This window comes from Gobius niger (genome assembly GCF_951799975.1).
Source record: "Gobius niger genome assembly, chromosome: 18".
Lineage (NCBI taxonomy): Eukaryota > Metazoa > Chordata > Actinopteri > Gobiiformes > Gobiidae > Gobius > Gobius niger.
Genome location: NC_136869.1, coordinates 6860515 through 6932603, shown reverse-complemented (window position 1 = coordinate 6932603; position 72089 = coordinate 6860515).

Genomic DNA, 72089 nt, shown 5'->3' with positions numbered 1-72089 from the left:
GGGAGAACATGCAAACTCCACACAGAAAGGCCCCGTCCTGGTGGGAATCGAAGCCGGGACCTTCTAGCTGTGAAGCGGAGACGCTAATCGCTGCGTTACCATGCCGCCCTAATACAACAAACAATTAGATTTCAAAGAAGTCACATCCTGACTGAGATACCAAGACTTAGAAGTAATGCAACATATCACAAACAATGAGTGTATCTCACAGTATGCCATTGAATGCATTGAGAAGTTGCTCCTGGTTTTGCATTGGTTGAAATAGGGGTTAGCCTCGCTGGCCAGTCACAAGATGGCCGCCATGTTTGCCACATCAACAAGTGTCATGTCTGATCAAGAGTTTTACTAAATATCTTTGGAACAGGGTTATGTCAGAGAGAGAGAGAGAGAGAGAGAGTAATGCAATTTCAATTCTTTGCATTGGAACTGCAACAAACTGCACTACACCTGTATCTATCCGAATCTAGATTAAAAAGCAATAAAATGACTTTCAACTTAAGTATCGACTGCTCTTTGTTCATTTTTATAACCAGTTCTAAGTCACCAATCCATGGTACCTCTTCGGCGCAAGGACAAGAGAGCAAATTTGTTTCCAGACATGTTTGTCCAGAAAACAAATGTCTTGATCTGATGACCTTCCTGCTGCGCTCCCCAATGTTCCATCAATTGCACTGTTTAATTCATAAAGCGAGATAAACAACACAGCCGCTGTTTTTCTCCCCGCTGCATGTTGGTTGGGCTTAATCTGCCTCTCACCGATAATACGCGCCTCTGTAGATTTGATATTCATCTCCGCTGGCTGATCACATGACGCCGGGACGGGCCGAGCTCTCTGAATGCTAACACGGCTACTTCCACTGTTGTGAAAGTACAGACTGGAAGCGCTTCCACGACTGCAGGTTTACATCTGCAGATTCAAGTGCCACCTTTATCAGGACAGTGCCATCTGCCGTTTGGAAGGAAAGAGGGGATTTGATTGCACAGTGCATTGTTTTTTAATCAAACCTAGACTGGTCAAGGAGCTAAAGCTGCTTGCATTGCACATGTGCCACTTTTAGCACAGCTTGAGAAACACTTCCTCTTTCATAGGGTGTTTCGGAATAGGCCATTTTAATGATTCACTTCCTATCTGTCAATCAATGGTTTTGTATCGCCCACTATCACAGCAGGAGTTGCCTCACAGGACTGTACAACAAGACAGTAAACAAGACAGTGTAACGTTTAGGCAAATGAAGTATCCAGGCAAACATAAAGTCCAAAATAAGCATCGGCAGCAGATGGTGATGAGCCGTGTGGGCGTCCCCTGTCCTTAGACTCTCCGAAGCGGTGAGGAAAAACTCAAAAACCCAGTGGAAGGAAAAAGAATCCTCGGAGAGAACCACAGGAGAGATCCACTTCCATGGACGGACAGGCTATAGAGACCCGGCCAATGGGAGTCCCTCAGCAGATGGGCCAAGATCGCAGAATGTCCAGTCCTTGTTGGATCTTCAGTTCTTCTTGTCCAGTCCCCGTGGGCAGGGTTCCTCGTTCCTCCGTGTACAGGGCTGAAGACCACAACACCAATGACCCACCATTTGAAAAAAGGCACTCCCACGAGGGACTGGGACAGGGGACACCATGTGAATAGTAATGAACAGATAAATTAAATATTGTCTCATAGTTAAGACAAAGTCTGCAGTAAGAAGAACTAGAGGATAGCGCTCAGTGTACCATACTTCCCACAGCAGTGTTCCTCCTAGGGCATCTTTGCTTTAGGCTGTGGGTTAGATCTTTACCTAACTAACCTCATCTTTAGCTAATTCAAAGAGGTTTGTTTTGAGCCTAGAGAGTGTGTCTGCTTCTTCAACATAGCTGTGCGAAGTGTTGTGCCCAAAGACACAATGACACTATACACCAGTCAAAGCTACAAACGCCAACCTCTTTCACCCCTTCCTGCACCTGTTACTCCCACACGGTCGGGATCAAACCTGGGGCTTCATTGCCATGAGGTGAGAGCGCTACTCTCCGCGCCACCGTGCTGGTTAAATGTTGTAGTAATGAAATGTTCATCCAATTAGACAGATGGTGCTGCCTTGGAACGAGGAGCCTGGATCTGCTGCCAGTAAAAAGTGGTGCCTCCAGACTGTAGTTTCACTCTATACTGCCTCCACCCCACTTATAGAGAGTTCAAGGGACTTCTCGGGGTAAAAAAAAAAAAAATCCCATCTACCATGCCCTTCATAATGTATCACACAGTTGCACGTGCATGTTTGACTTCTGATATTCGCTGTGGAAATGCCTGGGAGCCCGTGCGCACACATATAAAGCTAGCTACATAGAGATAGCGGCGGAGAGGGACATGTAAAATGCATGATCTAGCCTTTGCGTTTGCACGAGATAAGACTGCCAATCATCGCCCACGCCGAGAGACGGAGGGTGTTGTAGTTTGGCAAATATCTGATGGGACCCGGAAGATTTAAACAAGCGCGCGGTGTGAATGGGGCATTAACATAACTTCATTGTTTAAGAAAAACAGGGCTGAAAAGGGACGTCCCAGCAGAGGCGGGAATTAATGGACTAATAAAACTGTGCATATGATTTGAGAATGAGGGTAAATCTATTTCAGTTTAATGTGCAAACCTACTTATGCTAGATCTAAGGAAATGAAATGAATGATTTTGTTCGTACAGTTTCTTTATATTGTGAAATAAAGATTTCAATAAACAGTCACAGAGTATATGTACCTCAAAACCGGCTTCAATGATAATATAATCTAACAATGGCTTCTTTATCCTTGGCTTGAAGTGGACATATCGTGCAGGGTGACACACATTCATTTGGTAACTCCTAGATATATAACGCTTTGAATAAAACAGTAACCAACAAGACACTGGGATATTGAACAGTAGTAGGATCAATGATATGCCAGCAAATCATTCTGATCGTGATGTACACACATGGGTGGAACGGCAGCTTATGGATGTCAAAATTGCTGAGAGCAGTTTCGTGTTCCATCTGACGCAATAAAATTCAGGAATGACAGATCGGCGTGCTTCAGCAGAAGAAGACGAAAAGGCCAAAGTGAACAGGATTACTCAAACTTGCAGGAAAGCACCGGTTATACTGCCCGACCCCCCAATGTCGCTACAAAAAAAAGGTCACGTATGACAATATTTTTAGCTTTGATTACAGCACACATTCATCGTGGCATTTTTTTTCAATAAGCTTCTGCTATGCCAAAAGATCCAGAGAGTGTGACCATTGCGCAAAGACTTCTCCAGCACCATCCCAAAGATTCTCAATGGGGTTTAGATCTGGACTCTGTGGTGGACGATCTGTGTGTGAAACTGACATCTCATGCTCCCTGAGTCAGTCTTTCACAATGTGCGCCCAATGCCTCAAGAGAAATCCATTGATGGAATAACCTGGTCCTTCAGGATGCTCAGGTCATCAGCTGATCTCATTCTTTGGGCGAATAGTGTTTCTGAACCTAGACCTGATAAACTGCAGCAACCCCAGATCATAACAGTTAGTTAAATCTAGGTGGTGCCTTTTGTTTGTTGGTCAGGCAGCATATGTCCCCTTTAATAAATACATTGATGGTTCTTTATCTTCGTGATTGTGAGACAATTTTAGTAAACTAGCTGTTTAAATATTAATGAATGCTTCCCAGGTGCTTGAACCCTTGAAGACCCTCTTGTCATGTCCCCATTCGCTGATCTTATTGCAGGGTTAGAACAATAGTTTGGTCTTAAATTTTGCAATCATCACCAACTAACAGCATTGCAGTTTCCCAAACATCCAATAAGACTCTGGTTCTGGCCTTTGTTAGACCGGATCATCGCGTCATGATCTTTGCGGGTTAGGAACAATGCCCTAGAGGAGGTCCATGCTCTCCAAATCCTTCAACCAATCATTGGCAGTGCAGATGATCTGACAAACATCTATGTCCTGATAGCCTTAAAAAGCCTCATTTTGATGTGACATTACCATAACATTATTCTTTACCCGTCTGAGAAATCCGAGAAAAGAGCCACAACAACAATAGCTCCACTGTTTTGAGAAACCCACTGTAATCCGCGTTGGTGCGTCTCATCCATAGTCATAGCTTCCTTCTGTTATTTCTTCCATGTCAGCTGTCAGAGTTCAAAGCCTCGGAAATATTTCTCCCAGTCTCTTTGAAGAAATTTAAATTTTACATGCCCCCTTGATTTAAATGCAATCAGACTCGATAAGGCTGCGCTGGCACAACAAAGCGGACTGTGTTTACGAGATCGGTAAATACACACACAGCCATCAGAGAATGTGGGAAAGCAGGTGGACTTTACTGGGCTGTATTATTCATGGGGCACTAACACATTGCTTATATCATGCATATGAGGGGGATGTTTGTGGTTTTCTCCTTGTTATCTTGTGTTGTTAAAAGGCAAAGCCATACCGTCGACCCAAGTGTGATGATCATTCCGCCAAATTGGGGCCTGCGAAATAGTGGGCGCACTTACTATTCTGGAACCTTGTCTTATCTCTCCGAGTTAGGAAGGTCGTGATTAGAGGCAGTTTAAAGAGCGATGGATAAAAAGCACACAGAGGATTGAAAAAGACGCGCAGACGTCCGTTCAATCTGTAGGGAGAGCACATAACATGTTCATTAGAGGTGAGCGAAGTAATGGAGTTTATTCTAAATGATGAGAGATCAATTGGTAAGATCTAATTCCAAAATAGGCAGCCTGACCAAAAAACAGAAGTCACCATGTGGATTTATCTACCTGTTACGATCTGGGGTTGCTGCAGTTGGTCAAGTCTAGGTTCAGCAACATTATGTGCCCAAAGAATGAGATCAGCAGACCTGAACATCCTGAATGACCAGGTTATGTCATCGATGAATGCCTTCTTCCCTGGTGGCACAGACTTATTCCATGACAAAGACAACGCCATCATTGGGCTCACATTGTGAAATGTGTGGTTCAGGGAGCATGAAGCATCATTTTTACACACGGATTGGCTTCCACAGAGTCCAGATCTAAGCCCCACTGAGAATCTTTGCACAGTGGTCACACTCTCCCATCATCAATACAAAATCTTGGTGAAAAAGGAAAGCAACACTGGATCTTTTCACATTGCAGAAAGTTATTGAAACAATGCTACAGCGAATGTGTGCTATAATTAAAGCTAAAGGCGGTCCAACAAAATATTTTATATAGATATATATAGCGCCTTCAGGCAGTGTACATTTTGCTTCTCTAAAGTGGATGCCTCAGTATTAATATTTTACTTTTTAATTCTCAAAATAATGCCTACATACGTGGTGTAGCAAAGGTTAGCATTTATTGACCCCTCAAAGTCAATTTTGTAGCACACTACCCTTGTTTTGAGGCCGAAGGTCAGATCCACATCATCCTCACATCAAACGTCACACAGTTTCAAGGACTGAGGACAAAGTCAGGTCTGTATGATTTTATAGTTTTATGAATTAAATGCAAGCAAGTTTAAGAGTGAAGAGGACGGGGTCACCATAAGCGAAGGCCTGTCAGACACTTATATGAACCACATATACGGCAAAACCTTCCAGTGGCTTCTCTCTTCTGGCCTCGTCAGGTGTGAGCACATGTGTTTACTCTACGGCGAGTTTTAGGTTAAAGCACGTGGACGAAACTCAACAAACTTGCCCCCGCTCTTTTGGCCCAGAGCCTGCCCTTCATATTAAGCGCCTGTGATCAAAGCCAACACACGCTACCTCCAGCTACAGCTCCAGCTCCAGCTCCAGTTTGATGCATGTTGCTGTGAGATGCCCCTGGCGCCTATGTCTAAACCCGGACTATATATGAAGAGAAAAATATAGACATGGCAGAGGCGAAGGAGTTAAAGGTGTGAATAATAACTTGGTAGCAGTGGGAACAACCTTTACTTTGAACTCACTTTTCTTTTTCATAAGCACGACTCAAAACACCTAAAATATATGTATTTACCCGTTTGTATGTACAATTCTTGGCCTGTCAAGGATTTCAGGCCAATTTTAAAGAGAACGAAAACAAACATGCATACCTGGAACTCATTCTTGACATTTTCTGTGTTATGTTTGAAATGATGTTGATGTAATGGAAATACAATAACTGAGAGACTGGGATTGTCAGGAGTTCAAATTTGTAATGCTCTTTTACAGGAAGAAGTGGTAATGACATGTTGCGCAACAATGAAACAAGCTTTCACTTTCAGCTAACAGAATGTGAGTAAATCCATGACACTGTGATGAACACACTTTGGGTTGTCAAAAAAATCGATTCCTTGATACTAAATTGATACTAAAAGTGGTATCGAAGCTAGATATTCATTTAAGCAGGTATCGATACTTTCTGTGTTTCCTCAAGCCTGCTCCTCCCAGAGTGCTGGAAGGAACCTGCTGCGCTATGATCAAAACTTAAATTAGAGCTAAAAAGTACTCACTTAAACCCTGAATAAAATTCTAAAACTACATGCATCCATTGTCGAAGTGTAGGATCTGATTGCTGGTGCAGCACCAGGTTGAAAGGAGCAGGCGTTTTTATAGAAACTGTAGAATTTGTGTTTGTGGCTAATGTTAGCTTAGTGGCATCCATTGGTTTACATGTGTCAGTTAGCATTGGCTATTAAGCCATTTTTTCTCCTAAAAAATCCCAACAAAACAACATTTTACCAATGTCAACTGTTATAATGTCAACTGTATAGTTACATGTTATAGTTGTTATCTGTACTTAACTCATGAATATTAGAGGAATTTTAAAGGCTAATTTTAACATTGTGTTTTGAATTAATTAACTGTTCTGCTCCTAAATGTGACAGCAGTGCCTTACTGTTCATGAAGGCAGAAACAGACAGTATTTAACCTGATGGTCATGAGACAAGAGTTTCCAAAATAAAAATGGGGGGAAATAGGGGATTTTTACATTTTTATCATGGTATCGAAATCGGTATCGAGAATCGGGTTTTATTTTCAGTATTGAAATCGAGTTTGAAATTTCAGTATTGTCACAACACTAGTGCAGAAGCTTTTAGGATATGGAGGACAGTTTAGTTGTCTGTTAATGATGCCATGCTATCCAGAATATACAGGTCGCGGTTCACCACTAGAAGAAACACCCAAAATGAACATGATTACTTCAAACTTTGGATAGTTTTTTGACAAAGTTGTATGGTTGAAAGCTCAAAAAAGTTGATTTTGCTGATTAGTTTCCTTTATAATCAGGATGGGAGCCATGTGCACCTATACCGGTATAATTTATGTATTTTTATGCATTAAACTGAGCTGATTTTATGCTTTCTTTTGGCGCAGCCTTTATGTCAGTTCCACTCAAAATGCCAATTCAGCCCTGACAGCACGCATACAACAAAAGTTCAACCTTCAACCACCCACGCTGCCCGTAATACGCCTTATGCTCCATCCTTTTTCTCTTTTTTTTCAGATGACTCCTGGAACAGATGCGACGGGCACAGCTGGTATTTCCCCCTGGTTTCATACAAGTGCTGCCAGTGAAGACGGATCCTCAAGTTTAATGTATGCAGACGCACAAAACAGGGCTGTGGAAATAATGGGCCAGTGAGCTGGGGCTTCCCTTGGTGGAATTGGGCTTGGGTGGTACAGCTGCTCAGAGGAGACCGGCTTTTGTGCATGAAATGTGTGGAATGAATGGAAGTGCCCATAGACTCCAGTGAACATGTGTCCCCGTGCATACAGAGTAGGCACGCAGCATGTAAAGCGTGTAGGACATTGTATGCAACGCAGCAAGGCCAAATGTGATTGTGTGGAAGTAACCAGAGGCACTTCAAGCTATTGGGTGATACAAGTGGAATACAAATCACTCTGTAAGAACATTACCTCTCCAGTCTCATTCTATTGTGGAGAATGTGGAAGAATGTAAGAAGCTCTGTGTTGAAAGTGATTGGAAAAGCAACAAAGAACTAGTAGCGTTTTGAGTAATTTAAACTGTCTCCTGAATTAATGATACATTATAATACCCCAAAACATAAATTATAATTAGCTGGAGTTATGCGTATTGACACATTGATCACTTATTATTGGTTAATACTAAACTCCTAAAACGCACATTGAACATTTTTGTTTATTTGTTTATTTTACTTTTATTTAGCCATGAATTTCCAATGTAGGATGCAGGAGGGAATCATATTGCACATATGCATACAGTATTTAGTAGCCGGGGAAACCTAAACACTGATATAAAAACCCCACACAGATAAGCCCCATCTGCCGGGGAATCGAACCGTAGACCTTCTTGCTGTGAGGCACAAGTGCAAACCGCTGTGCCACCCAAATGACCCTTTAATCCTTTTGGATGAGAGGATCAGGGCATATTCCAACCATCCCTCCCTCCATCCGTCCCTCTATCCGTCCGTCCGTCCATCAATCCATTTGTCCATCCATCCATCCCTCCATCCGTCCATTCATCTCTCCCTCCATCCATCCATCCATCCATCCATCCATCCATCCATCCATCCGTCAATCAATCCATCCGTCCATCCCTCCATTTGTCCATCTATCCGTCAATCCATCCGTCAATCCATCCGTCAATCCATCCATCCATCCGTCCATCCCTCCATTTGTCCATCTATCTGTCAATCCAGCCGTCAATCCATCCGTCAATCCATCCATCCATCCATCCATCCATCCGTCCATCCGTCCATCCCTTCCACCCTCCATCCATCCATGCGTCCATCCATCCATCCGTCCATCCCTCCATTTGTCCATCTATCCGTCAATCCATCCGTCAATCCATCCATCCATCCATCCATCCATCCATCCATCCATCCATCCATCCATCCATCCCTTCCACCCTCCATCCATCCATCCCTCCATCCCTTCCACCCTCCATCCATCCATCCGTCCATCCCTCCATCCCTTCCACCCTCCATCCATCCATCCGTCCATCCCTCCATCCCTTCCACCCTCCATCCATCCATGCGTCCGTCCCTCCATGATGGCTCCTCTTGACGTGATGGAGCTGCAGCTCTACTTCAAGCTCCTCCCGGATCACTGAGCTCCTCACTCTATCTCCAAGAGTGGGCCCATCCACCTTCCTTTTGGAGGGTGGCCACAGCGTCGACAATAACGTTTAATAAAATGTTCTTCATCACGTAAGGTGTCAGAAAAGTCTTAATACATTGGAGCCACCCAACAACACGTGCAACAATAAAACTTTTGTGGGACCTAAATTCTGGTGGTTTGAATTTGGGAACCCTGAGGAGGCTGCTGGGTCTGTCTGCTTCTAAAGTACAAAAATGTTGGGGGGTTTCTTTGCCCATATTTCACTCCTCTAAGCTAATATAACCAAAGAAAGAGGTTTTTGGTCCATGTTTTGAAGGTGTCCTCTGAGGTAAGCCACTGTACACACAAGGTGCGCATGGGTTTCTATCCAGCTTGGCTTCATTAGTTCAAACCTATAAATCACGGGCCCTAAATTGGATTCTGGGTAGAGTTGAGTTGTCCTGTTTCCTAATGGCTGCTCCGAACCAGTGCCAGCCTGACGGTGCTAAGTGGCAGATACCTCAATCTGGTCTGTGTGTGTGCGAGTGTGAGGGGCCAGCTGGGGCCCTCGGGAACTCTGGCCCTTGTCCCAGACTCTGAGCTTCTGCAAAATGTCGGCCTACAAAATCTGTCAAGCAAAAGGAAATTAATTCTAAAATAGCAGTAATGATTTGAGAAGTGTAAAAGTGTAACATGGAAACAGGACACAAACCCGTCGTGCTGATTCATTCATCGGTTATTGCAGCGCATTCTGGACTCACGACTCGCCTCCACTCCTCGGTCTGATCCGGTCCGAAGCAGCTGCCTCCCATCTCCATGAGCCCGCATGATGTTAATCGGCTAATCGAGGCTGCGGCGCTGACGGAGATTCGCCCTGACAGTATGTAAATGCGGACAACAACAGTCTAAACGTAAGATGACACAAAGGATTAGAGCTGAAGAAGGTTTCGCAGCGGGCAGAGAGGCCGGACCTGCAGATGTGGCTTCAGACAAGGATTAGGGATTTGATAAACTGTGCTTCATTACATTAAGTATGGTTGTATTTACATGAGGGCTGCAGGGGAAATTTCTATTTGCGGATTTTGAGATTGGGAATATTTTAACTCTACTGTACTCAGAGTATAAATTAATGCCTCAAGGGGTACGCGGGACAAAATAGGTTGCGAACCACTGTCCTATAGCTTTATTTCCAAAGTAGAAGAAAAGAAAAACCTTCAGGATCCTCATGGTGATGACATAGAAACACAATTAGTTTGAAACACACTGGTTTTGGAGAAGCTAAATCATCAACTGGACTGGGTTTTGGTTAAAGTTGAGGACGTTTCGCTTCCTCAATTTTACCATTTTTTATGTGAGCCTTCACAAACAAATGATTTCTGGTTATTACAATCCTTCTGATTGGTGGAGGACATAGCCAAAAACACAGCAATATTAATGGAACAGGCCACCGTTTTTCCATTCTGAGATATGCTCTTACATGGGCTTAGACGAGTTGATGCGTACCTGTCTGGTCTTTGTGCGTGCGCTCATATGCTCTGATGGCGGGAGCATAACTTTGGAACAGAAAGTGACAAAGACTTGCCGACTTTGTTTTGTTAGAAACTAGAAATTTCAAGCTTCATAACATCGCGGGGTGGTACAAAAGTTCAATCTTGCTTTGGGCGCCAAATTGGCTACAACAAGAATTCCAATTTGGGTGCAAATGGCTTTGGGAATTATGCTATGAAGCTGACAATTTTGGCAAAAATGCATGTCTTAACAACACAACAGGACCTTTGCAAAATATGTTGTATTGGTAACATGGTGTAGACGAGTAAAGCGAGGCTGCCAATCTGCGACATCACATGCTCACTCACAAAGGTAAGGCTGATCAAGTGTATACACCAGTCGGAGTATTCGAAGTTACAGCACATCTCTTTACACAATCAACAGAGAAATATACCCACTGTATTTGACTGTTTACTCTATATTTGAGAGAAAATAAAAGCAGTTTTTCCATTTAAAATCTTAGCAACATATCACCAGATGGGATTAGCTGCAAATGTCACAGAGCATCTGGTCTCTAAGTCAACTCAAAGCACTCATATTTGTCTCCAACTTTGTGCGACTAACATTTAATTAAGTGTCAAGCAACATGACAGTCTTGAAATGCCTCATCCATTCTGTACAGGAAAACATAAGGTCATTTCTTTCATTCTAGCACACTGATCTTGAATATCAGAGTTACCGTTAGATATGTCTATAACATTATCCGCGAGCTCGTCTTTGGACCCGGGTTACCATCTGCGTTTTGCCCTTGAGTGCCGCGCTTCCAAACGCCGAGCACACTTGGTTCCACTCTGTTTACTGTCCATCACAGGCTGCCCACAGGAAACGAAATCTTAACTCCGTCCCAAAGCTCTGCGGTTCTTGTTAAAATAGCTGAAAATAAATCATTCTTGGTGAACAAAGGGAGTTTTATGGAAAGAAAACTAATTACTTTACTTTATATATATCGCTCTTGGGAGGCGGATCAGCTGCACATTAGTCATATTAGTCTCTCAAAAAATAAGAAATATAATAAGCATTAGGCTTTTCCAGATGCTCAAAGTCTCTGTTCAGTTTCAGCCATTATTCATTCACTCCATACTTGGTGGTGGTGAGGTTTGTTTGTAGCCACAGCTGCACTGGGGTAGACTGAGAGACTTTCAGCACATGAAACATTCTGAGCAACAGTGGCTCAGATGGTAGAGCAGGTCGTCTTATAACCAGAAGGTTGGTGGTTCAAATCCCGACCTACTGAAGAGAAAGGAAGGAAAAGAATGGGAAAAAAGAAGGGAAAAGGGTAAAAAAAAAAAGGAAATAGAACACAAAAAGAGGGAGAGAGAATAGGGAAGACCGGGATAATTGATTCCTTATTACTGGTTATATTCAAATTTTCTTCTTTTTCCTCCTCTCTCTTTTAACACAAGCCCTCCGTCCACCAAGGCACTTCTCTTACTATTATTGACATGCACTCTCACCCACGAAAACCACACTCACACACAATCTTGTACTGCTATCTTAGTGAGGAGACTCATAGATATAATGTATTACCCAGACCCAAACCCTGAACCCTAAACCCCTAACCCTAGCCTTAATCCTAACCCTAATCTTAACCCAATTCTAACCCAAACCCTAAAACCACATCTTGACCCTCAAACAGTCCTTCAAACAAGTGAGGACCACCCAAAATGTCCTCACTTTTCAAAAATGTCTTCACATTGTTGGTTAAAAACTTAAACTGGTCCTCACAATGTCGTAAGTACAAGAACACTCACACACACACATGTTTGTAATTCTATCTTAGTGAGGACACACATGGATATAATGTATTACCCAGACCCTAGCCATGAACCCTAAACCCCTAACCCTAATCTAAAACCAATTCTAACCCTAACCCTAAAACCACATCTTGACCTTCAAACAGTCCTTCAAAGAAGTGAGGACCATCCAAAATGTCCTCAAAACTCAAACTGGTCCTCACAAAGTACAAGAACACACACACCCGCACACTTTCATGAAAAAACTAAACTATTTGCGTCTGTTGTCTTTTGATTTGTTGTTTCTGTGTCATAATGAAACAAAAAAAGGTCTTGGAGCTTGTGTCTAAATGTTTAAGACAATGATTATTAATAACATTTCATTAGTTTTATATAATAATAAAAGATAAGGAAATGTCTTAGCTCTGCCCCAAACAAAATGTGGAAATGTATTTTTTAAAAAGTCAACATTTTCAGCCCAGAAGTTTTCTTGAGACGCGTTCCGATCCTCAAAAAAACAACCATTAGTGTTCATGAGAGGTCCCTGGCCCCACTTCGATCTGGGAAGCTTTCAGATAAGAGCACACATTTGAAGTTTTTGGAGAAAGAGCACACTGCAACACTGGCCTTAAAGCATAAAAAATAATAATAAAAAAAATAGCATTTTATTTCAGTCCAGATACTTGCCTGTGCGCTTCTTCAAAGACTCCAAAACCCCCACTTTCTCCTCGCAGTGTAACATGCCAGGCCCAAAACGGCGGCAGATTAGGGTGGCTTTCACACAGCCTACTTCAAAGTCTGCATAGGGAGGGAATATAATAAGGAATATGCACTTAAGCCGGTATTAGTTTACAAGTTGTACAGCTCCAAGTGTTTGAGGTTGGTGAAACTCCACGGTATTTAGACCCGTGCCCCCTGGTAGTTCTGCATTTAGGCGCCTGCTGTGGCCAAAGCAAATAAGTGGATTTCAAAAATATAAGGCGCATTATACAGTAAGATGAATCAGGTTAGTGTAATAAAATACAAATCTGTTAAAACGCTTGAGGAGGGAGCTGCATCCTTGAATGGACTGTCTCGCTGTATAGGGAACGTCTGCTGGATGATTAGCCTTCAATCGAGTTTTGTTCTTTCAATCTCTGTTTTTAAATCTGTATTACAAAATTGCAGACACTAAGAATTCGTAAGAAGCTTTCAATTCAATCTGACGAAAAATAAAGTCATTCAATGCACTGCACACCCCAATTAAGAATCTTTGGGGTGTGCTGGAGAAGGCTCTGTGCAGTGGTCGCACTCTCCCATCACCAATGCAAGATGCTGGTGAAAAATGAATGCAACACTGGATCTTTTGACATTGCAGAAGCTTATTGAAACAATGCCAGATCAAAAGCTAAATCAAAGGTGGGCCAACAACATGTTAACCTCTAAACCCCCACATTTTCTCCAGTTTGGCTTTACCCAAATCTAAAAGCTTCATAAAAAAAGCGTCAAAACAGAGACGAAACTAAAGATGAAAATAACGCAATAAAAAAACGACAAAGAATATGATTAAAGAGTGATGAAAAAACAACAAAAAATGCAACTAAAGAGTGACCAAAAAGTATGGAAAAAAGTGATGAAAAATAAATGTAAAACACACGGGAAAAGAAATTATGAAAATACAATAAAAACGCTTCAAAAATGTGACAACAAACGGAAAAACAAAAAAGTTACAATCATTTTTGGTTGTTCTTAGCTTTCATATCAGGCATTGCACTGGCCTACATGTAAGCTCCAGTCGAGAAGCTTTTAGATTTGGGGAAAACTGGACAAAATGCTCGGTTAATGCAGGGGTTACGTGTTTAAATTGCCGACTTTTTTTTTTGGTAAAGCAGCATATTTTCCATTATACATAGCAGTGGTTCCCAACCTTTTTTTTTTTAAGTGCCCCTGTGCGTGCTGTAGTCGAGCCGCACCCCCCCAGTTCCAAAATGTGGCCCCCACAAATGAAAATCAAAAACATCAATCAAAACAAGAAAATAATTTCTAATCAGTATTTCTTTCAAACATGTGAAATTGGGGAGTTTAATGCATCTCCAGTCCTAGTGGATGATTTTAAACCATTTATTTTGCTCAAATAACATCATTTATGACCTGACCCTCTGTCCAGGGAAACCTCTGGGCCCCCCCTGCAATCCCAGGCGCCCCCAGATTGGGAATCACTGATATACAGTATGTTTACATCTGTTACTGACTCCTATTTATCTGGCTGGCTATTGAAGTCATTGAGTTCAGGACCATGGTGTCATATCGCTAAGCATTATAGGATTTGCAGTCTGCTTTTTACATAATAAACTAATGGAGACTTTAAAAGGTAAAATACTGGAGTTGTATTTGGAATTTTGAAAACATAACAGTGTGTTTACAGCAGTAACAGAGTTGTTCCACTGCTTTCTTTCTCCACTTTTAATACAGTTTTAGCAAATTTTAGTCTACGTGAAAAGTTTGCTAGCTGTACCCACAAACATGATGGATCTCCACGGTAACAGTGAATTCACAAGCGAGTAATAATTACACATGTGAGTAATATTTGAAAATGTGAAAATCCCTGACCGCATTGTAAGTGAAACTAAACGCAGGGAGAAAGCACTTGGAACTTTCTGCCATCCTCTCAAATTGGTCTAGTACAAAATGTGTGATTTATAACAGTAAATAACAAATCTGCTGTGGCACATCTATTTTGGAAATCCTTCGACTTTCCCCGCTCTCCCTAAAGGCTCCTGACACCGCTTAACACGTAGCTCGGCACATTAGCGCAGACAACGGCGGAGCGCTCAAGCTTTTGACATAAAAAGCTCTACATTTTTTAAACATACCGTCCTCTTTTTTTGTGTGTGTGTGTGGGACCTTTGGGGAAGCCGCGCATAACTTGGTAATTGGACCAGGGAAGTGCAGCTTTTCATTCCAAGACAAGCCATCAAAGGAGAAACGGATGCTGAAATATTCCGTCTCCGAGAAAGTGTGTTTCCTCACAGCAAGAAAGTCCAGAGATTGATTTCGCCGGCAGTGTGTGGTTTCTTGTCTCCTCATAATCCAAAAACATGCACTATAGGCTAAAGTCTCGCGCTTGGTCCTCGTGTCCAACCCAATTAATTATGCAAAATGATAGAAAAGGGAATGAAGTGCAATGGTGTGTGGCAGAAAGCTTATTCCTAAACTTTCCAATCTTTAGAAGTGTAACCCGTTCATAAGTAATAACGGTATAATTACACAAAATTGTCCTTTTGGTTACTTGAATTTTGTCCATACCTGGCATTTGATACACTGTGCAGACTTGGTCCTCCAGCCACTTCTTCTATGTTTTTGTTTCTTCTTCGTTGACTGTTGAGATGCCCCTGTATATATTCGGGGTTTGACCCCTGCCTCTTCCCTTTGCAATCTGATATTGGGAAAAGGTCAGTCATCTATTGTAATCCTATGTTTTAAGAGTCCTTTTGTCAGTATTTTGCACTTATTTTCTTCTGGGAACATATTTCATTTGCATTCACGTTGATATTGAGCTTCGTCAATACCCCAATGTTTTTAATTTATTCATGTGAAGTAATGCGGGGAGATGCTAATATTGTTCATTGTCTTCTCTCCTTTAGTTTGGGCTGGATCTTGTTAGCGGCACGTGTTGATTGTATTTTTGTATATATTTTCGCCAGGTATGTTGTTTTATGCCCTTTGCAAATCTGATATTGGGAAGAGTTTGGGCTGGATCTTGTTAGCGGCACGTGTTGATTGTATTTTTGTATATATTTTCGCCAGAGTAAACGGAGACCGCCTCCAAAAGTTACCGCTGTCTCGTGGCATCACAAACTGCATAAACTACACAACGCAGAAGTCCACCGGTCACAGAAGTGCACTTTGCTAGTTCTTGGTGAGGGCAAAACTTAAGCTTCTTGCCAAATTGTATGATTGAAAACCACATTAATGAACAGAGACAAATGTAGTCATCAGATATCTCATGTCAGACAATCAGGGAATGAAAAGAGACGGCCCTCACTAAAACAGGCATGTCTTACGAGATTTAAGATTTCACGGCATCGCACTGCTGTTGAAAAAGGTGATTTTGTCGATAGCTGCTGTTAGCACAACTTAAGCTGGTATTAGCATAACATCTGCACGTAGTTTATCTTCATCGTTCATCTTTCAGCTGCTGCTTTTATCTTGGCACCTCTGAAGAATTCTGAAGGAAAGAAAAGGCAGTATTTGTCCACAGCGATCTTGTCCCACAACTACCGCACTTCATGTCTAATAGTAGACGAGTAAAACCAACGTGCTGAGAAAAGCCGTCCAGACTAGGTATAATGAAGGAATGACATTTTGATAATAGATTTGAAAGTATGAATTAAAGGGACTATACAGAGTTTAAAAATGAAGTAATTTCATCTCCCTACGTGTTCCAGCAATGTCCTAAGGTGTAGAATGAGCCCAGACTGCCTAAAATCCTGCACTGTCACCAAAAAGTTGTTATTTCGGGTCCGAAGTGCCGTCATGTACGAGCTTAATATAGAAGCTGCAGTTACACGTAGGACCTGAGGTGGCAGTAGTGAGTATAAAATGGCCAACGTGCATCTAGCCCCTTTAACTTATACAAATACACACGTTTTCAGATTGGAGAGGGACATTAGAGTCACCAATCCAATGTCTTCAGAGGCAAAATGAGGATCACTGAGAGAAAAGAAAAGCAGTGTATGTTTTTAGGGTGACCAGATGTCCCAGTTTACCCGAGACAGCCCCAGTTTTGAGCCCTCTGTCCCATGTTTTTGCTAAATAACAGGACTTTCTCCTATTCCTCTACAATCCCAGCCCTTGTACCCAATCAAGTCCTACTGGTGGTGCACACCTCAAGTTAAAGCTCAATGAGTGAATTCAGGAAGTTCTGAGCTTTCAAATGAGGAATAGCATCGGGGGTGGACTGGCCATATGTCCATTCTGGAAGAGCACAGAGAGGCCACCGGTCTGGCCTTGTCTCCTTAACCTCTTACCCCCCGCCTTAACCAAGCTTTACCCAAATCTAAAAGTTTTAAAGAGAAGCATTGAAATAGCGACGAAAACAAGGATGAAAACGGAACAAAAATGTGCCGGAAAAGCAACAAAAAGGTGACGAAAACACAACAACAAAGCAATGAAAAAAAGAGATGAAAAAGTGACAAAAACACAACAAAAAAGTGACAAAAAACGTGATGAAAACACAACGACAAAGCAATGAAAAAAAGAGATGAAAAAGTGACAAAAAAGAGATGAAAATGTAGCAAAGCAATGAAAAAAAGCAACAAAAAAGCCACAAAAGCGTGACAAAAACACAACAAAAAAGTGACAAAAAACGTGACGAAAACACAACGACAAAGCAATGAAAAAAACGATAAAAAAGCAACAAAAAAAGTGATGAAAAAGCAACAAAAAACAACAGAAAATGTAGGTGTACTTTTGTAGGCCTTATAGCTTTCAAATGAGACATTACAGTGTTTTTTCCCCTGTCAAGAAGCTTGTAAAGCTGAACTGGAGAAAAGGCCCTCGGTTAAGATGCACATTTACACTGATTTGGGCCAGGCTGGTCAGTCCAGGGCCGTTTTTCTGTCCCAGTCCGCCCCTGAATGGCACACAGTGAAACTTGTGGTCTGCATGCCTCATATGCAGAAACAACTTGTGGTTATGCTGCCGTTTTAAACCACTAAGAGCAAACCCTACTGCCATTACTTACTCAACACTAGCATTTTACTCTAACACAAACTAACATGACCAGATTCTCCGGGAGGTAATATCACATCATCGCGCTGTAGTCGCACACCAGCCCGGACATGTCGCCCAGCTGCACTGGAGGACGTTTGATGACAGGCGCCTCGAGGAACGGATGCTGAAATATTCACAGGAAATGCATCTCAGTAGGAAGGAATGCTTCAGGAGAGGAGGAGGAGGCAGGAGATGGGAGGCAGAGGGTGGTTGGAGAGGGCTCCGTGCTGAGAGCAGGTGTGAATGATGAAACCGACGGAGCAGGTGGTTTGATGCTCGAGTGATTAGCAGCTTCTCAAGTTTGTCCGGAGAGAGAGAAGGCGCCTCCCGAGAGAGCTGGCCGGTTACATCACTTACAAAAGCATCAGTGCCTTTAAATCAAAATCCATGCAAATATGTTTCGTTCATTCATTTCTTCGTCAATGAGGAGTAAACACACATAGATAGTTAAAGTGGACATGTCATGCATATGGAGCTGAAAATAGGCAAGGCAAGTTCATTTGTAGAGCACAATTCATACACAAGGCAATTCAAAGTGCTTCACAGTTGCATAAATACAAGAAAGCAAATAGAATCAATAAAAACATCAACATAAAATTAATCAATTACAGTAAGAGGCAAGAGTGTAGATAAAATACTTTCAGTTATATGCCTTTTTAAGTCTTGTTTAGATTCGCTCTATCTTGAGCACTATTTTTTCTTGCTCGTTCACACAAAGTTACCTAACCTCTGTTTTTGTCGCTCCTTCTCCTTTGGACATCAACATAAAATTAATCAATTACAGTAAAAGGCAAGAGTGCAGATAAAATACTTTCAGTCATATGCACGGGCAAAAAGAACTGTTTTCAGCCTGGATTTGAACATTGTCAGAGTTGAGGCCTGTCTCACATCCTCATGAAGACTATTCCTGATTTTTGCTGCATGAAACTGAAACGCAGCCTCACCGTGTTTATTATTGACTCTGGGAACCACCGGGAGACCCCTCCTTGAAGTTCTCAGGGCCCGAGATGGTTCATACGGCTGTAACATGTCAGAGATGTACTTTGGTGCTAAACCATGAAAAGACTTGTACACAAGCAGAGCTGTTTTAAAGTCTATTCTCTGAGTGACAGGAAGCCAGTGCAGAGACCGGAGCACTGGACTAATATGGTCATATTTCCTGATCAAATAGACTTGATATTTTACATTTTCTAATTCGAAAATATGTCTCTTTAAGAATTAAATAGTAACAATGAAATACAGGCGAAAGAGCTGGGGACTGGGGCTCCTCCTGCTGGCAGCTATAGGAATAATTTAAACACATTATGGCTCAAATCGATAAAGTTGGATTATGGGCTTTAAAAATGTGGAGGACAGTTTTTGGGTTCGAACATTGACACAATTGTAATCAGTACAGAACGAGGCACTGACACCGTAGAAGAAGAAAACAGCTAAATTTAGCCGCTTTGTCCGAGGATTAACTCAAAACTCCGTGAATGTTGTGAAATGCTACTCGAGGTCTGTCTTTGACGAGGGAACAACGTTAAAACATGGTTTAAACCTCAAGGAAATGAACAGACCCGCCACAATGACTAAGTCTGTAAATAAAGAATTTAGAGATTTTGGTCTTTGTTTATCTTTCTATTCAGGGGGCAGCCGGCGGCGCATAAGAAGAAACAAAAAACAACAGTGAAACAGTGAAAAGCCATATTGCACATATGAAGCAATATAAAAGATAAGGGCGCAAAAATAAAAATGAAATTATAGATGGAGGCACTATCTCCAGGCTTTATTACCGCAGCCTCCACATGGCACCGTCCTGCTGCGCTAGAAAACAGAAAGTAGGAAATGACATATCTCTTCGTATTAATCTGCTGAACATTATTCTAGAGTTTGATAGATTAGAACTTGCAAACAGTTGTGCTAATGTGAAAGGGAAATTGGTCATAGGAAAGAGCAGCTACTTCTTGATCCATGTTTGTCCACTGTTCCCCGTGTTTTGACACAACATTTCACTTTGTCAAACACCCATTTCTGCAGCTACATCTCAAAACGGCATTTAAGTCGTGGGCCTGTGTCTCTTCTGAGAAACTAGCAGCTCATTAAAGTAATTAATCATGTAAATGTTTTAAGCCTAATTGGCCGTCACTGCATTTCTGTCCACTTGACTTGAAACAATCATTATATTTATGCGATTACGTCTTGCTAATTTCATCGGGAGGGCCGGGCCGGAGCTCACACAAATGCGCTTAGCTCAGCAGACTGACAAAAGCGGCGGTTTACAGATGCTTCGAAGGAAATATGGAGACCGGAGCTGAAGGGATTTATGCCGGGGGCCCATGTCATTTAAGGCCGGGGGTAAAAAACTGTCTATGCATCGTTAAAAAGGAGGAGAAATAACTTGAGCATCTCACGCTTCTCACACAAAACAATAAAATAGAATGTTGACCCTACTCACTGCAGGTGAATAGGGAAAAAAAAAAAAGTAGAGATATCAATTTGAAACTTTTGCTGAACATCACAGATATAAATATGAGAAAAAAATGTATTGCTTTTTTTTTTTGCATTTTATGTTTTCACCAAAAAATAAGGCATTTTGAGCATTAAAATTGCCAAAATTGCCTATATTTTGGGCAACAAAATCAAAATAATGAATTGAGCCAGATTAAATTTTATGGTTTTATTTTATTGACATATTAGTAGCTAAGATTTTTTCAGAGGGGATTTGGGATATTTTGTTTAGTTTATCAATAAACTAATCATCAGTGAAAAAATCTGTAAAAACTCAAATTTTGCCTGTTTTTTTGGATTCAAAGCTCAATAAATCAGGCTAGGAATTAGATATTAAAAAATCCCTCTGAAAAAAACTTCAAAATATTGTTAGGTCTCTGACCTAAGACAGGAAAGTTTGGAGTCTGTTGGAGCTACTATAAGGGCTCACTCGCTGCCCGTGTGCGGCTTCTCTCATTCAGAGAAAACAGGCCCTGAAGTTTTGTAGCGACTGCGCGGCCCGTTCTTCGACTTTTCCGCACCAGCGTCTCGTAGGAGGAAAAATACCATATTTGGGTGAAAGCGTCATCACGGGGCCCCTTAGCAGGACACGTGGATGTAAAATCTGTCAATATTTATGAATGAATACCCGCTTGAAAGACGGTGTTTCTGTGCAGCAGCTACTTCCGGGTTGCCCCCACCTCGCAGACAAAACATCATAAAATAAACATCATGCGGGGTGAGTTTTGTCATTTTTATACTCACATGAAAACTAAGATGCAAAGGGAGGAAAATAGATAAAAATCTCCACTTCGACCACTGCGTGAAAAATCAATACACCTGCCGTGTCTCGCCTGAAAGGGACTGGACGCAAGTTGGCCATTTTATATTCACTGCTGCCACCTCAGGCCACATGTGTAACTGCACCTTCTATATTAAGCTCGTGCATTAGAAGCAGTTGTGGTGAATAGGTCTGGGCTCATTCTACACATTAGATATGGCCTGAACATGTAGGTATAGTCGCTTTAAATATCCGTCGCCTTCATCCATAAAATATAACAACTGTCTGTGGGCCTAATATTTCTAACTACTCAGAAAAGTGAAATAAAAAACTTTCTATAAACAATAATTAGGTGGGAAAAGATATGGAGCCTGATCTTGCGTTTCTAAGCTCACACAGTAGACTAGACTTTTGTGCAGACGGGGGGCGCTCTGTGAAATCTTCAGCTGCAGACCAGGCGCAGTAATTGGTTGAACAAGGGCTGGACACAGTGCTGCCACTTCCTATGCGCTCATAACGGGCTGTGCGTCGGGCATCAAGGCTCCGAGGGGCACCGCGTTGAGGCCACTGTGATTGAATGGCACTGTACAGTATTTGCGCCGCTGGTTCATTAATATAGCCGTCAAAAAGCAACCCGCGTTCAATGAGAACGATGAGAAAGAAGAGTTATAGAAATGTGTGTCAATGCGACCGACGATGCAACACACAGAGGAATCTTTGTGCTGTGCGAGGAGACTTCACTTGGGGCCGATCATACAAATGTCGTCAATCTGTTAGCAAACTTAGGTCGCATTCACAAGCCCCTCTTGATCCGAAACCGGGCCTCGGATAGTCTGGTTCGAGTTGTTGTGGACGTGCAAACGGACTCTGATCCGGGCCAAAGAAACGAACCCTGGTCCGACTAAAAAACGTGGGTCTCGGTCCGGTCCAACCAAAACAAATGCTTAACGCAAAGACAGAACAGCGCTGACAATCACGACATTCATTACGGAATGAAAACGCATGTGCAGACGCGTTAGAGCTAGCCTGGCCTTAGCCATCCGTAAACTCCAGTCAACTATCAGCTCCCTACTTATACGTCTGGGCTTGATCCCAGTGGCCGCGTTACATCGGTTGACTTTCTACCTGCTATTCAGCGAGCGGGGGAGGCGGGTGTTGTAGGTGACGTCAAGCATTTGCACCAATTTGCCAGAGGCCAGAGAGCAAAGCCCTGATCAGATCCTTTTTTGTACCTTGCTCCACGTCTCTTTCCCTTGGACAGTCGTCATAAGTAGTTTTCGATGTCTCTGCCCGGAGCCAGTCCTGCTTGAGCCCTGGTTCAGTCCTGGTTTCATCTCATGATGAGTATCGGCTCATTTATTTCCCATTTCGTCCGTAAAAAGATCCATGCGTTCTGAGCGTAGTTACTGTCACTCTCATATTAAAAAGTGCGGAAAGAAAAACCAACAGTCACAATCTGATGCTGCTCCATTTTGTAAACAAAAGACAGAACAGGAAGTGGAGTTTAATCGACCAATCAGAGAAGTGTGTTTCTTGTTCACTGTTTTTCCTGTAGAAGGCGGCACGGTAGCACAGCGGTTAGCGCCTTCACAGCTAGAAGGTCCCGGGTTCAATTCCCACCAGGACGGGGCCTTTCTGTGTGGTTTGCATGTTCTCCCTGTGTCTGCGTAGGTTTCCTCCGGGTACTCCGGTTTCCCCTACCACTAAAAACATGTACAATAGGTGAATCCTCCAGCCAGGTGATTCTGACCATCAGCCTGGCTCCACATCATGGAGATGGGTCCCCGGGCACGGCACGGCCGTCGAGCACTGCTCCTTACGGGTTGCCCCAGCGGCATCGAAGGATGGGTTAAATGCAGAGGACAAATTTCCCTACGGGGACAATAAAGTATACAAACAAACAACAAACAAGGTTTTGCTACAGCGCCCCCACAGGCTGAAGAGGAGCTCTGCATTTAGAATGTTGGTTCTATTGACAAAAAGAGTTGTGAACGCCAGAAACTAGATCTTTTGCAGCAGACTGGTTAACTGTCTTTCAAGTAAAGAGGGTTGTACAATATACAATCTTCTTGGCAGATCATTTTGCTTCCAATAAATAAATTCTTGTAGCTATGCATCAAAAGGTCTGTTAGATTTCAGCTGCTATTGACCCATCCTCCAACCCAATCATTTTGAGCGCCTCGCTGTGTGGAGGATCAGCCTATTCATTTATAATGCAGTAGGGACAAAAAATCTGACTACTTTATAATGCAGTAGGGACAAAAATCCTCAATTTTACTGACATCACGATCAACGCCGTCAATTCAAACCATTTTATTTCACATGGACATTATTATTTCTGCAATGCCAGCCTTCCGTCAGTCCACCGCTTCGCTTTGCTTCATGATAGGGATGCACCTGTGAGGAATTTGCATCTGAACCAATTTATTCTGGCGTTGAGGTTTGGAAGCACGAGCCGAGCGGGTGATAAAGTGTTCGTGGGCGCAGCGTTTTGACTGGGACGCGCCGCACACAGAGGCGGCTTGTTATGACAGCGCCATTTTTCATAATTCCACAGTTTGATTACAGCAGCGTTTGATGGATGGAGCGGGTGCGGCAGTCGAACGCATCCCGCCGGTTCGGAGGTGCCCTGGCAGCTTGACATTAGAAAAGTGAAGAAAATTGTCCCACCGGCTTCCCCTGGCAGCAAAGAGTAAGAGACTTATACATATTCAGGCGTCACTGTTTGAAAAGTTGGCGTATGCCCATGAGAAATATGCTTTCGTGCGGTTCGCAAATAATTACTTACGTTAACTGAAAGAAAAGATTAATTTTGTGGGTATATTATTTTTTCTTGATTATGTTTCATTAAACCAAGATTGTTATGATTATGTAAACCACTGGCAGACACAGTTATTTGACAAAGGACAAGATAATATTGACTATAGCAGTGATAAATGCTATGAAACAAGTAAGTTTTCTCATTTGTAATTAATTTAGAGATTATACCTGTAAATGGATGTGCGCCATTATAACCTGGTGCTTTGTGTCTGTTTGCACCACACAGGTGGACTCTAGTCAATCATACGGAAGTCATGTGTGGATGGGGTTTGCCAACAACAACAACAAAAACAAAAAAGATTTGCTGCTCGGTCATGTGTGGAGTGAAGGAAGAACATACCCCCATAAGCTGTGTCAAGTCTTTTGGGGTGACTTGTGTCATGTGAAAAGCGCTAAACAAATAAGCTTCCTTTCCATATACGCAAAACACTTTTTTTGCAAAGCTAAATATTATCTTGCAAGGGCTTTTCCTTTTTTTTGGAAAGCACCTTTTTCACAAACAATTTAGCCCAGTTGAGGAGGTTGAAAAAAAAAGGGATGAGAAGGTGTTGGGTTTCTGCTAATTAACACATTGAGTGCCGCGCTGTTTTGGGGATTTTGCTGAAGAGTGCTAACAATCCAGATCTCTTTTCATTTGTAGCACCACTGTGTATTCTATGTTATAATAATAATAATAATACATTTTATTTGTATAGCGCTTTTCAAGACACTCAAAGACGCTTTACAGAAAACAAGAATAAAATCACACATAAAACTATCACATTAAAATAGAGGGCAATTACTCGGTATAAAAAGCCTTTTTAAAGAGGTGGGTTTTGAGTTCTCTCTTGAAGGTGGGGAGGTCAGAACAGGCACAGAGCGGTTGGGGCAGTGAGTTCCAGAGTGTGGGGGCGGCGATGGAGAAGGCTCTGTCTCCCCAGGTTCAACGCATCCCGTTATAGTAATGGACACATGCTCATTTGAAAGTGGAAACTCTAAGCTCTCCGTAGATGAAAACAGTTTAATTATACGTGCCTCGGTTCCTGAGGATTTCTAAGCTAAACAGAGGCTAGTTTTGATCAAAATCACAGATTTTGTGCTAGAAAAAATCTAGCACAAAATTCTCCACACAACCACTCTCCTGGACGCGGTCAATCTGGTTGGAAGAAAATCTGTGTCTCCACCCACTTAAATGCGCTAAGTCTGGAGTGGCAAGATCACAAAGTGCTCCTACTGAGTGCAAAATGTCACGCTATCGTCTCCGTTTTGATGCACAAGATCGGGCCTATTGTGTGTCTAATGAAACACTCTTCTTTCTGATTAACTCCTCTCCTCTCACTTTCAAGTCAATTTTCAACGACAACATTGTTGACACATTTTAAAACACTGCGTGTTGCTGCAGATCGATCACTTTTTATTGCGTGTGCATTTTAGTTTTAGCTATCGTTCTGCTTGTGAGCGAGAGAGAAGTGTCGGCTCTACAGCTTCTCTGCGCATCACCACGCCCCCTCGGACAAAAAAGAAGAAAAGAATCGCAATATGAAATGTCCAGTGTTTTGATCGGCATTTATTTCACTTCTGTTCATCACAGGGCTACCAAAATCACACTTAAAATGTATTAGAGTGTCTAGTTTCATAATAATACTAAAAAACAAACAAAAAAACAGAGTTTTTATGTTTTTGGCACTCAATGTGTTAAAACGTACCCTTCAAAAGTACAAAAGTGCATCTATACGAGCGACATGTCTCTTTTTTGTATTTTATCTGCTCAAATGAAGACCAAACTAATCTATTCTAGGCCTCATGAGAAAATAAACATATTCAAGTCAAAATTGGTTTAAATATTACTTATAAAACACATACAACTTTCTCTTGATCTTTTTGTTTTGATAAATTCAATCAAATGTAGCAGCCCTAACACTGACCCCTGTGGAATCCCCTTTAGGGCAATTAAAACTGGACATTCTATTGTATTTCTTATATGCAACTGTTTCATATAAATAGCATGTCAATAGCCACATTTTCTCAAAGCAGTTTGAACTTTGTATAATTATTCAAAGGAAGTGAAACTGGCTTTCACTTTATGCCATGAAAGTTTAACCTTTGCCATTCCACTGAAGAGCACGGTCTTTTTACACTGTGCACTTCACTCATGAATTCACATTGTGTAGGAGGACTGCGTAACAACACAGCTGACATTATAAGCAATATTTCCTCTGTTTCTTCTCCTTTATCCGGTTTAGTTTGCACATCTCAGGCCGCGCGGAGCCGACGTGGGGTAGAAAAATGGAGTCTCTGAAGAAGCTGAAACAGTGCTGTTCAATAATGTTCATCTTATCCCACAGAGCTGGGATGTTTGGCAGGCACCACGCAGCACGGAGCACGAGAGGCGGGAATGCATTATGTTCTGTCAGTGCAGACAAAAGGTGAACTGCCTTTGATGTTTAAATGTGTGGGAAACTTCAATCTGCATTTATCAGTGTCTGTATTCTTCAGAGTTGCCTATCATGTACCGCCGTGTCATTACAATTGTTTTAAGACATACACATGTGCAGCAAACCTATCTTAAAGGGCCTATTATATTATGTTAAATTAATTATTTGGAGCAAACATACAAAATGCTCTGTACGTGCTGATGTCATCAGGTGGTAATAATGAATTCTTCTTCTAAAGCACATTTTTAGTTTCCGCATATCTTCATCATGCTCACATATATTGTGGGCTGAAATCCTTATGGTGAATTCCAATGATAACATCCATATGCCCCTGTGTAAGATCAAAGTTTTGGACATAGTCTGAGGTTAAATAGTTATGGTTCTTACAGTTTGGGCACAGCTCACAAAACTATCAAATTACTTTCTAAACGTCACTTTTTTAATTGACTGCATTTTGTAAAAGTCGTGATAACCCAGTGCATAAATGCTACCTCGAACTGTCATGGCCGATTTGTGCCCGGCAGGCTGTGACTTCTCAAAGACCCCACATCTCTAAGTGCTCTCACTTTCCTGTCTGTCTCATAATGATGACTAGCGGCGCGGGGATATTATTTCACTGAATGTCAGGGCACTTTGACCATGAACCAATGTTGTTTTTGTCACTTTTTTCCCAAACCCTCCTCTTGCACTGCCATTGAAAAAAGCTTTTCGGCTCAAAACAAGCCCCACAAGACCTCCCTGAACTTCGAGACTGCTGATAGATATCGCTGAGCTAGCTGTCTGAAGTTTAATAAATGTACAATATTTCATCACTTTGGCACTCCCTTACCAACCTAAAACAAGCGTTTGGAACGGTGGATACCCACTGCTCCTAAGGAGGTTGCAACAGCGGCAAGAATTTTGCCCAAAGGAATCATTAAGATGTTCTGATCTGGCAGATGCCCTCCCTGCTCCCTGGAGCAAATGAAAACGATTTTGGGGCCAAATTGTTCTCTTTGTGACACAAGCAAAACAATTTGCGAAGAGATCTAGCCCAGGATCTTGTGTTTCAGAAAAGCCTGGGCAGGTATCTGACCCCTGATGATGACATTTTTACTTCCTTAAACACTTAAGCTCAGTCGATCGTAACCTTTTGTTCAAACTCACCTCCGACAAATCTGCTTCATTCAAAAGCCAATGACACACACATACTTTGACAGTGTTATGACTGATAAATAAATATGATCATTGGGTCTGGGGCAATAAAATAATCAGACGTGAAACATTTTAACAAAAAAGGTACAAGATGACTTATTAAAGGAACAGGCCACCATTTTTATATGGTACGTATCAACTCGTCTAAGCTCAAGTAAGAACATATCACAGTATGGAAGAACTGTGTGCCCTCAGTCATGCAAAAAGACCAAAGATGTTCGCATTTGGCCTCTCCAAGTATATTCCTATAGCTTCAAACGGGGGTGAAGTGAACAACTTTTGACCCAATCTGCTCTGCCTCATACAGTGACATAACAATGACGTCTACCTTGCCTCACCTTCACATTCCTGTATTCCTGTATTGAAATAGCCTGCCATAAATCCCGTAACACATCTTTATAGAGACTGCAGCTTTTCCCCTGGCCTTTCCTCTCCAGGCGGTCCACGCAGTAACATATCAGGGGCCATAACCGCTCTTATCTGCCATCCTGTTCCCATTTCAGCCTTATCAAACATAATTATCTCACTCTCCTAACCCGGTCCTTTTTTTCTCCACACGTGCCTATATCCTGTTATCGCATGTTGACCGGCACACACGATTCATGTCATTTATGGGATAGACCCATAGAGCGCAAACCAATATGGCTGACTTCTCGGTGCGTCTGTATGTGAGAACACGATCGCCGCCGCGGCAGCTGTGGGGATCGCCGGGGCATTAAAAAAAACACAGCGGGACGTTTAGCTGCGGATGTGGTAAAGGCTAGGATTGTGGAACACACTGTGGGTGTTTGAAGAGAAGCACTAAGGCCAGTAAGAGAGAGAGAAGTGATTATTCATGAATGATGTGGTTTCAATGAAAAGGAGTGAGGCCCTTTGCGGTGGCACAGTGGTTAAGACTCTCGACTCAGCAAGAAGGTCCTGGGATGGAGCTGGCCCTTCACAAACTTTCAAACCCTCCCCCCAGGTTTAGTTTATAATGGTGCAAATTCAGGTGGTTAATTCAATGTAATAATTCCAGGTGTAATCCTATAAGATGAGTCAACGTTTTAGGTCTACTACCGACCTTGCCTGCAAGCTAAATTTTATAGATTAGTTTGTTTGAAAGGAGACAAAGTGCAATTTCATAAAACACATGGTTAAAAGAAGCCAGAATTAGCCAAAAGCCTTAAGAATTCTTGCAGTGTTTGTGAGTTCGCAAATCCATCTTGTGCTGCTCCTGCCGATCTGTTCGCAAACTGTACCAGAAGTGGTTCTGGCCAAATGGATACCGATCAACAACTCGGCGACAACGGAAAAACATGAGTTAGGCTTCATACTGTACTTACAAACACACATAACATTTCTCAAAAACTAAATATTTAGACTTTCAGTGCTTGATCCAATCAGTGGGAAATTCTGCCTCAAAAATGTGTCCTCTCCCCGAGCGATTCAAGCTCGAGTCATCCCAGGTTGATTTCAATTACTGGCACTGTAACATCAATTTGGCTCGTGCCAGGATATCTACAACCAGATTTGGAAGCGCCTTAGACATGGAGCGAAATATTGGCTCATCTCTAAAATCTAGCTTTTTTTAAATTTATTTTTGGTTGTTGAAACTGTTTGATCAGGATTATAGTATTTTAGGTTACGCAAAAGGGCTAATTGTGCCAATGATAAAGCTTCTAGTTTAATGTATCCACTTTCATGTGATAAAACTCCACTGGTCTGAATAACAGAACAATATTTTTTTTTCTTAATCGAACTTGTTTTTGGTTTATTTTTACATCTTTGTCCGTGTCCAAAAATAACTGTTTTATCTCAGTAGACTCTAGTAGAATCTAATATAAAGGAGTCAAAGTGTGTGTACAATCTATTATTCCTCATTATAAATAGATCTTGTGTAAACTCAGTGCCGCTTAGGCAGTAGTGAGTATCATTGTAGTAAACAATAAGCCTGTATTTACTCCTTATGTGATTACTTTGAATACCATATGACATTGAGCACCTGAAACTGCCTCAGTGCCTTCCACTTCTAGCTCGGAAGGTTTCCTCAGTGTCGTGTGACAGAAATAGTCAATAATAGAACAAGGCTCCTCCAGACTTCTCAAAATCTGGGCTTGTTTTGCTGCTGCTACTACTGTACCAACAGGGGAAAGAAAAAAAAAAAACACAGTTTGAAAGTAGAAAACCTAATCCTGGTACATAAATTTTTTAGGTTTTGCCCCATCTTTAGCTCATAACACCACACAAGTTATAGCACTTTAACTTTAATAACAGAACAGCAAAATGGCCTGGAGGGGCCTTTCTGTGGGGGGTTTGCATATTCCTCTTGTGTCTGCATAGGTTTTCTAGTTTACCCCACTACAAGATACATGTACAATTCTCAGACCAGAGAATTTAAAGGTCCTTTATCATGCAAAATCGACTTTTTGAAGCTTTTGGCCATGTTGTTATGCTATTTCTTCCCCCAGAGTGGCTTTTGGCTTCATTCACGCAGTTCTCAGCTGAATAATGCTCTCTGAGCAGCTGCTCCGCCCTCTCCTGGTGAACGACTGACTTGTGACAGTTTTTTACCTCATAGTGTCAAACACTGATTTTAATTCATAAAAGAGCATTTTCATTATTTCTGTTGGAAGAAAGAAATAAAGAAAAAAAAAGAAAGAAAACAAAAGAAGTGTCCAAGGTGTCCGTGCTGCCCCTGCAGGGAAAACAAACACACCCTCTGAGCGTCTGAACAGATGTCATGTTTGCACTGAAAGTTGTGGAGAAGGAGCTCTTTCTAACCTACTCTGGACACGCCTGTTCTTTTTTCTTACCTAACGATAATGTCATGGAGAAAAGCGCGTTTGGGTACGAGAGGTGCAGGACTTTATTGAACCTTCCTAAAGAAGAGGCCGCTCGCCAGAAGTTGGCATTTCTTTCCGGGATTCAGCGACTATCAGCCAGAATAGTGTTTTTCTGTGACTGTCTCTTGATAGATGTTTGGTGAACCTTCGCCAGAATCAAAGTGGATTAACTTTTATAACCAACGCGAGTCCCATAATGTAAACACTTGATGGAGCGGCCAGGACAGAGCGGTAAGTCAATCAAAACGCGTGTTAGCCTATGTGTGTTAGCGTGTGTGTGTGCTAGCTTGTGTGTGTTAGCGTGTGTGTTAGTGTGTGTGCTAGCATGCGTGTTAGCGTGTGTGTGTTAGCGTGTGTGTGTGCTAGCTTGTGTGTGTTAGCGTGTGTGTTAGTGTGTGTGCTAGCATGCGTGTTAGTGTGTGTGTTAGCGTGTGTGCTAGCGTGTGTGTGTTAGGTATTTATGAAGCTGTGTTGCAGATGTCAACTCCTTATAACTGCATTGTGAAGTAACTTCACTTATTGCTTGGATATTTTTATTTCTTTTACTGCTAATAATGCATGGGCGGATTCGCTTGGAGAGAGGGGGCGGAGTTAACTGAATTGAAGCGTCTTGTCTTCCGGGTTTGCAAATATATTCCCAGAAAATACTTATATTTCTCACAAAAAAATAGTACTCCATTGTGGTAGAGGTACAATATATCATATGAATGCCTATAGTTTATTCTGGGATGGCTAAAATTGCAGATCATTTAATATATATTTTTAAACAGTATAGTGAGTTTATTTGTAGGACACCCAGCAGCAAAATGTTCTACACTAAAAAAAAAAGTCTCTTACCTTTTTCCTTGAAGCCCAACATTGCATCGACGCGGCGACATTGACATATATCTTCCTTTCACGGCTGACGAGAATCTGTCCAGGAAGCACAGCGCTGCTATTGTCAAATTGGGGCTGCAGTTTATAGCTCAATAATGCACTCATCACTCATGCTGTCAGGGACCATCACGTTTCCAACATTAGCTGTGCGCTTGACACTGATGCATTCAGCCTCTGCTGCACCAACTCAGAAAACAGCAGTCGGCAGCTGTCCAGCCCAAATGCCCCGGCCCTAAAACTGCATCTCTCAGATCCACGCAAACCATTTTTTACACACAGAACGTACATTTATATCACCAAACTGTGTCTGTGTATTAACCTCCAAGCTAAAAAAAAACACAATAATTCAACTGAACGTACCCAGTTGGATTGTTGTACGAGTGTGCACCAAGGTTGCTAGTGTGGAAAAAATATTCTATGAGACAGAACGCAAACAAAACACTTGCAGAAAAGTGGCGGGCATTGTGAGCCGCTTTTGTTATTTCAAAAAAAGATCCCGAACACCCATTTCATAGCCTTGTACTCCATGTATTGACAAAGCTTTGGAAATAAAAGCAGTATACAAACTTTCTGAAATCATTCCGTCTTGCCTGCATATACTAAAGGTCAAAACATACAGAAAAATAACAACATTTTCCCAGAGCGGCTTTGAGACTTTCCGTGGTTTTTGCAGCCTTCGTTCCTTCCGTAAGCTTCTCTTCACACTTTGACCCGTTCTGAAATATCATTAGGCAGAGGGGGTGCATCCTGGTATCCTTACATCAACTGCGTATAGGAGATGGCCTTTCACAGTTAAGCCATCTGCTGTGGAAATATAACCATAAATAATGCGTGCTGGGGACACTCAAGAGTTGACCTTTTCGACAAAGAATAACTCTGCAGAATGATCCTTTTTAAGATATGTTTACTGTTATTCAAGCTACATAAGCTTCCAGTATAGCGAAAATATTTCATATGAAAGTAGGGGAAGATCAAGCAGCTGTGAAATAGCATGAATATAAAACCAAGTAATAAATAATGTAATTAATGGTGCCTAACCCTAATAACTAATTTCTCAGGTTAAAACAGACTTTAACTCTGCTGGGAGTGGGACATTACTTCTGCATCTCCATGGAAATGCTGCTGCTGTGTTTTGACTACAGGTCACTAACAAATGTCAAACTTGTGAAGTAAACCAACTCCAACCCCTGATCCTGATCCTTGCTCAAGATCTGACCAGGCCTCGTCATCATTTCCAATGTACTTTAGTTTTAGTGCCACTGCTGCACTTCCCTGATGATCCGGCTCCTCACCCTTTTTTTTTTTTCACTCATAGAGAAAGAGCAGCTCTGATTGCCCTGGATTTGAAGATTTGCCATAAAACTTAAAACTCAGAGGCCGTTTTATTTACCTACGGAAAGGTTTAGAAAGCTGTTCACTTCTGTGCGAGCGTTGTGGAGACTTTCACACAGTTTGTGAAAGGTTAGTGGCGCAAAATGGCTGTCCCATCTCTGTCAGTCAGCCCCAGGGCAACTCAATCAATGAGGAATAACATCCATCCATCCATCCATCCATCCATCCATCCATCCATCCATCCATCCATCCATTTTCTTCCACTTGTCCGTTGCCGGGTCATGGAGGCAGCTGTTGGAGCTGCCCAAATCACATGGCACCAGCCCTATGGAGTCCACGGAAGGACGGCCTCGTTGTTCTGACCGGGCCTGTTGGTCTCTCATAAGGGGCTTCTGAACCGCTCTTTGTCTGACCCGTCACCAAGTACCTGTTTGTCCTGGGAGACCCTACCAGGGGCATGAAGCCCCGACAACAGAGCTCCCCGGATCATTCGAGTGCTCAAACTGAGGAATAACAACGGATATGTATTGTTATAGTGCCTCTCTGCCTGCCTTTTTGTAGTTGGCATTGGAAACCTAGTGATTGGAGATGTTCACTGCATTTTTATTTCATTCTTTTTATTGGACTGTGAATCATAAATGTGTATATCTGAGTGGCACTGATGCCGTGAGGGGCCCCCACAAGTCAAATTCCGCCCCCGGGCCCCATGACGGCTTGGCCAAGCCCTTCGTACAAAGGGACACTGTAGCCATCTGCTGTGGAAATATCCATAAATACTGCGTGACAAAAAACGGCTCGGGACACTCCTCCTTTGACCTTTTCGGACGGAGAAGAGAGCGCCGACAAAAACAAACAACTCAAGGACGCCAGCTCATTTGGTGCAGAGAGGCTTAGCAGGAATCCTCGGTCTCACATCACCAGCAGCGCAGCCAGCTCTTCAGAACAAATCAATGGCAATGGCTTTAACAGGCTAACCATAATTGGGCTGGTGGTCTGCAGTCGTGTGGTCCGTGGAAGTTTTGTAAATACCAGTTGAAATAGCTTGTGTCTGTCGAGATGAGGCTCATTGATTTTTTTTTCTCTTCCTTTCTCCGCCTTGTTTTATATTAATGCTGTGCTTGTACATGCTTCAGCGGCAGCAGCAGTGGAGACCAAAGCCGCCTGTATGGAGATGCCTCCTCAGACGGAAATGCTGGACGACTTTGAAGGCTGATTATGGCTGCATTCGTACAGAGAAAGTCTTATCTGCCAAACATTCCAGCACACATGTTTGGAACATGCAAAACAACCGTAGTCACGTTTTTATTTTTACCAGCTGAATTCACAGCAGTTCCACAAGACTAATATGTGCATCATTTGGAGTGCATGTGGTGCATTGCTTCGGTGTGGCACATTCGGGTTTGATTCATGTCATATGTTCCATTTCTAATAGTTATTCTAATTTTTTTTTTTTTTTTTTAAGTATATTTGCACAACGGTTCTACATGCATGCTAAAGTAACGGGCCGCACTTCAAAATGTGACTGCTTCAACAGAGGCTTGGACTTGCTGAAATTGTAAGAGTTTCCTAGTTTAGTAACTTTTCAGCGTAATATCCCCACTCTTTAAGTAAGAACGTAAGTAGGTTGGTTGGTTGGTTCCTTGGCTGGTTCGTTCATTCATTGGGTGGTTGGTTGGTTGGTTTGTTGGTTCATTCATTGGTTTGTTGGTTCATTCATTGGTTTGTTTGTTTATTGGTTGGTTGGTTGGTTGGTTGGTTGGTTGGTTGGTTGGTTGGTTGGTTGGTTGGTTACTTGGTTGGTTGGTTCGTTCATTCATTGGTGGTTGGTTGGTTGGTTGGTTCATTCATTGGTTTGTTTGTTGGTTGGTTGGTTGGTTGATTTGTTGGTTGGTTCGTTCATTCATTGGTCGGTTGGTTAGTTGGTTGGTTTGTTACTTGGTTGGTTTGTTGGTTGATTTGTTGGTTGGTTTGTTGATTTGTTGGTTGGTTTGTTGATTTGTTGGTTGGTTTGTTGATTTGTTGGTTGGTTGGTTCATTCATTGGTCGGTTGGTTAGTTGGTTGGTTTGTTAATTGGTTGGTTTGTTGGTTGATTTGTTGGTTGGTTTGTTGATTCATTCATTGGTTTGTTGATTCATTCATTGGTTTGTTGGTTGGTTGGTTCATAGAAATAGTTGTAGTAATAGTAGTAGTAGTAGTAGTAGAAGCAGTAGTAGTGGAAAGTGCTTTATTTATCATTATACAATTGTACAACAAAATTGTGTAGATCAGATGTTGGGTTAGTCCTGAGCCGTTGTGAGTGAGCGCCACCATTGTGGGCCAACCTGACCAGCATGTTTTTGGAGGTATAGGCCAAACCGGAGTAATGCCTTCAGTGCTACTCTGAAACAGTGCACTGCCTCCTCCGTTTGTCCCTCAGAGCATGGTGTCCCGCACTGGTCCTCAGCTCCTCCACCCCCTTCCTCTTCTCATCTTCATCTTTGTCCTCCTCATTCTCCCCTGGCTCTTCTTCACCTGGGGGTCACCTATGAAACCTTTAAATGTACAGATCAGGGTTTCCGTTAGCCGGCTGTAGCCGGCTTTTGGCCGGTTTGAAAAGCAAATGGCCGGTAAAAATAATTTCCATCGGCCAAATTGGCCGACAGTAAAAAAGTGAGAAAAAATATAAAAAATATAAAAATATATTAAACATGTCACCTAAGTCAGTGACTAACATAACAAAGTGTTTTCGAGACAGGCCTAAATATTAAAAAAGGTTCAATATTTCTATCAAAAAAGTTTAGATTTACGCCTTTAGCCCGTTTTACAAAGCGCAGTCGAAGCACCATCATCGCTGTCTGGATATGTAACGCTTTTTCTTCGTGCTTCGTCACATTTTCCAAGAAAACTGCAAACTACAGGTACATTTACTTTCATATAAGTGTGTTAAGAACTCAGCAGCTAATACGTTTGATTAGGATATTCTTGAAACGCGCGTGTGTTCAGTCAGCTTGACGCGCTGTCCCGCAGCGGCTCTTCCTGGGAGAGTGGCCGGGTTTGGAGGCGCTTCCCTCGGTCAGTCTGCGCAGACGCCTCGGCTCAGTTACCGGTGTTCGGAGCCGCTCTACAGCGCGGCAGAGCTGGGTCCGTTTTGAATCACTCGAGACTGACTTTTGTGACTTTAGTGCTGTCGATTTGTCTCTCCACAATATTTCCGTGGTGAGGGATTTAATCACTATTTTACACCTGAAGCCACGTAAAAGCGCGGAAGGGCATCTACAGCCCAGCCCTCGCTGAGCAGCTGGTCAGACCTGGATAAGGACAGCGTGAGGGTCGTAGATATCGGCTTCTTTCTGTCTGAGTTGATGTGCATATGAGCGGTGTATATCCGCGCTACACCTGCTGCTCCACCGTCTCCACGCGCACAACTTCATGTTTGGATTTTCGCTGTTGCTACATTTTTCTCACGTCAGTCTTTTATTAGAAATAGCCGTGTTTTGGGACCCACTAAAGCACTTGTATTGCTCTGTCTAAATGTAGATTGTTGATGATAATAAGCCACGTTCATTATGTATATATTTTTTAATGGCCGGTAATTCTTGCGAATGGCCGACATTTTACGACCCAGCCGGCCAAAGTGGCCGACAAAAAAAAAGTCTAGCGGAACCTCTGGTACAGATGCATGTATTCCCTAAAAACAAACTAAGAAAAAGAAACATTACAACGAGCTACAAATGGCTTTTTGGTTTGCCAGTTTTCATTGACTAGTCGAAAATGTTACTTTTAAAAATGAAACTCTCTCTCTCTCTCTGACTATATTGTTTTTCAGAGCAGTCGGGGTATGAAAGCATGTTGACGAACAAATGTGCACGGTGCGCTCTTAATAAACAAGTTCGAAGTGATGATCAAAGGATGAGGAAAAAGGCTGCTGTAGGAAAAAGCCCTGTTCACAATTATGACATTTCTGCCTGTTGTGCGTGCAATCTTTATCTCTATCTTTATTACAGATCCCCATTAGTTATTACCACAGCAATAACTGTTCTTCCTTGGGTCCAGAATAATCCTTCATAAAACCTGTATACCTTCATCCCAACTCCCAATACTTTATTGTTGAGTTTTTGTCGATTAAAAAACAAACTGCACACAATGTTGCACAAACAAAACCTGTCTCCATTGTTATTTTTCTTAGAATGCACTTAGAATGCAGAATTAAAGCAGAAATAAGCAACGTGTTCTCCCGCGATCTCCCCCTGGTGTCTCTGGCCAGAAAACCATACTTGAAACTTGACTGCCACCGGACCGGAGCCACCAATCACGAAGAAGAAGCTAACATGCTAACGGGCAAAGCTAACTGCGGGCTAGCGTCACTTTAAACAGTATTTACAGCCAAGTTTGAGTGAAAAAAAATATTTCCATTGGATAATTGGATGTACAATATCCCTCTCTTCCTTCGCCTTTCCAGTCAGCGTAGTATTTACTCTCCAAGACAATTAATTTAGTTAAAAAATCGCAAGTTGCTACAACATCTGCAGTTGCGCTTATGGCCTCTAGGGGCAAGAGTTACTTAGTACTGCTTTAAGAGCATTTGTTCAAATTGGAATAGATACTTTTTTTCCTTATTCAAGTATTTTTCCTTTTTAATTTAAGTGTAATAAGTTTAAATTGAACAATGTTGCATTACTTTGAGCTCTGAAACACACTGAATTAATAATAATAACAGCAACTCTTTCCGCAGACTGTGGATTTAATTGAACAGCGGATTAGTGTTAATTTCTCATCAAATGTTCATCTTGTTTTACGTTGTGTGAAGCTGTGTGTGAGGAATAACAATGACGTGACACTCTGCATCTGCTTAGACCTAATTAAGTCGCCTAAAACAGAGCCAGCTCCTGTATAGTGTTTGCTTACGCTGCACATTGACTCCACATAACTGCCCCGCCTCGCTCGTCCTGCGTGTTTTTGTTGATTTCCTCTTGCGTTGCGTGTCTGTCATGTAGCAGATGGCGCATAGAGGAGCTTTCATACACTTTGGTCCGTCAGTAATTACCATCAACGCGATTCTCCCGCTCGCTCCATTAAATATTTATGATTAGGCTTTTCTTATTTCTGCCTGGAATCTCAATGACAAATTTGAATTTATAATTAATTGCCTTACAGCTCCGGAGACAGCTTGAGCGATCACACAATAATCAGTTGTTACAATTACAAACTGTTGTTCTTTCCACGTTGTGTTAATGGTGATTAACCAATAAGAGCCCCAGTTGGTCTGTAATTACACTTGTTTTAAAGGTTGGATACATTACCTTCTCAAATTATCATTGATTGGCAGTTATTAACTACTCTCCACACAGATGGATAATGGATTTGTCAATAGTGGTTTCAGGTTGCTCTAATCACCAAGTCATAATCAATGTGAAATGCTTTAGTTGCAAAACCGACCATGAGCAAAAATGTTTGGGTAAAAATTGACATTAGAAAATAAACGTATGTATTGTATTTATGGTGTTTGTAGATCAGTCAGAAAAGTCAAGCCAAACGTTTTGCCCAACCAGCAGCTTCCTAGAGACTAGCGCAGGGGCAGCAAATTTCATCTTTGAATCCAGGTAATCCATCTGTTTTTGACTGATGGGACTTGATAATTAGTTTGCCTGGAAATTATTTTCTTTTAAATTTACCTTTATTTACATAAAATTATGTACACTGTATCATTTAATATCACAATCTGCATAATGCAATTCAATCTTACTTGCAAAGTTTACCGACAAGACTTTTCATTACTTTACAAATGGCGCAAGGAGCTGTATTAGGAATTAATGGCTTCTTCAGTTCATTTTTTATGCATTTTATTTATTTGTTTATTTGGTTGAGACAGTGCATGTTAATGAACATACACTGCTCACAAAAACTTAGGGCACACTCAAAAAACACATCCTAGATGTCAATCAATTCGATTTTTCGGATGAAAATCTTTATTCATAGTGTAGGGCAATGTGTTGAGAACAAAATAACATAAGTCATCATAACATAATCTCAGCCCCTGGGGGTCTGGATCCAAAATTATAGTCAAAATCAAAGTGACAAATCAAGTTTGTATCATCCTCAGTAGTGTGTGTGGCCTCCACGTGCCTGAATGCACTCCCTACAACGCCTGGACATGCTCCTGATGAGACCACGGATGTCCTCCTGAGGGATCTCCTCCCAGACCTGGATTAGAGCATCAGTCAGCTCCTGGACAGTCTGTGGTGCGACGTGGCATTGATGGATGGACCGAGACATGATGTCCCAGATGTGCTCTATTGGATTTAAGTCTGGGGAACGGGCAGGCCAGTCCATAACATCAATACCTTCATCATGCAGGAACTGCTGACACACTCTTGCCACATGTGGCCTGGCATTATCAGGCATCAGAAGGAACCCAGGGCCCACAGCACCAGCATATGGTCTTACAATAGGTCTGAGGATCTCATCCCGGTCCCCAATGCCAGTCAGGGAACCTCTGGCTCGCACATGGAGGGCTGTGCGGCCCTCCAAGGTTAGGCCATGAACAAGGTTATTTATGGCCTATGGTAGTAGCACTATTAATAATACCTTATTCGCTCACAAGAACCACAACCTCAGGTATGATATGATGAAAATATGTTTATTTAAGAACGTAGCGTCGTCGTTTTGGGGCTTCAGATGGGGAAGCTCACGGGCTCTCGTCCCCTACCTGTAGAAATAGCAGAAAAATATGAGAAGGGAGGGAGGGTGGGGCCGGAAACTCCGAACGAGAGGACGAGGTTAGTAATCGGGGGGCTTAAATAGGCCGGCGGGCGGAAGAGGCGTATAGGAGGTGTGGTCCGGCTCTCGAACCTCGATAAATATAAATACTTATCTCCATTTCGCTCACAAGAACCACAACCTCAGGTATGATATGATGAAAATATGTTTATTTAAGAACGTAGCGTCGTCGTTTTGGGGCTTCAGATGGGGAAGCTCACGGGCTCTCGTCCCCAAAGAAGTCTATGAGAGAAGCGTGGAATGAGCTTCCTGTAGATCGCGAAGGTTGTGGCGTGTGTAGACCTCGTATGCTGTGGATGACCAACGTCCTAAGATCTTGATTAGGCGGTCGGGCACGCCTCGGCTGGCAGCGGACGTTGCAGCTCCGACTCGAAATGAGTGCCCCGAGAAAAATTCAGGACATATGTTAGATTTTTGCAGTATGAACCTAAATAAGGGGATGAACCACGATCTAGTCGCAGGAAGGCCTAATTCGGTTATGAAAAGTGGATCCTGTGGAGAAGCGCCGCTCAGCACTCGATATTGGACGTAGTTCACGAGGGGCTCGAACGGGCTTAGGTAAGAATTAAGCTTGAAAAGGAAAATAGGGACGGAAATGCCGCTCCTGTTGGTCTTGCTTTGTTTGAGGTGGAAAACCAAGCAATTGTCGGAAACAACCTGGAGATCACCCACGTGAGGAAGCCTAGCCGAGCTGTGCGCGAGGGAAGGCGGGGCAAACTCGGAGCAACGAAGAAAGCCGAAGAAAGCCAGCAAGAACATGGACTCGAGCGTGCGTGATATGTGCGGGGGCAGCACGTTAGAGCGGATAGAAGCCAAGCATCGCCCAAGCAGGTCCGACGTGAGAGGGAGTTGGCGGCGGGTAGCTTGTGGAGCTTGCCGCTGTAAACCTTTAAGGACCTGACTCACCTGGTAGAGGATAGGTGCAGAAAGAGGCATACCGGTTAGTGCTTTAGCGAAAAAGCCGATTCCACTAAGGTATGCCTTAATAGTGCCAATGGAGAGTGATTGATATGAAAAAGCGTGGGAGACGAAACTTGTAAGAGTGAGGACGTCTAAGGAGGGGAAAGGCAACCCATAGTGCTCGTGGAAGGAGCGAAATTTACCCCAGGCGGTTCGATAAGCTGCCTGAGTCCGGGGTGCCAGACTATCGAGGATGGCGGACTGGGAGATCCTCAGAAGGTCGGCTAGGGCTGGTCTCACAAGACGAGGATCGTAGCAGAGAATGGTGGCACTGGAGTCGGAAGAGGCTCTGCATTGGGGGCCAGCATCCTGAAGGTCTGAAATTTAAAACGAGAGAGGGAGTCGGCTATGCTGTTGTGGTGACCCGGAACGTGCTTTGCTCTGAGGATAAACTGATTAGATATGGAGTGCCAAACTAAGCGACGCAAGAACGGCATGATAGACAGAGCGTTGCTCCTGCCCTTGTTGATGATGTCCACTGCCGCGATGTTGTCCGAATGAACGAAGATGCATCTGGAAGTCCACTCTTGGCCCCATAGCAATGCCGCGACTACGATTGGAAAAATCTCGAACAGAGCGGAAGAAGACTGCCCGGACTGCCGGATGAATTGGAGGAACTCGCTAGGCCATGGAGCTGCGAACCATCTGCCCCGGTAGAAACCCCCAAAACCGGCTGAAGGGGCAGCGTCGGTAAACAACCGGACGTCGGCGGGGTCGGATACCATGTCCCTGTAAAAGAGGGAAATGCCGTTCCAGCGGCTGAGAAGGAACTGCCAAAAACGCAATTCAGCCCTGACAGACTGCGAGAGAAAAACCTTACTGTGGAGCGAGGGAGACGACGTGGCAAGGACCAGGAGATGCGAAACGAAAGCGCGACCCTGGGGAATAATTCGCATGGCGAAATTCAAGTGACCCAAAAGGGACAAAAGCTGCCATTTAGAACACGAGGGGGCGACGAGGAAATTGCGCAGCAGGAGCGCGATGCGATCCCGCTTCTCGATCGGAAGCGAAGCCTGGAACGCAACGGTATCGAGGGTAATGCCCAGGAACTCCAAGGAGGTGGAGGGACCCAGCGTCTTTTCCTCCGAAAGAGGGACGCCGAGCGAGGCAAACACGCGCTTGAGAACGGCCAGGTCTCGGGCCGGGGGGGAAGAGCTGGGCGAGACGAGCAGGAAATCGTCCAAGAGGTGAACCAAGAAGGGAACTCCGTGCTTGTTAAGAAGGATCCAGCAAAGTGCCTCAGACAGGCAGTCAAACAGCTTAGGGCTGCTTTTGCAGCCAAAGGTCAACCTGACCGCGAAGTAGTAAGCACCTCGCCAGCAAACGCCGAAAAAACGCCAATAGTCGGGGTGGATTGGCAGCACTTTAAAAGCGCTGGTGATGTCCGCCTTTGAGAGCGACGCACCGCGACCAGCTAATTTAACGAGAGCGATGGCGTGATCGACTGATGCATACTTCAGCGAAAAGTCCTCACTGGGGATGAGGCCATTGACACTAGGAACCCTGCTGCCGTGGGGGGCCGAATGGTCCACGACGAGTCTCTTCTTCCCGGAGTATTTCCGCGTAGCCACCCCAATCGGGTTGACCCTGTAAAGGGAAAAAGGCGGGCGAGCGAATGGGCCGATCATAAAACCGTCCTTTACCTCCTTGGCGATCAGGGAATCCACGACGAGGGGGTCCTGGAGCGCAGATTGGAGGTTGCCGCAAGTGAAAGATGTTGACGGGAGTGCAGCGAACCCGGGACGAAATCCCTCAGAGAAGCCGGTGACCAGAAACTGGACGAAAAGTGGGTCCGGATGGTCCTTGAGGGCGTCGGATAGGGCGGAAACGATGATCGGGGTGGACGCCGAGCCTAGTCACAAGGGGGTGGGGTTATGGGGACAAGCAGCCCGGGCGTGGCCGCCGCCGCAAAATGAACAGGTGTGCAGAAACCTGCACTTGGACGCCTGGCACCCTGCCCCGTTGAAATTATTGCATATGGGCTTGCCCCCTTGAAACATGATAGGGCGGCCTTTCTTGTCTGCCCCCTGAGGGAGAGGGACCGAGGCGGACATAACCGGGCTGGGCGTGGCGGAGGAGGAGAGGAGGCTCCGAAGGGGTGGCCGAGAAGGCCCGATATTACTCGCAACACATGGGGACGCTGGATGGAGGGGCGCCCTACAGGAACCGCAAGGGACTGCCGGACGTGACGCAAAAACGCGACAATACAGCTCCTGATCCAGTCCACCCCAGTATGTGGCCTGGTTAAACTGCTGCAGTCGTGCGGCCACCTCTGAAGCGAACAGGACGTGGTACTGGTAGAAGGACGCGCCGCCGAAGCGGAGTGCCAAGTCCAGTATAATGGACAGATAAGCGTCCAGTTCCTCGCGGCGCGAGGGGAAGGCTGAGCACAAAGTGTCCCGGAAGAGGCTGAACGCATAGGCGAACTCCAAAGCCGTGAGGTCCCTGGACCGAGAGGGCGAGGGATCTCGCATTATAAAAAACCCGTCACCACTTTCCACTATGCGGGACTTATGGGCGTCGAGCACGGGTGGACGGAGGAGGGTATAAAGATCGATGTATTTACCGGCGATGACCTGGTCCCTGATGTTCTGTGGGACGACGGACGGCTTCGGGGGAGGGGTGAAGGCGGGAGGGGTTGCCGAGGCGAGAGTGAAGGGGGGGTTAGGCCCAGGAACGCTGGTGGCCGAGTGTTGTAGCGGGAACCCGGCATACGCCGGGGGTGGGGCAGCCGCAGCGTAGGATGTAGAAGGAAAGGACTGGTAACTGGACAGACCGGAAAGAGCCGGTATTCCGTAGCCTCCGAGGTAAGAGGGGCCAGCGAGCGCAGTGTAGGGGAACCCTGGCAAAACGGGGGAGGGCCCTAAAAGACCCGCGCCGCGTCCTGGAGGCGGAGCCGGCATCCCGGTGCCGGCAGGCCAAGCCTGAGCTGTGGAAAAGGGCCAATCCTGCGCAGAAGGAAAAGGGGGCGGGGCCTGCAACCCGGAGCTGAGGGGCAGGGCCGACGCTTCGGCGAGAAGGGGCGGTGGCGGCGCGGTGGTCGCTGCGGTCGGGGGGGCATCCGCTGAAATGGGCGGAGCCCAGGTGACTGGAGGCGGGGCCGACGCGGCAGGAGGCGGGGCCGACGAGGCAGGGGGCGGGGCCGACGAGGCAGGGGGCGGGGCCGACGAGGCAGGGGGCGGGGCCGACGAGGCCGGGGGCGGGGCCGACGAAGCCGGGGGCAGGGCCGACGAAGCCAGGACTGCAGCGTACGAGTTAAGGTCCAGAGGAGCGGTTCCTACCGCCAACCAACTTGGAGAACCCCTGGACAAACCGGCAGGGGCAGCAGGAGCCCTAGATGCAACAGACTGGCCTGGCAACCCGGTGCCGAGAAAGGAAACGGAAGACCCGCGGCCTGTCGGAAAAGCAGGCTGGAAATTAGCCACGGTATCTGGCAACCCGGGGCAGCCTAAGGCCCGTGCCGCGCCCGCCAGAGTGGCCGAAAGTGCAGAAGGTGGACCTGGCAGAGCCCAACCTTGAGAATGGAAAGAAGAAGGAGGCAACCCGGTGCCTGAGGTAGAAGCGATAGGAAGAGAGCCCGGCGCAGTGCCAGGTGACGAGGCACGAGGGCCGAAAGTAGAAACAGGCTGTGAAACCAAAGGCATATCCGTGGTGAAAGGGATAGGTGGAGACATATCTGGCAACACGCGGCCAGTAGCTGCAGCGCCGGGGGCGCTGTTGACGTGGCTCCCGGAGAGAGCCGGCCGTGACCTGGAAGCGGAGTCTCGAGGGGTCAACCCGGAAGTAGAAGCTCGGGAGCGGTGAGCTTGAGGAGGCTGCTCGCTGGAGCCAAACAACAACCTAAACAACGCCATTTTCGGATCAGAACGATGGAAACGAATGCCGGCGGTCCGCAGCTCTCTCTGCAAACCCGCCACCGTCCACTCCGACATCCTGGGGGAGTGGTCTCGGCGCATAGGCGCTTTAGACCGAGTGCGAGGAGAGCTCCGAGTCGACGGGGAGCGGCGGCTGGGCTGGCGGCTAGCCCTGGAGCTAGCCCTGGAGCTCGCGCTGGAAGGAGGTGAGCCGTCATGCTGGCCTGGATGAGTGCCTCGGGGAGAAAGTGCGGGAGACCTGGGACGAACGGAAAGCGGCGTGGCGGGGCGAGAAGAGCCACGCCGAGGCGGAGAACGGACAGAAACGACTGACCGGAGCCTCCGGACAGGCCGACGCGTGCCGGTAACCGGTGTTGGCGGGACCGAGTCCGGAGCGGCGCCCCCCACGGGGGAAAACTGTGTATCCGGGACTGGCTGCAAGAATTCGTCGTCCGACGGGTTGAGTGAGAGTTGATCCATACCGTGCGGAGAGGACAGCACCTGGGACACAAACCGGAAACGGAATAGACACGGGACGGAAGCTAGACGGCCGGAAACTCCGAACGAGAGGACGAGGTTAGTAATCGGGGGGCTTAAATAGGCCGGCGGGCGGAAGAGGCGTATAGGAGGTGTGGTCCGGCTCTCGAACCTCGATAAATATAAATACTTATCTCCATTTAATACTTATAGGGACTATACGGAGTTTAAAAATATTAAAATTATGTATTTTCCTCCCCCTACATGTTGCAGCCATGTCCTAAGATGTAAAATGTGCCCAGACCTGTTCACCACAACTGCCTCTAAAATCCTGCACTGTCACTGAAAAACTTCGGGTTTACTTCGGGTCTGAATTGCCACCATGCACGAGCTTAATATAGAAGGTGCAGTTACACGTGTGACCAGAGGTGGCAGTAGTGAGAATAAAATGACAACTTACATCTAGCCCCTTTAACGAGCGCCCCTTTATATAAAGTGGTACCAAATCTTTTAAAATGTGTTAGTAGTGATGGTGATGGTATTTGAAGCTGAATATTGGGTCCTTTTAAAAGAGCTGTTTAAGAGACTGGTTCGCTGTTGTTTATTTGTTTTTAAGAAGTCGGCAAGGCTAACTCATTATGTGAATCTGAAAGCAGTTCCCTGAGAGGCACAATTTTGAGTCAAAGCTTTCAAACTAACTCCTATTAAGCATCTAATGACAATTTTGTTCTGCAATTAAAGAAAACAGCTTTGTCAAATCTTTTCAGTGCTTGTTGTGCCTGGTCTGCTGTTGTGCCATTTGTTATACGTCTACTTTATTTATTTATTTATTTGAACAGTCTGTGCAAATGTCTTTGAAAACAGAAAGTAAAAGCTATGCCTGTCTCCATTGATCAGGTTCGCTCACTCCGCTGATCACTCTCTGACACCGGTGAATTGGGCGCTTGTCTGGAGTGGGCCTTCTTTGCGTCAGTGTTTTGCAACTCCTGGCTGAGCAGCAAATGAGGGCCTTGGGAATAATCAATGTTATCAATCAGTCAATGCAAATTACCCACAATGCCCCGGGGTCCGTGTGCAAGAACGGACCAGTGAGCCGTGTAGCATTAAGGGAAAGGTTGGACAAATGTGTCAAGCCATAAACTTTTATAGACTTTGCGGGAGAAATGTAGGATGTTTCCTTGAGGGTCACTCTATGATACAACGTGATTCACGGCACTAGTTTTATTTGGCTACTTCAAATCTAGCCCACTGTATTTTCCAGCGTTTCACAACAGGCCTAATGAGCCGAACCGCGTCGATGATTGTTTAGTGTAGTACTCGCCGAAGCAGAACTAAGCCTGGATCTCAAGTGAGCCTCTTTTGCGGTGGCCGTGGGGTAATGTTGTATTAGAACTCAAAATCAATCCAGAACAAGCTCATATTCTCTAACAACTGATGCAATTAATCCTATTCTTTTCAGTTAAAATGACATCTGCCTAATATATTTGATATGTCAGATGGGCGCGTTGCAACATTTTGGCAGAGCGAAATAGTCACACAAACATTCTGCTAAAGGATGAGCATTTTGCATTGATACCAGCAGGCGGGAATGTATGCAAACACAATGGCTTTAGAGAGCATGAGATATGGTGCCCCGGCTCTGCAGCTTTAGGCACCGGTCCAAGATAGTTCAAGATAGTCCAAAGTAAGCAAAGTTTGCCCCACTCGAGGCCCATATAGTGGATGCATAAAGATCCAGCACTCTGTAAATGGAGTGAGAAATAAGTAGAGGCTTTTCGAACCTGGCGAGTAAGTGAGTGATTGTTGGAGGCACTGACCGGCAGCGTCGCTTCTGTCAATCTAACCCTACAGTAGCAGCTTACCCCCCTCGAGAGTGGAGAGTGAATGGGTGTTGCATAAAACTTAAAAGCGACTGCAAACTGGAAAAGCATTCAGCTCACAAGACTTTACAGAGACTGTTGACTTAATTTAAGAACCGCAACGAACCAGTCACCCATTCACATTCTCATACATCAGACACTGGAGGCGAGGTGGGTGAAGTGTCTTGCCGAAGGACACAATAGTGTGTACCTGCAGGAGCTGGGATTCGAACCCCTGACCTTCCGATCATGAGACGACTCTTACCAACTGCGCCACTGTTGCTCGAATTATCATTAATAATTATTATTATTATTGAACACAGGCTCATTCTAACCTCAACATGTTTTAATCAATCCGTCAGTCAATCAATGGTTTTGTTTGGCCCAATATCACACAGGGCTGCACCAAGCATTAAAGCAATGAAACAAAACAGTAAACAAGACAATGTAAAGTTCAGGCAAACACAATGTCGTAATGTCTTGTCTTGACATGTATTTAATTTGATCCTTTTACTATTTTTATTCTTAATAATGGAGCTGGCTCCAAAAACCCAGTGAAACCGTTAGCTTCAGTTAGCCACGCTGAATGCTATGGGGGAAGCCTCGCTCCTTCGTTCCATTCATAGTTTTACTCCGTGTGCTCTTCACTAAAGTTTTTTTCTTACTTCTATTAGGAACGTATCAAGGTTTCCAAAGTCGTCAGGAAGGGGATGAGGATGGTTCACCTCTTCTCACTGAGGCCAGATGGGGTTTGGAAATAAACTCCAAACTAGAGCCTTCAAAGTCACTCTTGAGAACACACATTTCACAAAAAACAGTATGCACTGAGAGGAGAATAATGGGTCAAAGCGCCAACCAGATAGTGAATAAACATTTACTCAGACGGAACTGCCACGATAAAAAACAGGAAGCAGGTTGGACAAATGTTGCCAACCTTTAAAACCTGACTGAATCAAGCTCGACATGTCATAATTTCAGCCAGCCCTTGTGCTAATCTCCCGCGCTACGAGTTGAGTTACGAACATATCAAGTTGCTAACCACAGAGCGTACAACAACCCAACCATGCGGAGTGATGACTTATCACGAGCTCCTCTGTCACCAGTCGTCCTTTAGCTCGACAAGACACTTCATTATTTGTGCCCAAGTGTAAAAAAACGAGACAGTGTTTCTCTACAGCAGCGGGCCACCAGTGAGCTATGAAATCAAACGTCAAAACCGCGTGAGTGAACGACTTGTTCCGAGCGCGTAGATTACCATCTCCTTGTCTGCGCACCGAAACGCAATTTGTATGCTGTCTCAAAGTTAAAGAAAAAAAAAAAAAAAAAAAAAAAAAAGTCAAAACAGCGGCGTATGAAGCAGTATGTGGGCCGGAATACGCGCGGCTTATTAGAATGCAAATGCGCTTGGAGTGGAGGATTTTGCACACAGCGTTATCATCTGCCATCACAGAGAACAGACAGGGGCACTGAGTCATTCACGGGAACATGACATTTAGGAGATAATCGCTGTGGGGTTTGCAATTGTCCTAAACTTTTCCGGCTATTCCAAACCGTATGCGTTGAGTCAAGGTGCAATGTAAAAACACATAATCGCGGCGGCAGACCTCAAATCACCTGCAATGCATCATTCATTTTCTCTAAATGTCATTGAAATGCCATCAACTACTACTTTTACATTCAAAACTCACAAAGGCATGTCTTGTTTTATCCTCTCGAACAGTCCAATGTGGCCTTGTGTTTGTAGACTTCACAGTGCATGGACATTTGTTCTTTGCATTTGACCCATTCTTCAAGCATGTTCATGTCAAGTGCTTACAAAGTACTCCTTACAGTAAATCTAGTGTAAAATTTTGAGACGCGTTATGAGTGGATGTCCTCTGCTCTTGACTTAAGCTGGATTAACCTAGGATCCATTGGGACAGATCTCCCAATTGCGGAACTAAAGACCAATCTTGATGTACACGAGCCAACACCACCATCTATACATTATGATTTACTTAAAAGGAAGGACATTGTTATATCACCTTTTCCAGATATGGTCACAAAACATCCTTTTGGGGTAGACTGACAGAAGCGCGGCAGCACGAATCTGCACCAACAGACCCTTTGAACCACCACTACTCGCAAGCATCAGTCATCCTGGCCTATTGTGCATGCTTTTAGTGGAAACTGGAGCACCCAGAGGAAGAAAGACCCTGTGTGGCCCAAGGATCGAACCCGGATCCTTCTCGTTGTGAAGCACAAACGCTGTGGACCATTATTCCTTCACTCGACTGTGGTCAGCAACTGATGCAGTCATACTACCTGCCCCGGGGAAGACGGACCAATGTGGGAATGCCAATCTGTGGCATTGGTCACCTGTGCCAAACCACCAAGCGTTTATGTCCCGCTGTCGTTCCCGCTGTTTTTCTATAGAAGCTCTTCGTGAGGAAGCGGCACCAAATAATTAATAAATCCACTTAATTTTGCCTCCTTTGGACATTTTACAAGATAAATGTTTTGTTTATCCGGTTTAGGTATAGGTGTGCGTGGATTGGGAAGTTTGGGCATCTCTGCTGAGACTGCTGCCCTCGCGACCCGGCCCCGGATAAAGCGGAAGAAAATGGATGGATGGATGGATGGATGGGGCAAGGAAAGCGAAGGTGTAGCTGCTGAATTTTGATTGGCTGATAATTCTAAGTCAGTCGCGCTGAGTGTAAAATCATGTGCAACCTGACAACACAGGGGTATCTCAATCTGTTCAGCAGGCCCTGAAGCGAGTTCGCCAGAGGTGATTAAACCACTTTTTGACAATAGGAAATGACAGTTGCACCTCAACAATACCAATACAAGCAAATCAACTGTACATTATAGAAATAAATTACAAATTAAATCTACTTGTAATTATTTTTTCTTCATTTGGCCAGGGTTAGCAGAGAAGTCACTGCTGGCCCTGACGGCACACCACTATTCAAACACTACTGTTCAATTCAATTCATTCATTCAATTCATCTTTTTAATTTGAGCATCTGAGTTCCACAAAGTTCTTCATAGGAACAGAGTTCAGCACAGTAATCAAAACCAAAGAAAGGATACATGCGTAGATGAATAGATAAATAAATAAATAAATAACGTGGATATGATGCTCAAAAGTAGAAGGCAGAAGCTTAAGTTGTTCGCGCCTGCCCCCTTTTGTACTTAAGAAATAGATACATGCATTTACTATGCATAAAGAAGATATGCATAGTATAAGCATATGTACATCCACACCAGTCAGGATTCACACTCCTGACCGAACGCTTACACCACTGATCTGCTGTTTCCCCAAACATGATCACACAAACAGTCATGCTGCTTAGCTACGGTGCAATATTTTCTATAAAAAGGAGCTACTGAATGTAAAAATGACTTATTGCGCCGACATAGTATCACTTGCATAAGCCAGGGGTAAATTAATTCAAACCGCAACTGAATAGGGATGAGATCTTGAAACACTATGAGCGTTGACCACAGCTCTCCCCTTCACAGACACATTATGAAACCACTAACAGCTGACTTTTTTTTTTTTTTCATTAGTCACATGGTAAGAATTCATATTTAAATATTTAAATACACGCAATCAACATACATTTCCATGCACAGGTCTTCTATCAGGAGCCCTGTCCTTTATGTGGTGGTTGCTTTGCTGAGTGCGGAGGAATTTGAGCATGTGATAAAATCCATATGAGAGTGGTTTAGATTTCGGCAGAGGTCTCGGCGTTTCCTCTGCCGGCCCTATTTATAAAGCTGCGGTCTGAGGGATCCTGTGATGACCTGCTAATGTGGAACACACACTTTGGAACTGGGACAAAGGCAGTGGTGATGAGGTCTACGTGGACAAAGAGGAGATTTTCTTCGTCAGCAGAAGGTGTCGAGTCTATCACAGAGATAAATAACCCTTCCAGCAGGATTCTATGACATAAAGACAGTTAACAGGGCGGGTTGAGAGATGTTAGGTTTGGGATGCCGTGTACAGTATGTGAGTTTGTGTCCCTCCTTTGACAGTCTGATATTATACATTGCATGGCCAAAAATCCAGTCATTGTTTTGTATAGCCTGGCCACCCAGAATACACATTTTTCCTATTCTTTGCTAAAACGTGGATGGATCCCTGTCCATGCATTTCCCTGCTATACATTTGGGGAGAGCTAACTTGACTGGTTTTATAATGGAAACATGGGTTGGTTAGAATGCACAGTGGAGATGATTCTTTATTAGCTTCACAGTGGAGGCCATTAGCATAGTTGGCAGATGACAAAATTGGCACATAAATGTTAAAATTATACATTTAATCCAATCAATCCAATCCACTTTATTTGTATAGCACATTTAACCAACAAAATGTTTCCAAAGTGCTGCACATGAGATCCTAAAAACAGGTACAATACTTATTAGCTCTACCACAAAATAAATAAATAAAAATAATAATAATAATTGAAAAAAAACAAATAAATTAACTAAAACCTGCATAAAACAATAAATAGTTCGTAAATGACATTAATAACAATAAAATAGATAAAACAATAAAATAATTAAAAACATTGAATAAAAAAATAAAATCAACAAGATAAAATAAATAAAAGACACGGGGACCATACAACTCAATGGCGTGCACAAATTATGCTTTCAGACCAGTACTTACATTGTAATTAGTTATGCACGTGGACACAACCTCGGGTGACCAGAAATCCCACATTAAAAACTGGGAAAAAAATGGGAAAGGCAGATGGAGCGTAATTTTGATGTATTTCCTTCCATTTTCCGAAAGTCTGATGTCAATGAAATGGAGCAATAAGCAAGGAGGTGAATGACGTTTTAAGCTTTTTAATTGATTCAGTCGCTATGGAAACATGGTGTTGGGTGACGTACACATGGCCAAAAGTCATTACATTTAAAAAAAAATGAAATAAAAAAACCCCACCTAGGACCCAAGTTGTATAATACTGGGACAAATTAACTGTTTTGGATAAATTCACAGGAACATGAGACATAGAGTTCCAAACTGGGACTGTCCCGGGTAAACTGGGACATCTGGTCACCCTAAAACACTCGCTAACTAAAGAGAAGCTAAAAACACTGAAAAAACTTTTGATAGATGCCGGCAACAAGAAGATAATCCTGTTTGAGCAGATGAAGCATCAACATTTACACAGGTACATTAAAGGAAGAACATTTTTTATTGTTTATTCGGTTCCTGCCGTGACAACATGGTCTGTGATTGGATCGATATAATGTATCTGTTCTAAAGCAGAATGGACGGCTGGCCGACATTGCTATGCTTGAGACATGTGAGGATAATTTATTCCCGCACAGACATAATTTATGCTCCCATTTTGTACGTAAAGAGATCTGTGCATTCCAAGCACAGTCATTGTTGCTGCTTTTATGCTTCCACACGTTCCTAAAGTCCAGTATGTGCTGTGGAAATTTACCAAAGGGCGCCGGCAACTTGTCGGAAAATACAAAACGGGAGAAGAAAGGCAAACGCGATGGATTTTTACACCACAATTACGGAAGAATAGACAATACAAGTAGGCAAAGCAGTGATAGTTTGTTTTGCGAATTGTTCAAATCACTTTTTAGAGGTTTCGTTGTTTGTTCTTCCTCTCCCAGCGGTTCAGCGCACGGACTGATCCGTTGCTATAACTCCCACACAGTCTGGGCAAACAAAGCGGACAGAGTCATGTAGGAGACGGACAGAAGGCTCCAAGCGAATCCATATGCGTTTCGAAGGCAGAGCATAAATGAGCCTTCAATGACACTTGTTAGGTTTGGCTACAACGAAAAAGGAAAACCTAAAAGGACTTCAAATGCGTGTAGGAACATAGAAAGTCTTCAGAGAGCGCTATGGTTGGACATCAAGTTAATTGTCCCATTATTCATTCCACCTCATGCCCTTTACCCCTCCGTCCGGCGCCCAAGCTGGGTACTGCAATGTGGCTGGTCCATTCATAGTAGAAAACAGCTTCCTGCTTTAAAAGTATATTGGACTTATCATATTTTACAGTGCTGGGGAGAGTCTGTGGACGTCGTAGACAGTATGTGCTGCATAATTTAGCTCCGTGAGTGCTGGAGGACAGAGAGGCGCGAGGAATCCACTGGGCTGTGTTCAGACTCTCTTCATGCTTCCATTTTCGCAGCTGTGGCTGAAATAATATTATCCACCGGCACAAAGAAACGCTCAGGTGAAGAAAGGGATGTGGCAACACGGTCAAATTTGGCCCAAAACGTTTTATCTGCTTTCACATTTCAGACGTGTTTGAAGTCACAGCAGATGGAGAGAGAGATTTGTTCTACTTTAAGCGAAGATTAGATACAGAGTTAACCCATAGAAAGTAGAAAGTGGAAGTTTGCCTATAGCTTTGTTGTCCTTTTTCTATAATTCTCTCGGCATAACCCATAAATTTATCTACTAACATACAGAGCAGGTTCTATGCAAAATGTTGAGCCCTGAGATGGTCCACGAGCAAAGCACAGCCAGTTGTGCTAGATATTGACAAATGTATACAGTGAAATAAGTACTGACATCTTATCATTGTTTACTTTCTGTTTCATGGGTTATACTGGCGTGAATACTAGCTTTGCAGATAGCTAACAGTCTCCAGTAAAGGACCAGGAAGCATATTGCTGTTTTGGTGTATTTTAGTGGATGGATTATAAGTAAGTGTGTCCAGGTGTTAGTCCTGAGCCGCTGTGACTGAGCCGCTCCACCACTGTGGGTCAACCTGAGCATGTTTTTGGATGTCTGGGAAACCGTAGCCGGGAGGAAACCTGGCTGCCTTCAGTCTCCTCTGATCCTCTGAAACGGTGCAGCGCCTCCTGGGTTTGTGCCTGTTTCCGAGCGTGGTGTCCTGCACTGGTCAGCTCCACATCCTCCTTCCTCTTCCTGCTGCACAGCTCCCTCCGCTCCAGAACAGTCTTTCACCATCTTCTTGTTTGTCCCTTTTTTGTTTCCTGTAGCTCCTCTTGTGACGCCTCCACTGTGCTGCAGGTGTAGGGGACTCTTTGTGCCTCTTCAGTGTCTCAGAAATGTGTAAAATTGTAACATACAGAAACAATGAGAACGCATATAACAATATTATTTGAGACAATATGTAAATATATAATGTAATAATAACGTGAATTTAAAATAAGTAGCTCAAAGTGAGCTGAAAACCTCAAAAACGGTTGCATTAGCGAGCGATTTAGCACTATGCTAATTTATATGGAAAATGCCATAGCGATGCTAACGGTATTAGCACAAATTACAAATTGGGAATATCCTAAATTTGGAATCACTTTCAGATCACTTTCAACAGAATACTCAGACAGATATTTTTGAATGACCAAAATATAATAACTACGGTGGCTCTGCGAGGACAAACACAAGAAACTCAAACATTTCCCACACGGGGGCAGTATACAGGTTGATAGTTTGAGTGGGAAAGAACTGATTGAGAACTGCGAGATAGCTGGGTTTTGGAGATAGAAAGTCTCCCTGAATACTTCATCTTAATAAGAATATATTGATAATTTTAATATGAGTTTAAAAGCCAATATATCTCAATAACGGCTAAATTGAGTGCCCCGTTAAGCACTATTTTCCTCTTCCACATGAATATATTCCTGTGTTTTCCTTTGCATCGCCTCCTCTCTGGCTTCCTCCTTCCTGCACAGGTTTGTCCTTCTCATTTGGCCCTCCTCCGTCACCTTGAGTCGGCTCTCGTGCGCTGTTCCCGGGGGAGGCAGGTTGTGGTGATGCTCTGGTAATGAATGGAACTGCGGGGGTCACTGGATTTCACAGGCGATAATGAGTAGAGGTCAGGTGGGAGGGAAGGAGAGAGCGAGAGAGAGAAAGAAATCTGAGAGAGAGAAAAAAAAAATAACACAATGCATCCACGTGGCCTTCTTCTGCGAAGCTCATTTTCCGAAGTGTTGTGGAGGATACTGCCTGGCCTTGTGCGCCGAGGTGAGCGCGACCCGGCCTGTTTTAATGAGAGTAATTATTACAGCTGCAGCCTCCCCTCCTCCATGTGACATTTACTGAACAAGGCTTACATAAACACACATTATAGTTCACTGTCCATGCATTTTCCTGCTATAGTTTTGGGGTTATAGAGCTAACTTGACTTAAACTTCACAGTGGAGGCCATTAGCATTGTTAGCAGATGACAAAATTAGCTATTAGCCAATTAAAATAATGCATTTAATAGAGTGCACAAATTATGCTTTCAGACCAGTACTCATGTTTGAATTAGTTACGCACATGGACACAGCCTAGGGTGACCAGAAATCCCACATTTTAAACTGGGACAAAAATGGGAAAGGCGGATCAAGCCAAATTTTGATGTATTTCCTTCCGGTCTAGTATCAATTAAATGGACCAATAAATGGACCAAAACAGGTGGTAAATATTTTGAGCTTTTTAATTGATTCAGTCGCTATGGAAACATTGTGTTTGACGTACACATAGCCAAAAGTCATTATGATTGAAAAAAACAAAACAAAAAAACACCTGGGACCGAAGTTGTATAGATACAGACGGCATCTCTGGAATTGCCAATATACAGTCATTTTTGAAAACAGTTAAGGGGGAAAACAATTTTGAAAAAATTTAAATTTTCTCTAATTATTCAAAAACTACTTTAACAAATGCTGAATAATGAATATAGTTTTCTACTAAATAAAGATACAAAGACATTGGGAGGAGCAAAGTGGTTCAACAGCCCATAAATACATGAATAACGGAGAATGCTAACTTGATGCTACATGTTAGTATCGGACTAATGCTAACGGTTAGCTCGCGCTTGCTACAACTGCTGTTTTTTCACTTCTACTGAACAATCTGTTTCGACAAGATATCCATATGGGCCCGATTTACACTGGACTTTATATATGTGTGATAAATAACTTCATATTCCACCAGAAAATGGCTAAAAAGAGTGGAAAATTGTGTTTCTCTAAAGATTCTATTTTACCCCTCGGCGAAGCCACGCCCCCTTCTATGACGAGATGCCGTCTGTATCTATAATACAGGGACAAATCAACCACCGACAATCAGTTTGGCTTTACCCAAATCTAAAAGTGGATGAAAATACAACAAATAAAGCAACAAAAGATGTCCAAAAAATGTGGTACAAAAGTGACTAAAAAGCCACAAACATGCCATGAAAGAGCAACAAAAACTAAACAAAAAAAAGTAGTGGAATCTTTGCAATTTTTTGTTGAATTTTTGCCATTTTTTTGTTGAATTTGTGCCACTTTTTTGTTTCATTTTTACCTAGTTTTTTGTTTCATTTTTGCCACTTTTTGTCGAATTTTTACCTAATTTATTGTTGAATTTTTGCCCCTTTTTTTGTTGAATTGTTGCTACTTTTTTGTCCAATTTTTACCTACTTTTTTGTTGAATTTTTGCCACTTTTTTGTTGAATTTTTGCTACTTTTTTGTTGATTTTTTGCCAATTGTTTGCTGAGGTTTTGCTACTTTTTTGTCACTTTTTTGTTACACTTTCTTCAAATTTTTGTTGCTTTTTTCCAGAAGCTTTTAGATTTGGGTCAAACTGGAGAAAATGTGCTTGGTCCGGTTTAGGTGGAGTTTAAGAGGTTGAAAGATGCATGAATAAACCAGCAGAAGTTTAGACATTTGCGCTAGCAGCAGAGCTAAAGTTAGCATTTGACCTGACAAAAACAACATACCTTAGAAAAGTGCCATGTTATTAAATTACCAAAACATGGCCAAAATGAACTCCAATTGAAATTAATAAAGTCTAAAACTGCAAGCCATGAACAAAAACATATATTTTTGTTTTACACCATACGCCTGTCATTCCACTATCTTTTTTTTCTGGTTGCCTCACTGGATTATAACTATTTTCCCCAGTGAAACTCAAACTGCTAGTGACAACAGTTATTATTATTGGGCATTACAGGTTTCCCTGGAACATGATCCAGGCGTTTCTGTAATGTATTCTATGGGGAAACAAACCCTTCTTTCTGCAATTGCCGGTTTCGCTGCCTCACCGAGCTTTCATTATAGCACCATTGTTGAATTGTATGAACACGCTGTAGTTATATGTTTTTGCTGTTTATTTGAGTTTATTAAATGACTGTCTCCTTCGGGAGCGCAGCACGGACTGGAGTAATTATTTTCACAATATACAGTGCATGTTTGAATCAAGATAAAAATGGTTCTCTTTTCTGTTTTCAAACCATAATCACTGTCCAGCTGTAGCCTGGAGACAAATTCATGTTCGGAACATTATTTAGTCAGACTTAGTTTGGGTTTGTCAATCCTCATTATTACTTTAGGTCAATTGAAGAATATTTTTAGTCGATGAACCTCTTAACCCCCCACGGAACTGAGCACATTTTCTCCAGTGTGGCTTTACCCAAATTAAGAAAAAGCAATAAATAGGGACACAAAGCGAGATGAAAATGAGGATGAGAGCGCAACGGTAAAGAATCCCGCAAAAAGTGGCAAAAACGTGACAAGAAAGCGATGGAAAAAGTGGAAAATATGTGGCAAAAATGCAACAAAAAAGACACAAGAGAGCCATGACAGTGCAAAAAAAGAGCAACAAAAAAAGCCACAAAACAGCAACAAATGTGCAACAAAATAGCCACAAAAAAGACCAAGCGAAAAGCAACAAAAGAGCAAACAAAAGAGCTGCAAAAGTGCCACAAAAAACTCAAAAGAGTAACAGAAAAGCCACAAAAGTGCAACAAAAGAGCAACAAAAGAGCGGCAAAAGAGCTGCAAAAAAGACCAGACGAAAAGCCACAAAAGAGCAACAAAAGAGCGACAAAAGAGCTGCAAAAGAGCTGCAAAAAAGACCAAACGAAAAGCAACAAAAGAACAAACAAAAGAGCTGCAAAAGAGCCACAAAAAAACTCAAAAGAGCCACAGAAAAGCCACAAAAGAGCAACAAAAGAGCTGCAAAAGAGCCACAAAAGAGCTACACAAAAGAGCTGCAAAAGAGCCACAGAAAAGACACAAGAGAGCCACGAAAGTGCAAAAAAAAGAACAAAAAAAGCCACAAAACAGCAACAAAAGAGCCACAAAAAAGACCAAATAAAAAGCAACAAAAGAGCTGCAAAAAAGCCACAAAAAAACTCAAAAGAGCCACAGAAAAGCCAAAAAAGAGCAACAAAAGAGCAACACAAAAGAGCTGCAAAAGAGCCACAGAAAAGCTACAAAAGAGCAACTAAAAAGACACAAAAGAGCAGCAATACAATTTTTAAAAAGTGATGGCAAAAAAAAAGGAAATAAAGTGACGCCCACACGGCAACAACATGGCATGGTCTGAGCTTTCAAATGAGTTGTCACACTGGCCTATAGCTCTCTAGTCAGGAAACTATTAGATTTGGGTAAGGTCGGCACTCGGTTCATGTGGGGGTTAAGAGGTTAATATAAAATAAATGTAGTATAGATTTTGGGTTTGATTGACAAGTGTATTAACCAATCAGAAACAGATTCTTTTGCTATACAGTAAATGTGTTCCTCTTTGGTCTGGGCTTCCACTGGTTTACCCCATTAACCCACCTCCACTGTGGCTCCTAACAGCTCTCCCCTGTGGCATTGACGGATGAGTCAAATGCAGTGGACCAAATACGGAGACAATTAAGTGCACCTTAAATCAATCTAAACCAGAGCGAGTCAACTCAAAACAAAAACATTGCAACTGATGTGGTCATGCCTTCCTCCACAGCGTCGCAGGCTGAGGCTCGGCGTGTCAGTTCTCTGGTGCTAAATTAGCTTTAGGAGGTGTCACACTGGGAGAAATCCCTTCATTTTGTCCTATCCACTTCCTCGCTCTATCTCGTCAGTGCCTATACTCCCGCGTCTATGTCATACAAGCCCGATCACCCTCCCCGGCCTCGCTCAGCCGTGCCCCCGGCGTCTTGTCACCTGTCCCCCGTCCTGCAATCCAAGGCTGTATTTTCCATTTCCATGTCTCATTCCCCTGTGGATTTCCGAAGCGCACAGAGTATGACCTGCACGCGCCGGCCTATGACTTAATGCCAGCCCTATCTGTCGCTCTATTTCCAGAGTGCGGGTCTCGAGCGGGTCGATCGGACTTGTCTTTTTTATTTTTTTTGACCTGATCGGAGAGCCGACTTCCCCAGTGCTTATTGCAGACCTGACACTTGGACGGGGTCAGAGCGAGAGAGAAAGAGAAAGATGATGGGCCCATTCTTGACATCCTTTTCATAACCTGGACGGATCGCTTCGTGACAGACATCGCAGGCAGGTGCAATAATACGGTTTCATAGCCTCCAAGGGAAGTGCGTATATCGAAGAGGAGAGGAAGAATTTGAATTCTGACAGTCAAATGTATAGTGTAAAGTAAGATGAGAGATTTTCTCCCACTATTGAACATGACGTCATTCATTATAGACTTAGAGAAGATAAACATGGAACTTATTGAACTAAGTAAATGGCATTTATCTTGTCGTGTCAAAACAGTGCATTCAAATCTAGTGAGGCACAAAAATGTTATTAGAAATTAGAACTGAAACTTTGACATGCACTTGTTTTCTTTGAAAATATGCCTACATTTCACCAATTGATAATAGGAATGACATTTTAGTGATTTCGCTTTCTTTATAGATGTCAGTTGTTCTGACAAACCCTTGTCATGTTGAAAGCCCTGTGTTTCTTGTTTGTCACTGTGTGCTGTGCTCCATGTTTGTTCTTTTAAAGGAGACATGCAAAAAACATGGTTTCCACAGGGCATTGATTTTACTGCTTAAAGGATTAGGCCAACATTTTTACATACTGAAATATGTTCTTAACTGAGCTTAGACGAGTTGATGCGTACCTGTCTGGTCTTTGGGCGTTTTGCGAGACTGAGGGCACGCACAAAGATGTTGTTAGCATTTGGCCTCTCCCAATGTATACCTATGGCTCCAAACGGGGGTGAAGTTGGAAGCTACCACGCTCTTCCATGGACTCAGGTCAGAACATATCTCAGTATGGAAAAACGGTGAACAACTCCTTTAAGTCCATTTAGAAAAAATGGGTGAAAACACAAAAACACATGCTTCATTTATTGGGTAACGGTGTTTACTTTGGTTGTTCTTTAAATCTACAATCTACATAAATTGTTTAATCTTGATATACCAGTATGTTTTCCATACATTATTTAAATTAAAGTGACTAATACATGGTATGCCCACTTGAAGTACCGTGTGTTACTTAACATATCAAGTCAAAACTATATGGAAATGTGACCACCTGCTGTGCATCCTGTTTTCTCTCCCCCTTTCTAGCTCCTGTCTTCCTTCGGCAAACTCTTCCCTTCCACGCTGGCCTGGTTTGTCAGTAGTTAAAATGTCTTGTGATCACTGGAGATGAGACGGAGCAGGGAGCGCAGCGGGGAGCATCAAAACCAGCCTTTTTTATTTTCCGCGAGTGTCTAATAAGGACTCGCAGTGGCAGATTTGGAGTCTAGCGGGAAGGGGAGGGAAGTCTGGTTTGGCTGTCCGCTAATGGGGTGGTGGTGCGGCGGGGCAGGTGCTCGGACAGCCAGGGTCCACTTCCCCAAATGATCACCCTCATTATGTGTGCTGACCCCAGGGTTGAGGCATGCAATACAAGCAGGGGAGTTTTTCCTACAGGCTTCCAGGGTGAAAGAAATAAAGATGCTACTGGAATAGTTGTGCATTTGTGCAAAGGACATTATTCCAAAAAAACATTCTACTGTTTTCAATGTAAGGCAACATTTGGAAATTGTGATGTGAACATATGCCAAAACCATATGTTAAATGATGAGCTTTGTGTTGCTGATTTATTCACAACTTTTTACATTATGTCAAAGTCATTTATGTTTACATGTTTCAGTTCTTGACCTGATAATCCAGACTGGAAAAGAGACTTACACTTTGAGGTGCCAAAAAGAGCTATTAGTAACAGATATGAGAAACTCTCTCAGAAAAAACCCTGGAAAAAAAGTATTTTGCAAATATGGTTCTTGAAATTACAATTTTCCAAATACATCCATAGAGAATCATTGAATCTTTGTGATAATTAAACATGCTATTGTGAAGATTAGTTATTTTTTTTGCCTGTAGTGTCTCCCCTTTACTAGCTGTTCTGATCTGGGTTTGCTGCAGTTGGGTCAGGTCTAGGTTCTGAACCTGGAGCAGGAACTGTGATATGCGACCTGGCAGCTCGCTGTGGCGATGGATTAAAGGAGGTGGACTATATTTTGGCATCATGGCCGTACCACCTTTGGTCTGCCTGATCCCGTCAGACCTTGAAAGCTAAGCAGGGAAGGGTCTGGTCGGTACTTAGATGGGAGACCGTTTGGGAAACACCAGGAAGCCTGAGTGAATGTAGTGAGTGAGTGTGTGGTTTGTGGTATAATTAATTATAAATTCATACTACCGGAATCATTATTTTCCTCCTGGGAGGAGGTTGCAACAGCTGGACCTCTTATCTCTCCTACGCCGTCAACATTCTCCATTCAAGGCCAAGACACAGGGCCAGATCTTGTGGCGGCGCACGGGGCGGCGCAGGCTCTTGGCGAATTATTTTCCGAGTGGCGGCTATATGTGCCATTCGCCTCCGCCACCTGTGAGGGGGCGTCACAAGAGGAGGTGACTGCACTGATGGAAACACGGCTGACATTCACTTCCTCGTTTACATTGCGCTATCTTGCGTTCTTTCTTAAGACTTAGGCTCTCACAGGTCAAACTAAAAACTGTATTTACCTCATCGTGAGCTAAACCATGTTCACGTCTCGAGAGAAAAAGAGCTACAGCGTCCGCTGTGGCGCGGATCGGCCCGCGCTTGGAGTGAATGCGAAGCAAAACAAAAGCACATGTTCACCCCACACTCCCACACAACCACTCTCCTGGACGCGGAGTCGATCTGGTTGGAGGAAAATGTGTGTGTTTCCACCCACTTCAATGCGCTAAGTCTGGAGTGGCAAGATCACAAAGTGCGCTCCTACTGAGTGCAAAATGTCACGCTATCGTCTCCGTTTTGATGCACAAGATCGGGCCCACAGAGTTAAACCAGATACAGACTAAGGCTGTGCGATTATGTCAAATAAACACCTTAATTTCAACGACCATGAAAATATTGCACACACATCCCCCTCCCGAACCACGCCCTTCCTCGATCCTTCTGTGTCTGCATTCATGACCTTTCCTCAACTCCCCCGCTCCCGTCCCTACCCAAGAAAAAAGTCCTAAGTGACGGGTCAGACAAAGAGCGGTTCAGATGAGAGACCAACAGGCCCGGTTAAAACCATGAGGCCGTCCTTCCGTGGACCCACCACCTGCAGGAGGAGCCATAGGGGGCTGGGACAATGTGATTTGGACAACTCGAGCAGATGCCCCCACGACCCGGCAACGGACAAGTGGAAGAAAATGGATGGATGGATAATTTTGCATATATTCTTTTTGTAAGGCGCATTAAGTTGCCTTGTGTATGAAATGCGTGGTATAAATAAAGTTGCATTGCCTTGCCTGCCTCTCTGCCCAAAGAATGAGATCAGCTGATGTCCTGAACATCCTGAATGAACGGCTTAGTTCTTCCCTGATGGCACGGGGTATGTTCTAAGATGACAATGCCAGGATTCACTGAGCTCATATTGTGAATATAAGCCGCATAATACCTTCTGATGCATTAAAAAAATAAAAACAAATACAGAAATGGGCGCATAAGTTTTGTTCCGAAATATAATACAATTCTGCATCCATTTTGAACATCGAGGATTTTTTTTGGGAGAATAAAAAGTTCTTCGCCCTCCTTTCCTTCTTCCTCACTCTCCCCCCACCTCGTTCCCTCTCTGCCTTCTGGGATTTGGTGCCATCCTTCTCATTTTTTATATATTTTTTTCCAGCGGTGAGGGGGCTGGAGGTATCAAAGGCCTGTCCTGGGCCAGATCAAGGCTGGATCCCTGAGGTGTCTGCTGCCTGTCTCAAAGGAACATGACCAGAGGCAGCGCGGAGCTCCACAATGTAAAATATCACATTATTCACAAATCACATGCTGCCGTCTGACACTTGGCAAGCACTTACAGAATATGGATAGTATCGCTGTTCCGGCTGAAAATATATCTACTACATGTTTTATATATCTGAACCTGGAGCCGGGAGATATGCCGGGGAAAAGTCAAGATTATTTCCTCATATTGATCAATCTGTTTTTGGCTTTAGCTTTTCCAGGAAATAGCTTTTTACAAGGAATCAGACGTGAAAACTCAAACTATGTCACTGTCCACTTGAGATCTTGTGAATTTCTGTCAAGCAATGTATTAAACCGTAAGGGAAATCATCAGTTACTGCTGCTCCAATAAATAGCAAAAAAAATGTAAACACAGTACCAAACAACCACCAATGTTAAATGCCAATTATAAAGTGCTATTGGATCATAGCATTAAAATTCAGTGAGTCAATGTGTGAATAGTTCAAGGTATCAGAGAGAGGAGTTGTACAGTCTAATAGCTGTACCCACCTTCACCAAGCGCATTTAGTTCAGTTCACCTTAATCCAAATCTAAAAGGTTACAGGCCAGTGTAATGCCTCGTTTGAAAGCGAAGACATACAAAACTCATCTAGATGGATCTTTTTCCTTGCATTGCACTGCTAAGCCACACATGCCTTCTGTTGTTCTGGCTAATGGGCGTTCACTGGAGAACTAAACAGATTAGAGGCCCTATACCTGATTTTTTTCATTTCAAACCTTGAAAGAGGAAGCCACTAAATTGAAATGTTGGTGGGGTACGAACTCATCCCCAATCTTCCTAACATATTTGTAGCCTCCAGTTCTTCACAGGGACAACTTTATAGGCACATTTCACAACTTGCAGGGTCACTTTTCAGGGATACTTCCACAAGAATGTTCAAAAGCTTGCCTGGAAGTTCATTAAATTGATACGAATGCTTTATAATTAGATCTACAGTGTTTTCCCCACAAATGTCTGAGTTTACAAATACTTGAGGAAGACTCCTTTAACTGCAAAGCTCTTCCCAGTAGATGGTGAATGGCGGAGGAAGAGGAAGGAGGAGGAGCTGACAAGTGCAGGACGCCATGCTCTGAAACAGGGACAAACCCAGGAGGATCAGAGGAGGCTGAAGGCAGCCAGCCAGGTTTCTTCCAGGTTTCCCCGACCTCCAAAAATATGCTCAGGTTGACCCACAGTGGTGGTGCGGCTCAGTCACAGTGGCTCAGGACTAACACCTGGACACAATTTCGTCGTACTTACTTTCTTTGTCAAGACATTTTCAGATTTGGGTAATGCCAATTTGTATTATTATTTTTTCCAATGGAACAACAATCATTTATTTCCTGGCCTTTGACTTTCTTTTGTCTCATTTTAAATCACAAAAAAAAAAAGGGTTTTATGTTCACCCACAGCCAATCCTGTCGGGTTTCAAGTAAACCCACGATAGAAGTGGAAGAACCGCAACTTGCATTTCTAACAAGAAGCTAAACATCTAAATGAAGACATCGAGCCAAAAGTCACACTCCGTCATTAGCGACCTACCACCTCACCAACAATTAGAGGAACACCTGGGCCTGTGTGGGCATCGTGCAGTTTAACCATACTGCACGATGCCTGATCACCTTATGGAGACATCTGTGTCTCTAGAGCACTGAGCATTGAACAAAAATAAAATATTGAAGCTTGTGTTGTCTTTTAATCCTTTGAAAAAGATATCGAGGGTTATGCAAGCAAAGGAACATGACTCATGAATAAAAACAAAAACAGATCAACATGTAGATCCCTTAAAACTTGGAAGCAGGAGAAACAAAAACACCATCAAAAGGAAGGGATTGCTACGACGTTCTGTAATTATAGTTTGAGCTTCAGCAGATTTACATTCTGGCTCAGGGCTGACGCTTCTGCAGGTGGTGTGTTTGCCACGTAAATGAGTGGGAAAGCTCCAACGCTGACTTGCAATTTCTAATGAAAGATTTGTTTGCGCTTTAGCCGAGCTGTGATACGCTTTCTTTTATACTTTGATTTCACATTTGATGGGTGTGTTTTTACCTTCATGCACTTCAGTGAAATATCTCAGACCCCAGTCCTGTTTTAATCTCTAAACCCCCACCTGAACCGAGCGTTTTTTCTAAAGTTTGACAATATAAAAACACAGCAAAAATGTGACGGAAAAGCCACGGAAAAAGCGGTGAAAGAGCAACAATAGTTCTCCAGTCGAGAAGCCTTAAGGTTTGGGTAAAGCTGAAGCCGAACGGGAGAAAATGCACTTGGTTAAGGCGTTCAAGTTTCCGAACAATAAAAACAGTTTTATTTCTATATCGGATCACGACTGCACTAACAATTCATGAAGCGCACACATAAAAACATACATCCCGGAGTGAGGTCATTACTTATGTATTGACGGAGAAAGAAGTGAAGCGACTCCATGGACGGCCCGGTCGCATTGCTTTTATATTTGCGGAGCGTGCATTTCCCCAGTGGAGGGCCTCGCGGATCCATTACCTGCAGAGCTGGATGGCAGTCGCAGACACAAATGGAGATGGCGCTCGCTCTTTATCACAGCGCTGACAGTTGATATTAAAAATAAATTCATGCGTGATGGCCTCTCGATGACTGATCTGAGTGTCTGCGGCCGCTCGGGCAAACATAAAGCATCGGTCCCTTCGAAAAAAAATTCAAAATGGACGCCGATTTCACTTTATTCCGGAGAGATATCAGCAAATGAAATGAATTCCTTTAAAGGGTTGTGAGGCGTCTCTTATCCATCTGGGTGTAGGGTGTAGTTCGTTCGATGTATTAATATCTTCTCGCTATCTCTGACATGTAATGTTTCACGCAACATTTACCTGGAGGTGGATGAGTAAATGCAGGAGCGTTTTTGAAGAATATAAAGGCAGTTGACAAGACATGACAAACACATACTTTATAAAAGGTAAGTACAGCATAGGGCTGGGCGATATATCAATATATTTTAATTAGACCATATCGTATTTATCGATATAGTTCAAATTTGTGCTGTAATACTTGCCTCAGTGGCAAAATCGTAGCCCGGCATCCAGACTAATCTCCGATGTTTATTAATTAATAAACAGGAGACTAGTTTGGCGACCCTGTCGTAGAAAAGCTAGTGCTTGAGGCGGGACTAATGTGGGACAACCGAAGCGCATAGCAGCCAATGAGAACATAGCGGATGTGACGACAGAAACAGCCACAAGAAAGTTGTCGTCATTCGGACATTAACAATGGTGCTCCTGCCACACGGAGTTCAGTAAATGACTTCTGTCGTTTATGTCAGAAAAACTTAAGAATACAAGCAAACCGGAGCATTACGTGAAGCGGTTGCTTGTGTTGAAAAACTACAAAACAAAGGCTCAACAATGTGACGCCCATTCAGGGAGCGTCACTTGTGTTGCCAGACCCTCTTCTGTAAAGAAGCGGAGTCTAGTCGGCGAGACTAGCAAAAAAGTGACAGTGTCCACAGAGCATCTCTGAAGCCAGATTCCATTGACAGGCTGGTGTTTCTTGCACGAAATCTTTAAATAAAGAAGGACGCTCTTGTCTGTCTTCTAATATCTACCTTATGACGACACTACTGTTTATCAAAGTAAAAAAATGTTTAGTTAGTCTTTTTCTTGTGCAACTGGTTGAGACTGTTCAAATAAGCTATTAAAGCAGTACTAAGTAACTCATGCCCCTAGAGGCCAAAAGCACCACTGCAGGTGTAGTAGCATGTTATGGTTTTATACTCATGAATTGTCCATGAGAGTAAATACTACGCTGACAGTGAAGACAAAGGGAGAGAGGGATATTGTACATCCAATTACACAATGGAGTTCATTTTTTTCACTCAAACTTGCCTGTAAATACTGTTTAAGCCCGCAGTTAGCTTTGGCCGTTAGCCTGTTAGCTTCTTCTTTGTGATTCTATTAGTGTATTACTCTACAATTGGTGGTTTTCTGGCCAGAGACACCAGGGGGAGATGAAAGACCGCCCAATCAAGGACTTATTAAGGTAAACAAGTTACTTAGTACTGCTTTAAGAGAGAAAATGCGCTCGGTTAACCGGAATAAAAAAAACAAGAAAAACATGAAGGTCAACTTCATTAAGGCAACAAAAAAACCAACCCTGGCTACATTATACATGCAGGGTTTTTAGGAAGGAGAATCAGCAGCCCTCCAAGTCCTAACAATAAAGGTACTGTGTGCGATTTAGTGCACCCCATGTTGACTTTTGTGTCTGATTTTTTTATTCTAGACACCAATTTATTTCTTGTTTTATGGGCCATTAGCTAAATACTGTATTTATAGATCGCACTTCTTCAACACAAGCCTCCGCACCCCGTCATCACACTTTATATAGCTGGGATTCCATGATATGCCAAATGGCGCGTACAGACTTGCAATTGCTTCACCTTTCGCAGCACGTCTGGCTGGAATGTCCAAATAACACAGAAATAGCTCGGGCCGAAACGATTCCACGACGCGGTGATCTGATTTCTGACACTAGGGGGCAAAACCTTTCATAAGCCTTCGAAAAAGCAAACGAGATCACGGCGCGCACGGCGACTAAAAATAAATAAAGCGCTTTCGAGTAAAGATTCCTGTATCCGCCGAGCATCTGTCGTCTGCGGCGTGGGGTTCAGATTGAGATGCAATGTTTAAATTAACTATGGTGGTGGGGGGAAGGGGCCTTATATATCGAGATGGGGGGGTGGGGGGGGGGGGGTGAGTTCTCCAGAGCGGGCAGACTGCAGCGGGGGAAATCTCTTTGGGGATTCGGCCGTCTCCTTTCAGAGTCCAGATCAAATGAAAAATGAATCATTCTGCAAAGAGAGAGCACAAGGCATGACTAACAGGGATGAGGAAGGCAATGCCGGGATGCAGGGGGGTGGAGGGTCGGGGGGGGGGGTTAAGACATGGGCACAAGAGCGGAGACGGTGTGCTGCATGGGGAACTCACTGGTAAAGGTAGGGGAGCATCAACCTAAAACATGTTGCCCCATTGATTGTACAGTTATAGTGCAGATAGGTCAACCTTACTCAATTTGACTTTTAACTGGAGCCAGTGTAGCGCCTTATTTGAAAGCTAAGACCGACAAAACTGAGCTTATACCTCGCCTTTATTGCCGCGTTGTTGTGACTTTTTTCTATTACATTTTGCCACTTTCGGTCACCTTTGTGTGCCCTTTTTTCTTGCTCTTTTGCAGCATTTTCATTCTCATTTTTGTTGCTTTTAGATTTACAACTGGGTAAACTGTGCTTGGTTCAGGTGGGGATGTTTGTATATTGAAAGGTAAAGGGTGGTACTGACAACTGTTGACTTGACACATACAATCATTAAGATTCAGTCAAATATTACTGACAAAACCTTTAAACAAAACCTTGAAACCCAGGGGGAGATGTAAGTGCAAACCGTTCAGTAGACTGGCAGAGATTTAGCAAAAATGATTAGCTGCAACAAGCTTTAACCTCTTAACCTCCGACTTAACTGAGTACATAAAATAGCGACAAGTCCAAACACAAAACTCAAACGCAAAGAAATGAATCACAAACTTGCAAAATTAGCTAGCTCCCCATGCCACATGTGAGGACGGAAGGCAGACCCAGATCTTCAGCCCTGCCACACCTGTGGAGGAACTGAACATTGCGCTATTACGCATCACATTCCCAACCGCAGCAGCGTCACAATTCACCACTGTCATATTATATTATGTGGGTTGGCAAGGTTTTCGCCATTTTACTCACAGCAACAGCGTTACCAAAGCACAACTTACCATTGATGTCTTCGTGAGTCCTTCTTCTCCTCCATTTGCGTCATTTCCAACTCCATGATCTCTTCTGTCCACTTACAGCGCTGTCCTCAAACGTCCTCGTGTTGTCAGACTCCGTGTCACCTGCGTGTCCGGTGACCGCTGTGAGCCTCGGATCGGCGCCGGGTTTCAGTGCGTATGATGCGGGGAAAGTCCTCCCGTATCCCGGCATAGTCGAGCCTCGGCTCCGCTGCTGTTCTCCAAAGTCCTGCGTCTCTTTCAGAGTTCCTCTTGAGAACGTGCTGCCAAATGTCCTGATGAAACTGATGCAGTACATTTCTCCGCTGTATCGTCATTTAAAGATAAAACATATAAAACATTACAGCTGTGTTTAGCTCGCGGGTTTTTGAACTGGATGTGACAGACACTCGCTCCGTCCAATGAAAACACGTGTATCAGCCAGAGGGCGTTTGGGCAGGTGAGCCTGCGCCTCTGATTCTGATACACGTGTTTCATTGGACGGAGCGAGTGTCCGTCAAATCTAGTTCAAAAACCCGCGAGCTAAACACAGCTGTAATGTTTTATATGTTTTGTCCTTAAATGACGAAACTGCGGAGAAATGAACCACATCAGTTTCATCAGGACATTTGGCAGCACGTTCTCAAGAGGAACTCTGACGCAGGACTTTGTGGAGAACAGCAGCGGGAGCCGAGGCTCGACTTTGCCAGGGTATGAGAGGACTTTCCCCGCATCATATGCTCTGGAACCCTGCGCGGATCCGAGGCTCACAGCGGTCACCGGACAACCGGACACGCGGGTGACACGGAGTCTGACAACACGAGGACATTTGAGGACAGCGCTGTAAGTGGACAGAAGAGATCATGGAGTTGGAAATAACGCATATGGAGGAGAAGACACGAAGGCATCAATGGTAAGTTGTGCTTTGGTGTCGCTGTTGTTGTGAGTAAAATGGCGATGACCCAGTAACCTATGTAATATCATGAGGGTGGTGAATGTTGGCCCCTGCTGCGCTTGTGGAGGTGTGATGTGTTATGGTATAATTTTACAAGTTTGTGATTCATTTCTTTGTCTTTGAGTTTTGGAATCGTCATCACAGTTGGTCAGTTACATGACATATACTATAAAGTCATTTTGGAATTGGGTTAAATGTAGTGTACATACCCTCAATGGGAGCTTGGGGGCGCTGTTTAAGCAAACGTCGTAATGCAGGGATAAGACAAACAACCACTTGTGTCGTTTCCTGTTGTACAGTCGCATTAACGCTGTAGATGCTGATACTTTCTATGAAATGTAATCTCCGACACTGTGAAATGCTTTGGGTGACTTGCGTCATGTGAAAAGCGCTTTACTTAAACTTCCATCCCATTCCATTAAACTGATGCATTCAAAGGTTCTATTTTCCCCATATGGCATAAACCTGAGCAGTTCTCCCTGGTGAAACCCTTTCTTTTCTGCCATGCTGACATCTTCACCTGACTGTACTGTCCAGAACTGTCTCATTCTCACCTCCGTGCAAACTCATTTTACACACTTTTAACCTCCAATTCCGGCTCTTAAAAGTCCCTGAAAGGAGAAACCAATCACACGACTCTAACGGTATTTCATGCTCGGGCGCACATTAGCCCAGTTACTGCTGCCGCGGGCCTACAGTAGATTCACTGACTGTGCGTGTCCAAACGCCGCTAAACACGCACCACTGTAATATTGCATTAATATTTATGACGCCGCTTCGTTCGCAGGACTGCAAAGGGTTACAGTTCTCACGCATAAACCCCCGGCTCTCGCAATACCTGGGTGCCTTTGCTCTGTCACGGGGCTTAGAGCTTCCAATCGGGGCAAAACAAGTCAAATATGCTCCGAAAAAAAGAGACATTGAGAATTTATACCTGATAGATACTTTGTTCGATACTGATAGATACAGACGGCATCTCTGGAATCGCCCATATATGGTCATTTTTGAAAACAGTTAAGGGGGAAAACAATGTTGAAAAAATGTAAATTTTCTCTAATATTATTCAAAAACTACTGTAACAAATGCTGAATTATGAATATAGTTTCAACTAAATAATGATACAAAGACTTTGGGAGGAGCAAAGTGGTTCAACAGCCCATAAATACATGAATAACGGAGAATGCTAACTTGATGCTACATGTTAGCATCGGGCTAATGCTAACGGTTAGCTAGCACAAGCTACAACTGCCGTTTTTTCACTTCTACTGAACAATCTGTTGCGACAAAATATCCATATGGGCCCGATTTACACTTGACTTAATCTATGTGTGATAAATAAGTTCATATTCCACCAGAAAATGGCAAAAAAGAGTGGAAAAATGTGTTTCTGTAAAGATTCTATTTTCCCCCTCGGTGAAGCCACGCCCCCTTCTATGACGATATGCCGTCTGTATCTATGCCTTTTACTGTTTGAGGTGAAATAACCAAGAAACTCTCTTTAACTACAAAAAGGCAGAAAAAAACACTTTGCAAGTTTGTTTTTTTCTTCATTTTTAGCAAATTTTCCGAAGATTTTTCCCAAAATGTAAAAAAAAAAAATGTTCCCAAAACATTTGCCATAAATTTGCCCCCCCCCCCCCCATTTCTCCCCACATTTTTTTTCCACAATTTTGGCCCAAATTCTTTCATGTTTTTTCCACCAATTTTTTTCCCAAATTTACCAACATTTTTCCACTTGTTTTTCCCATTTTTTATTTTTTTTCTTAATTTTTTTCCAATTTGTGTTTCACTGTTTTATTTCTTTTAAAATGTTGAATACAAAGATTTTGTATTTCTTTTCAGTACCTGCTTTCAATACTTATTATTTCAATACCAGTAGTACCCATACCTTTTTTTCCAATACCAAACCAGTATTGTTTAACGGTATCCAGCCCTATTGTTGGCACTTGTGGTTATAAAGTACGGGAGTCATTAAAGGAGCACTTTTTTGCACAATCAAAAAACCCACATCATTGGATTACGTAAAATACCATTTTTTAGTTGTGCGGACATTTTTTTTCTAGATTTGAATCTTGAACGCTATTGTTTCCTATTTGTATACTTTCTATTAATTTCAAGCTACATGTTATTGTCAATGAAGTAAGTAAAAATAAAGAAAAATAAGAAAACAAGGCCATGATTTTACTTAAAATATTAATGAACCCATTTCTTAAGACCTGTGCAAACTAGAACAAATCTGAAGTCACAGAGGCTCCCAAAAAAAATTAAAATTCCAGATTGTAGTCGTGTATAATATCATGCTCACTTGTAAATAATTAAGAATCTGAGCCTCCACCTTCTGTCATGTGGCCACGGTAGCCCTCACGGAAGAGCGCCTGTTGGTCTATAAAAGGTTTAGCCTAATGTGATTCTTTTGAGAAAATCTACTATTAAACTCACTGGGATGCTGCTATGAATATTCAGACTAAAGGGGGAAAAAAAGGGGGTAAAAAAGCTGCATGGCCTCTTTGAATTATAAATGCAAAAGTGAGAGCAGCGTATCACTATTCGGATTAATATTTCAGCCGTAGCTTTTCACATCATTGACGGATCAGAAACGGCAATCTATCTGCCAAGGTAGGTTTGATGCGTACAATTGTTAGCGCGTACTTTGTCCGGTCAAATATGCTGTCGTCTGTTGATCTATAAAGTCAAAATAATGAGGCGCTGATGAGACGGAGAGCGGTGGATGTTGGTGCAAGTCAATTACCCCCATAGCATCAAAACAA